At 38.4% G+C, this 72,089-nt stretch overlaps 1 protein-coding gene and 1 pseudogene across 1 annotated transcript; one reads left to right on the forward strand and one right to left on the reverse strand.

The window, feature by feature from the left end:
* Positions 1–6,556: 6,556 nt before the first annotated feature.
* LOC130868417 (melanoma-associated antigen B3-like) lies at positions 6,557–7,609 on the reverse strand. Its single transcript, XM_057760646.1, has one exon. The coding sequence runs from the start codon at positions 7,607–7,609 to the stop codon at positions 6,557–6,559; it is 1,053 nt and encodes a 350-aa protein (XP_057616629.1).
* Positions 7,610–9,739: 2,130 nt separating this feature from the next.
* Positions 9,740–40,385, forward strand: LOC130868418 (SH2B adapter protein 1-like; annotated as a pseudogene).
* The last annotated feature ends 31,704 nt before the right edge of the window (positions 40,386–72,089 follow it).

Here is a 72,089-nt window from a genome sequence, read left to right on the forward strand (position 1 = left end):
TGTTTCTATTATTGTAATAGAATATGACATTCAGGATAATTTATATAGATGGAGAATTTGTCAATTTAAAGCTCTAAAGGCTGACATTGACAGAAGAAAAAGTGGGAAGTAAACTTGAATGCATAGGCACAGGAAGCTACTTCTTAAATATAACACCAGTAGCACAGACACTGAGAACAACAATTAATAAATGGGACCTCTTGAAACTCAGAAGCTTCTGTAAGGCAAAGGACACAGTCAATAAGACAAAACAGCAGCTTACAGAATAGAAAAAGATCTTCACCAATACCACATTTGACAGAGAAACTGATCTCCAAAATGCATAAAGAACTCAAGAAACTAGACAACAAAATACCAAACAATCCATTTAAAAAGGGGTACAGATCTAAACAGAATTCTCAATAGAAAAAAACTAAAATGTCTGAAAGACATTTAAGAAATTGCTCAACATCCCTAGCAAATGCAAATCAAAATGATTCTGAGATGGTATATCTTACTCCTGTCAGAATGGCTCAGATCAAAAACACTGATCACAGCCTATATTGGAGATGATGTGGAGTAATTCTTCCATTGTTGGTAGGAGTGCAAACTGATTAAGACTCTCTTTCATTTTTTAACTCCTTCAAAAATTTCATCCAGCGAGTTTGGACCATATTTATCCCTTCCCCAACTTTTTCCAGACTCACCCCACCCCATTTCCTAAACACTCAATTTTGTGTTCTCTTTGCCTTTTACTCATCCATTTTAAACTGTGCTTCCCATATATTCATGTAAATTTGACCTTCTACTGGAGAATGATCAACCTACTGATGTCCTTTCTGATGGGAACTATCTGTAGAGTTCCCATGTGAAACAGAGTGTTTCATTTGAGAAATGGAAAATGTTCAGAATATAGACTTATATTAAATTCATCAAAGAACCATTGTCAAGATATACATAAATGAATTGATTAACTGTCCATGAACAAATTTATCCTTAATCACTCCTTCAACGTTTCACTAGTCACACCTGATAAATCATATGAGAATCAAATTTTCACATGAATTTTAACAGTGATATATACCATATTAGATATAATCCCATCAATATTGACTCAGTGTTCTTAATTTGATACATTTTGGGGTATCCAACTCATCTCTCTTAACTGATAATGTCTTCTTATAATAACTCTGACCTCTCTCAGATCTACTTTAGAGAAAATGCTCTATCTACATGGAGTTTGCTAACACAAAGATCTGTGGCAGAGAAGTTATGTACCACAGTGGTTGCCATTCAGTTAAAGTTTGTCAAATTGTAGTCAAAATAACATCCTTTTATATACCCTTCTAATACAATTGAATATACTTTTTCAAGGGGAAGGCAAAAAAGTACAATGTAGTAACTTCTCTACATCTAATCTTAAATGAAAGTCATTCTTCATATTTCTCAGAAATGTTTTGAGAATATGCATAGACCACCTGCTATGCAAACAGTGCAGACTAACAGGGAAAATAGAATTCAAGGCACCTCCCTTTCCTGTCCAAGTGGAGCGTCCCCCACATATACCCCATCTTTAAATTACTTATGAAAACACTTTGCCATTATGAATTGAAAGTATGTGATCCTTAAACTACCATGGAAAGTCATTATGAAATATAGGAGAGGGTCAGAAGAGATGTCTCAGTGGTTGAGAATACTAGCGGCTCTTCCAGAGGACCAGGGTTCAATTTCTAGCACCTACATGACATCTCCTAACTGTCTGTGACTCCAGTGCCAGGGAACTTGTAGTGATGAGGCACCCAGCTCCTGCATGACTAGCTTAACACCCAAAATAACAACACACAAATTGTATTCATTTAAACACTGTCTGGCCCATTATCTCTAGTCCATTATTGGCTAACTATCACATATTGATCTAACCCATTTTGAATATCTGTATTGCCACTTGACTGTGGCTTCCAGCATCAGTCTAACCAGCGTCCATCTCAGATAGGAGAGTCATGGCCTCTGCCTGACTCTGCTTTCTTCCTCCCAGAATTCTGTTCTGTCTACTCCACCCACATAAGGGCTGCCTATCAAAAGACCAAGGAACTTTCTTTATTAACCAATGAAAACAACATATAGACAGATGACCATCCTACATCATTTCCCCCTTTTCTGTTCAAACAAAAAAGAAAGGCTTTCACTTTAACAAAGTAAAATTACATATAACAAAACAGTTATCAAGCAAGAATTACAATTACAATATTTAGATCTATTTTATCTTTTATCATAACTAAGGAAAACTTTAACTATCCATTATTCAACTCCATCAAAGACTCCAGAAGGGTATAATATTTCTTAAGCAAACAAGAAATAAGCAACTTCTAAAACTCTAGAAATGACAGAGACATCTCACTGTCTGGACAGTCACCCAAAGTTCTTTTGTACCATTGGGGCATCCATCTTCAGCCTACAGGCATTTCCATGAAGCAGGAAGTTTCAAAGACAGTTCGGTCGCTTTCTTCTGTATCCTGCAGAATGTCTCACAGACTCTTTCATGAATCAGGAACCCCAAAAGACCATCTCACCTTTAGGCAAGTTCAGCAGTCCTCTCTCTGCAATTCTTTGTGTCCAGTTTATGCATCAGTCCAGGCAAGAGCAGTTTCATGCCCAAATGGCTATCAAACTCCATAAGGAGCCTCTTCGATACCCATCTTCCTCTTGAAGTATACTGGTGCTGCCAGGAGCAGACATGTCTCATTGTCATGAAAAGTCCTGAGTTATTAAAACATTAAATGCCATATTCTATAGTCTTCGAGAGATATGAAGAATGCCTATCTGTTTGAAATATATCTCTACATATCTAGAAAATCTAACTAACATGACTATAAGCTTAACTATTATCACTGATTATCCATTAACAACCTATATTTCCTAATTATACATTTTTAATGAACTACATAATCACAATACCTTAATCAAGATCAGAAATACATATACATATAATAAAATTGACCTTAAATTTATATGAACAAAGCAAAATTTATACCAATGTAAATTATTCATCTCTATATCTTATCCCCATTTAAATGTAAAAGAACATTTATAAACAATATTTGGGAATATGGGTGCAGTTATTTCTCTCCAAACTGCTTCCTGCTACATGGTGATGCTGTTATTTAGGTCTTTTATGGTATAACCTGTGTGCTAGGTACATCTCAGTCACCTGTTGAGTGAAGTAATTTTTTGAGGGTGTTCACAGCAACCTTTCAGAAGGCCATGGTCTATCATACCATATTGGGACAGAAGCAATCCATAGGGTCTCATCCTCTGTGAAAACAAAAGAAGAACCTCCTTTCCAAAGCATCATATCCTTAGACCCAAATTCTGAAGTCAAGATAGCTTTATAATATACATCCTGGTTTAGTTTTGCAGCCCACACAATGAACCATCTCTCTGTACTTAGCTTTGTCACAGTCAAAAAATTCAAAGAAAATACAATATACAGAATCCAAACTCTCTGTGAATATTCTGTTTTTACGCGGCTTATTTTTCTTTATTTCTTTTAGTCTATAACTACCTGCACTCTGTCTCTTTAAAACTTTACCATTTTTAAGACATTAATTTTATTCTCTATATTCTTTTTTCTTCTCTCTCCCAAGCCTATGTATGTCTATCTAACACTATGACCCATTTAGAGGTCTTTTATGTCTGAATCTGTCCTATTGCGTTGTCTGTTTTTGCTTTGTGCTTTTAAATCACTAATCGCTTAAGAATCTAAGCTGCGACATTCCTATGTCAAAAACAGATACTGCGGGCTTGCCCCACCCAGTCCAACATGGCAGAGCCGCTTGTGCCTCTGAGCCGTGCACTGGTAACATGGCAGAGCGGCTTGTGCCTCTGGGCCACAGCAGGCAATGTCCCCCTTTTAGGCACACAGTGAGTCTAGTTGCCATCAAATAAACCCTAGCACTTTACTCCAAATGGTCCATTCAAAAGCTCTGTCTCCCACAGGAGCCAGACAGAGATTGTGATGGTGGAGATCATGGTGGCAGCACAGCCCAGGAAGCCATGTTTTAAAACTATGCATTATTTTTCACCTCCAGGTAGGAGCCACACTCAGCACTTTAAGTCTGGGAATGAGCTTTTTATCTCAGTTACATCCTAATCTGTCAGGCAGACCACTGTGCAGCCTAGAAACATCTCTGTGTATGGTGGTAGGAATCTGCCATGCTCTCCCACTTGTGCACACCTAGTAAACCTGAACCCGCCACCTGCTCAGGTGCAGGTGGGGAGTGCTGAGCCATTGGCATGGTCTCAGAGTAGTTTATTCCCGATTCTGAGTGGGCATACAAACATCCCAGGCCCACAAATGCTCCGTAGCTAGAGATTGCACTGGCAGCAGGGCCCAGGAAGCCTCGTTTTAAAATTGAGTGGCTTTTTTCCTGTTGAGGCTGCTGAGTCAGGAAAACTTCTCTGCAGCACACCCTAGCAAACAGAAAAAGCTGTATTAAACTCTCTCTCTCTCCTTTTTAAGCCCTCTCGGGTTTTTAAGTGGATTTAGTCCATCACGTTGGAGTGCCAAATGTAGTGACTAGGCAAGCAGGCCTGTTTTTCATCCTGCCCGGATCCCTCATGGCTAAATTAACACCGGAAATAACAACACACAAATTGTATTCACTTAAACACTGCCCAGCCCATTATCTCTAGTCCCTTATTGTCTAACTATCACATATTGATCTAACCCATTTTGAATATCTGTATTGCCACTTGACTGTGGCTTACCGGCATGAGTCCAGCCAGTGTCTATCTCAGAGAGGAGAGTCTTGACATCTGCCTGACTCTGCTTTCTTCCTCCCAGAATTCTGTTCTGTATACACCACCCACCTAAGGGCTGGCCTATCAAAAGACCAAGGCACTTTCTTTATTAACCAATGAAAATAACACATAGACAGATGACCCTCCTACATCAGGAACAGAGAGCTTCACACAGACATATATGTAGGTAAAACACCAATGCACATAAAATAAAAATGATGGGGAACCTCCTTTAGCCAATGACGTTTAAGAAGCTGTACCAGGTTGGGGTGTGACTTAAGGGGCTAAAATGCCTCAGTCATGGCCAACTCAGCCTTTTCTTCCTATGCTCCATACCTTGATGTTGGCCCCCTGTTCCTGCCCCATGAGTTTTACCTTTTAATAAAGAAAAACCTTAGAATACTCGATTCAGAAGTATCTTGGGATTATTTGACTCGTGTTTCCCCAATTTGACACGTTCAGCACCATAAAAATAAATAATTAAAAACATAACTGGATGATGGTGGTACACACCTTTAATCCCAACACTCATGAGGCATAGGCAGATGGATCTCTGTGAGTTCAAGCTCAGCCTAGGCTACAGAAATAGTTCCAGGACAGTCAAGGTTACACACACACACACACACAAAAAAAAAAAAAACCCTGTCTCAAAAATGTGGTGTCATTATAATGACGGACTTCAGAAGTATTTATAATTTAATGATGATGTGTGATGGTGGGCCACCATTTGTGGATTTCTAAACCTATAACAAAATAGTAGAATTTTTTCTTCCTCTATCCCTCTCCATATTCCATCTCTCTTTTTCCCCTTCTCCTTCCCTCCCTCTCTTTGTCCTGTATCCTCCCCTAGCTTTCCCTCCCTCTCCCCTCATCTCCTCCTCCCTCCCTTTGACTCCTTCCTCATTTTCCTTCTCCCTTTCCCATTCACTTCCACTTCATCCATCTTCCTCCCTCATTTTCCCTCAATCTCTGGCCCTTTCCTCATTCTTTTCTTCCCTCCCTTCTTCTCTATAGGCCAGGAAGTATACCATCCTCAGGAATTGGACTTCTAGACAATGTGAACTTGTAGTTCCTAGTCTCTGAGATTTAGAAAACTAAGTATCAGTTAGGGTGAGGTGTATCTCCCAACCATTTCACATTTTATTATAGAAACCAGAAGACATAAAGATTTTGCACCTTTACTCTGAAGCACATCTTCTGAGGTTATGTATTTACTGACTATTTTTGCAAGTCCAATTATCCCACCACCTACAAGACCAAGGAAAATGGTATATACTATTATTATATCCTGTTATGTTATTTAATCTTTTCCCCAACATCCCATGTTCTTAATTCAATATATTTCCACTTAATGGCTTTCATAAGAAAAACCCTCATTCACACTTTTTTTCAATCTTCCTTAACTAATAAAGAGGAATTAAACATCATAGTGGTTCAGCTGAAGTTCTTAGACTTAAACATTCTAAAAGCAGAAGCTAACAATTTATCTTAGCATCCCTGTTTGACCAGTGACTTATAAAGAATGTGTGCTAAGTGAGCATTTGGAGAATAGCTAGTAAGAACAAATTCTGAGTAATGTTCATTTAATTTCTTCAAATTTATTTTATAAGTCAAGAATAAAACTTAGTTGCAGGTAACTTTACCAAACAACATAGTAAAAACAAAGAACAAAAACTAGATTTGACTATCTTTTCATCCTTCTAATAGTATAATTATTTCAAATTTTCAAGAAAACTTTTTTCATGCTTTATGTCCTTATCTGAATGACTGGAAAACTTCAAACATCAAAAGGGATGGAGGAACTTGCTGGTAATTTTACTGGGGAATCTCCACTAGCAGAGTCAATGGTATCAGAACCACCTTCATCTTGGGCTTCTGCTTGTTCTTGCTCATTTTTCAAAGACTTGAAATAAATGTCAGCGATGGCACTAGGTGTTGTTTTGTTTATCTTGGCCAAAAATTCCAGGACTTTTATATTGTTTATTTCAGCATAGGCTTGGGGACCCCACAGGAACTCATAGCGTGGAGGATCACTGTTGGCCACCTGCCGGTACTCCAGGTACTTCAGCTTCACAAAATACTGGGTCATGAGCTTCCGGGGCTCACCAAAGATGCGGTGTTTCTTCCCTGGATAGATCTGCCTCTTCTTCAGGATTTTCCATATGTCTTCTTCACTGGCACAATTGCCACTAACGAAGATGATACTCAGGACACTCATCAGGAAACCAGTCTTGGGTAAGCCTTTGCCAGCACGAATCCTCCCATTGTTGGGGAGTTTCAGCTTGCTGATGAGGTTGTATGAGGGTTCACTGGAGTTGACTTCCCTCACTTCCATTGCAAAGGTTTCCTCGAGGTTCTTGGAGGCTTTCCTGAAGATCTCAGGGAAGTCATTTTCATACTTCTTGGTGATAACCTTCAGCATTTCTTCCTTGGTACTAGGCTGCTTCATATAGAAGTTGTGGAGCAAGCAATGTAAGAGCGCCACCACCTTTTTGGCTATCAGATCTTGGTGCAGGCTGCTGGTGCAGGGATTGACCTCAAAAGGGCATTCTTCTTCTTCATATGTATCACTTTCTTCACAGAAACTTTCATCTAATTCAGAGGAAGAAATACTCAGAGCAGTTGAGGCAGATGGTGCTGCTTTTTGAGGAGACTTTAGAGTGCTGGAAGACTCAGCCCCAAGCTGGCTCTGGGAGGCAGCTGAGGACTCTTCTGCTGCCTCCAGGGTTTCCTCTGCTGTTTCCTGAGCACCTCTGCAAGCCTGAGCCTCACCTCGGGCCTGGGAGCGTTTCTCTCGGGCATGGAGCTTACTCTTCTGACCACGAGGCATGATGACTCTGGCTAAGAACAAGAACAGAATATGTTAGAAGGGTGCTGGTGATGAAAGCAGCTGTAAGAAACAGAAGACGATATGAACACTTTAATCAGAGAGCGAAAACCTTGTTTGAAACTAAGGCTGCCTCTGCAGGTTTCTTTGAGTGCAGTGCTTTTGGAATTCAACATGCTACTGTTATACAAAGCTCATTTCCTGAGTAAGAAGGGAGAAACAGTTTTTAGACTGGGACTCTCTGTCTTGCCTCTTGTTCTGGGCTAATGAGCAGGGGTGGCAGTGGAGGACTTCTCTTTTGAGACCCAGGAACCTCTCTCAGTTCCTCTCAGTTCATATCACCAGTTGTAAAGGGTTAGGCCTTTCTTTTCCTACTCTGAATCTGCCATTTTTGTGCAATTCTAGTGTCTGTTTAGACAATATTCTTCTTGTTGGCTACCTGAAACAACCAGAAGGCCTTTTAGTGTGGATTTAGTCCATCCTCCTTACAAGAAAAAAAAAAAAAAAAAAACTGTCACTACTATTAGTATTTTACTCCTGAAACTTCTACCATCAAAACTACCCAGTCAATTCAGACTGTCATTAATGGAGGACTTATATAGGTCCTTCTGCATCCTTGCCTTGATTTCTGGCCATACATAATATTCTTCTCTATGCCGATTTGAGGTCTCTCTACCCACACTGAGTTCCTCATATCCCCACGTAGAAACAGACCAATAGATTTTCATGGAGACACTCAGGATTGAGGCCAGGGATATGGATCAAGCCTCCTGACTCACCTAGGGTGGCTAATTCCTTCAGAACTCACTCAATGCTCTGCCTTTTAATTTCCTATGGAACATGCTACTCCTTTTGATTAATGGAAGCAGGTTTACCTTGACAGGTATTTGAGAGTCTCAGCTACATGTAAGTCATCTTCACTGCTATCTCCACTCTCAGTAAGTTTCCTTACATTTTCTCTTACCATGGGCTTTTCCTGCCTGTGTTCCCTGGCTTTCTTTAGTGTCTCATTCCAGAGACTATAGAAGCAAAATGAGTGTGGAGCTCTACTGGTCCACTCTCCTCAGGACTTCTTAAGACTGAGGATAATGGAGCTGGAGAGATGATTCAGTGCTTAAGAGTCCGTACTGTTTATACAGAAAACCCGAGTTGTATTCTCAGCACCCAAGGAGTATGGATCAAGATCACAAGTAACTTGGGCTCCAGGGTACCCAGCACCCTCTTGTGGCTTCTGCCTGCAATTGCACTCATGTGCATATATACCACACGAAGATAGGGCTAATTAAAAACGAAATAAAGCAGGGAGGTGGTAGCGTACACCTTTAATCTCAACACTCGGGAGGATGAGGCAGGTGGGTCTCTGTGAGTTCGAGGCCAGCATGGTCTACACGAAATAAATCTTTTTTTTTTTTTTTTTTTTTTTTTTGGTTTTTCGAGACAGGGTTTCTCTGTGGCTTTGGAGCCTGTCCTGGAACTAGCTCTTGTAGACCAGGCTGGTCTCGAACTCACAGAGATCCGCCTGCCTCTGCCTCCCGAGTGCTGGGATTAAAGGCGTGCGCCACCACCGCCCAGCCGAAATAAATCTTAAGAAAAAATAATGACTGAGTACAAGGGTGAGACTGGTGATAGTGGATTTTTTTTTTTTTAATGGGGAATCCCACAGCAGAGAGTGAACAACGAGTTTTCTGGATTGGGAACATAAACCTCCAACATTGACAAAGACAACAAAAATGGCGGCGGCTTATTTGCCACTGCTGTGTCCCCTGCCTGTTGTTGTGGTGCCCACACCCCGGACTCCCCCCCCCTCCCCCCGGCTATCTTCTAGACTGGCAAAAACGGGAAAAGACACTCATAACTAGGACATAGCTTGTGGCGTTGAAGAATATGGACTGGGGAAACTAGTCTCTGTGACTGGCCATAACTAACTAAAACAAGGGCACTGGTGGGCCAAAGGAGATACAGTGCTGCAAAGATATCTCCTGAGGTAAATCTATGAGAATGGGTTGCTGATCTCTTGCTTGTGAAGAACTTGAAGTTCTTTTTTGGTAGAGAGAGATGAAGAATTAATTCCCGGTTATTGTGTCTGAGGAGGAGTGATAGTGTAGTTCTCATCTACCGTCATCCAAGTCTAACATGAATGGTTCCTGTGAGGACTGTGGAAACGAGATCACCACTTGTTCCCTAGTGGAAATGGCGGGAGAGGGGTGGCAACGAGGGGTAGAGGTAGGCAGTAGGAGGTACTCTATGTTGGGAATTTCTCAGTCTCATTCGCCTACTCACCTTGACTCTGGCTGAAACTTTTACCTGTTTCTTGCTTCTGCTGAAGTAGGGGTTTGCTTTCGACAGAGCTCCAGCCGCCGCTCCTCTGGCCTCACGCCAGCTTTTGACGCTCTGAGGAGGACGTCACTGCACAGTCACCAAGGAAAGTAACGTGAAGAAAGAGAGGCTCGCTGAATATGCTACTCTTCTGGCGCCGCCTCTGGTGTGGAGCGAGTGGGCTCCCTGTGAATCTTAAATCTGAATAGTTGACACTTTGTGCTTTGTGTTGACTCTGCTGCCACTCTTGTTAGTATGACATCAACACGTTTATTTCTGAGATTCTTGTTGGGAAAGTCCACAGGAAGTAGGAAATCTGGTCCTCTAGGTCTAATCACAGGTACTGGAGTGTCTCTGTGTGAAAAGTTTTGATTGGGTGTTCTCAGTAATTCCCCCAGGTCGCCATCATGGGTCCTATTTTTTTTAATAAGAGATTTCTTCACAAATGGCAAATACCTGCATACTTTTTAAATATTAGAACAAATCTGTTTCTAAAGAGTCTTTGGAGACAAGAAAGCTAAAAATTGAAGCAGTGGACATAGTATAGGAAATGTCACTCAGGATACATACTTACTGATTTTTTTTCCTTTTCTTATCATGCATACTTGATTTTGTTAAGTATCTCTTGCTAAAACTCAACAACTAAGAAAATGATGAATCAAGTTATTCTATTAGATGCTATTTTTCATGAAAATCAAGAAATTTTATAATTATTTTGGTTTGGTCCTTGGGAAAGAAAAGTACAATTTCAAATAAGACAGTATTTTCTGTAGGATCATTACTGAATTAGATTGTGGCCAAATAGAATGCATTTGACTATAGTGTTTTATGGAAGAAATGCAGGCTGAAATTATAGTACAAATATGTATAATTTTTAAAAGATATGACAAATTGAATCCAATTGTCTTATGTAAATATGTTTTCACATTTTGATCCTTGAGCAGATAGAACTAACTATACATAAAATGTTCAAAGAAATTTATTTGCTTTATTTTATTTTTTAATTTAAATTTAATTTGAGAATTTAATAATATATTATTAATTTTTTATTTCCCCCACTGCTTCTCTTTAATCCTTTGAAACAAAGTAAACATCATAAACTTGGATATTAATTTTTTTTAGAAAATATCTTTTGCTCATCATTTACTCCATTTATTTGATGTTCTTTTTCTCTACTATGGATCCAATCCCAATAAATCAGCAAAATACTTTAATAAATTATCTGAAATACACATAAAAGTATTGAGGAGGAAAAGAAATAAAGATCAGCATATCTACATAACTGTGACTATAGTGGGATAGCACAGGCCTAGGTGATTTCTGATTAGTAATAAATCCTCACTCTATCACGACCCTAATTATATGAGAAAAGAGAATTTTATGGTTTGCAGTTTACTTATTATACAGTTGACTTGATAAGGTTTTGTATATTATTAACATTTGTTGCATTCCTTAAAATTCGCATATGGAAATACGTTATTCTTCTTTATTCTTGCCCCACCCCTACCCCTATTTGTTGGTGGTACTGGGGATTCAACCCAGGAAAAATCACAATTTCCCATAGATACACATTTTTAACAATTAGAAGCTAAGATCCACATATTACAGAGAACCTATGATATTTGTCTTCTCAGGAATTACAGTATAAAGGAGAATTTGTACTTAGTCCATTTACCATTTCCAATTTTACCAAATGCTCAGGCATTGGATTGTACTACAGATTAATTTTAAACCTTTTCCTATAATGGAGTTTTGCTTTCAAAGTTCTTCTTTAACACTGCTTCTGTGTAGCTTCTACTCACCAATTCTATGGTCTTACATAATTCACATGTAACTTAAATCCAATTGTATCATATACTGACTTGATGTTTCCTTAAATTATAAATAACTTGTCTTAGAAATTTTATTATGATTCTCAATTATTTTTCATATTTTCCTGTAATGCATAAGGGTTATTTTAACATTTGCCTCATATTATTACAGTTTCTAGATTCTAAAATTATATGAGAAGAAATGAAATATTTTCCCCATCATTCCCAATATGAACAAAGAAATGTCTACAGAACAATAAGCTGATGTTGAGAATAGATGGACATTGAACAAGAAGACTGCTGTTGTAGGAAAGCCACTAGTTAGTTCCTGGCTGCTCAGTCCCAAAATAACCACATAGAAACTGTATTAATTAAATCACTGCTTGGCCCATTAGCTCTAGCTTCTTACTAACAAACTCTTACATCTAGTATTAACCCATTTCCAGTGTTCTATATTTTACCACGAGGCAAAATATCTGTGTTCCAGCATGTCTGTCTCCATGGTTTATCTTCTAAATTCTGCCTTCTTTCTCCCAGCATTCAATTTAATTTTCCCTGCCTATCTCTGTTTTGCCCTGCTCTGTTATAGGCTCAAGACAGTTTCTTTATTAACCAATGGTATTCACAGCATACAATGGGGAATCTCACATCACCTCCCCTTTTCTGTTTAAATAAAAAGGAAGGTTTTAACTTTAACATAGTAAAATTACATAAAACTTAAATAAGAATTATAGTTACAATATTTATATCTACTTTATCTTTTATCATAATTAACAAAACCATAACTATCTATTCTTCATCTCCGTCAAAGAATTCAGAAGGATATAATATTACCTAGGTAAGTAGTAAGTTCTTTGTAAACAACTTCCAAAATTCTAGAATTGACAGAGGCATCTCACTGACTTGACAATCACCCAAAGTTTTTCTGTAGCATTGGGGCATTCAATCTTCAGCCAACAGGTCCATAGTATCCAGCAGACTTTTCCATGAAGTAGAAAATTTCAAAGAAAATTCCACCTATATTGGCAATTTATTCTGTGTCCTGCAGAATTTATGGCAGAATCTTTCATGAAACAGGAACCTCAAAGGATCGTCTCACATTTAGGCAAGTTTGGCAGTCATTTCTCTGTGGGTCCTGTATGTCCAGTTCATCAAGTAGTCCAAATGACTAACCAACTCCATAAGGAACCTCGTTGATGCCCATCTTCCTCTTGAAGTAGATTGGTGCTGCCAGGAGCAGATGTGTCTCATTTTCATGAAAAGTCCTAAATTCTTAAAACATTTTAAATTCCATATTCTGAAGGTCTCTAAAAGATCTGAAGAATACCTATCTAACTGAAATATATCTCTATATATTTTGAAAACATAACTAACATGACTACAAGCTTGACTATTATAGTTGACTCTCTATTAACATATATTTCTTAATTATACATTACATTTTTAAATGAGCTGGACAAACAGAATACCTTAATTAAGATCAGAAATACATATGCACAGTATAATAAAATTTACTTAAATTTGTATCAATAAACCAAGATTCAGACCAATGCAAATCTCTATAGCATATCCCTCTTTAAATATAAACAATCATTTAGGGAATTTGGGTGTAGTTCTCTCCAAACTGCTTCCTGCTGCTTATTGGGTGAAGTAATTTTTGAGGGGTATTCAAGGCAACTTTTCAGGGTGTCTAGGTCCATCAAACCATATCAGTCTGGAAGGATTCCACAGGTTCTCATCCTCTGTGGAAACAAAAGAAGAACCTCTTTTCCAAAGCAACATATCCTTAGATTCAAATTTTGAAGTTAAGATACCTTTATGTTGGTTACTTAGCTCCTTCACAGTCAAAAAATTCAAAGAAAACACAATAATATATATAACCCAGACTCTCTATATACATTTAATCTTTACGTGGCTTATTGTTCTTTACTCCTTTAAATCTATGACTGTATTCTGTCTCTTTAAAGACTTTATTTTATTTTTTAAAACCATTTACTTCCTTTTATAACTGTCTATACTTTATTTTTCTTCTTTCTCCCAAGGCTATGTACATTTTTTAAATACACTGTGTCTCTTTTAGAGGTTTTTTTTTAATATGAATTTGTCTTATTGTATTATCTGTAATTATTTTCTGACCCAAAGTGCTTTTTAAAATGCTAAGCCCTTCTTATGAACTTAAGTGGTGCCATTTCTAAGGGAAATATGGTACTGCTTGCTTGTCCTGCCCAGTCCAGCATGGTGGAGCTGTTTACTGCCTCTGAGGGTCATGCACATTGTCACATTTTTAGACATACTGCTGGTCTGTGTTGCTATTACCCATGTTGTAGCACTCTGCTCACAAAACCCATTTAAATGCTCCATAGCTGGACCTCATCAGAGTTTGCACTGGTAGCATGGCCCAGGAAGCCACAGTTTCAAAATAACGCAGTTTTTTTCCTGCTAATGTACTGTATCAGGAAAACCTCTCTTAAAGGCACCATGCTTCTGCTTGCTTCTAGCAAATAGAGCCCACCCAAGAAAATGCCACTACCAAACCATACTTAACTCTCTTCTTTTGTGTCTAGGATTCCTTTTTAATCCTTCTCAGGTTTTAAGTTGATTTAGTCGACCAAGTTGGTGCACCAATTTTTTGTAGGGAGGCCGCTAGTTAGGTCCTGGCTGCTCAGTCCCAAAATAACTATACAGAAACTGTATTAATTAAATCCCTGCTTGGCCCATTAGCTTTAGCTTCTTACTAACTAACTCTTACATCTAGTATTAACCCATTTCCAGTATTTAATATTTTACCATGAGACTAGTGACCTACTGGCAAGTTTTCAGCATACCTATCTCTGGCTTGTCCTCTAAACTCTGCCTTCCTTCTCCCAGCATTTAGTTTAGTTTTGCCCACCTAGCTCTGTTCTGCCCTGATCTGCTATAGGCTCAAGGCAGTTTCTTTATTAACTAATGTTATTGACAACATAAAGAGAAGAATCCCACATTAGCCTGGCTTATTAAAACTTATTATCCCCTACCAATTAAATTAATCTCATCATATTACATTATAAATCAATTAGTTTTGTATGAGAAAATATAAGTAGAAATAATGGAATGTGGAGAGAATTGCCCCATATCTCCTCTTGATGGTAGTAGAGAAGTTTATTGCATTAACTTCAGAGGAATAGAAGGTTATGGGTATTGTGAGCTTACTGATAATGTGAATTGTAGCTATAAATGCAAACCAAGAGGATTCTGACTCATGCTCAGATATTCATTAGAGTAACTTGAAGAATGTGATGTTCAAAATCTAAGACATAGAAAGTTTTGTTTTACCTTATTTATCTTCACTTTTTGATTCCCCTTTAAGTCATATTCATACAGTTTCTAATATATATATATATATATATATATATATATATATATATTCACATTATACAAATATTTAAGGAAAGATAGAGATCTTATTCTTAATATTGCATTACTTTACTATTTTAATTATTCCAATAATTGACTTAAATCATAGGAAAGAGTAGTGAGTTTGGTTGTCATCCTTGAAGCTACATATAAGGAAATATATCTGTAAAATATTTAAGGGTAAGTGATGCTTCTATTTCTATGATAAAACACCATTTCCAAACATGAGAAAAGGGTATACTTGTCTTATGATTCCACTTGGCAGTCCATCATCTTAAGAAATCAGGGCAGGAATTCAAAGCACAAACCTAGAAGAATGAACTAAAGCAGGAGCTGTGAAAGAATCATGGGGGAGTGCTGCTTACTGCTTTGTTCCTCCTAGCTTGCTCAGTTTTTTCTTATATACTCCAGTACCACCTACCTAGGCAAAACACCACCCACAAGGGACTAAACACCCATTCTGAGCATGGAGTTGGTAAAAATCTTTTCCTATTCTGTAGGTTGCCATTTTGTCCTATAAATAGTGGCATTTGCCTTACAGAAGCTTTACAGTTTCATGAGGTCTCATTTATTAATTATCAATCTTAGTACCTGCACTATCAGTGTTTGTTCAGGAAGTTGTCAATGAGTTCAATGCTGCTTCCTATGTTGTCTTTTAATAGACTTAGTGTGACTGGTTTTATTTTGAGGCCTTTAATTTATTTGGACTTGATTTTTGTGCAGGACAATAAGTACGGGTCTATTTGCATTCCTCTACATGCAGACACCCAATTAGACCAGCACATTTGAAGATGCTTTCTTTTTTCTATTGTGTATTTTTGGATTCTTTATAAAAATCAGGTGTCTGTAGAAGTGTGGATTCATGTCTGAGTCTTTGATTAGATTACATTGATTAACTTGTCTGTTTTTATGCCAGTAACATTCAATTTTTATTACTATGTCCCTGTAGTACAGCTTGGAATCAGGGATGATGATACTTCTGAAAGTTCTTTTATTGTTCAGGATTGTTTTAGCTATCCTAGATATTTTTTTATATGAAATTCAGTATTGTCTTTTTAAGGTCTGTGAAGAATTGTGTTAGAATTTTGATGGGTATTTATTTTGAATCTATAGATAACTTTTGGTAGGATAGCAATTTTCATTATGTTAGTTTTTCTGTTCAATGAGTGTGGGAGAGTCAATTTCTTAAAAGACATGATTTTTTTCATACAGATCTTTCATTTGCTTTGTTAATGGTATTCCAAGGTATTTTATACTGTTTATGGCTACTGTTTCCATAATTTCTTTCTCGGTCCATTTATTATTTGAATATAAGAAGACCTCTATTATGTATATTTTGGAATTTTTAAAGATATGTTCTCTATTACATTCTAATTGGTTCTTGATTTTTGTTTTTCTAGGCTCCTGGTGTCTCCACAGTTATCATTTGTACACTAGTTTTACAAATTATATTTTACAATTTAATATTTTGCATCAATTACTTTCATAAGTGTGCATTTATTTTAATATTATTAACATATATTAGCCATATATTACATTGCGTTTCATTCTTATACACACATGTAATATAGTTTGATCATATTCATCCCTATGGTGCCCCCTCATAGCCTCCTCACATTCCTTATAGCTCTTTTTTTTCCATTCAAATATTTACACTTCTTCCTCTTCTCCCATTCCCCTCCCTCTCCGCCACTCCCTCTCCTCCCTCCCCCTCCCTCCTTAAGAGAGGGCAGGGAACCCTGCTCTGTGGGAAGTCCAAGGCCCTCCCCCCTACATCCTGGCCTAGGAATCTGTGCATCCAAATAGACTAGGGGTCCCATAAAGCCAGTACATACAGTAGAAACAAATCACAGTGCCTTTATCAATGGCTTCTCAGTCAGCCCCCATTTTCAGCCACAGAGTCCTGTTTGATTACACGCTCATTCAGTCCCCGTCCAGGCTGGACTTGGTGGCAGTGTGCCTGTTCTAATGGGAGCTCACCAAATCCTTATATCTCTTTCCGTGTCATTAGTAATCCTTTCTTTTTTTTTACTTGTTTGGCTTATTTACAAAATATTACACAAAAGAAAAACTGTGATGCTTCACTTTTCAAATATGGCTTACTTTGCTCAAGAATATGCCCTCTGGTTACATTAACTTCTTGCAAATGATAAAATTTTGTTCTTCTTGGTGGCTGAATGAAAGCATCATTGCATGTGAATATGGTTCTATCTCACATTTTTCATTCCATCTATTGACGGAAACAGTCGGATTCTGTAACATGGCTATTGTGTATCGTGCCCTCACAAACATTAATATGAAGTGGTATAGTCATATTTCATTTGTCTATTTTTAAGTTTTTAATAAAACCCTATATTAACTTTGAGAGTAGTTTATCTAATTTATACTCCCACCAAAATATATTTTTATTTTTCTTTGCATTCTTGTCAGAATTTTTCTTTGCTTTTTTTCTTGATGATATACATTGTAACATGGGAAAGATAAATCTAAGTACATTTCTGATGTGCATCAACCTAATGGCTAAATGTGTTAGTCAATTATTCTTTTAGATCATTTGTCACTCTCCTTTTTGTAAAAAAAAAAAAAAATGCCTATTTGGACTCCTTCTTGGTTGTACTATCTAAAGTTGTCATCCCTGAAATTATAAGCAGATTCAGAAGATGTAGCTATATAATTGTGATATATATGATATATTTAATATATATTAAATAAATATTAAAATGGCCACTAATTTGAGAGAGAGTGAGAGGGATATGGGAGGAATTGGATGGAGGAAAAATGGGGGTGGTTAGAAGAAAGCAAGTGAAGAGGAAATTAATGTAATATGGACTGACAATGCTCCCTCTGGGAGCCCAAGGCAATCTAACAAAGGCACAAATACTTCCACTAGGCATGAAATGCTCTCTTTTGAGTTGTTGCTGAAGGTTTTCCAAGACATTATCCAAATATTGCATGCTTTTGTTATTGCTCTTTGTTTGACTCCCAAAGGTGGGAGGTAAATCCCTATTGCTGAAGGCACCATGTACTTTAGATTAGATGCAGTGCTCAGAGGCTGAGCTAGAAAAAACCTGATTGCCTTCTACCTAAAGTATACCTTTCATGGTACCAGAAGGCACCACGTAGGCTTCCAAAGGAGGGAGGCAACCAACAATCCTACCCAGCTATGATGCCTATGAATCATAACAATAACCATCATGGCACAATTATTCTAAGTGTGCAGTAGTTGCATGCATACATTAGTGGTAGCCAACAACTCTCTAACTGCACTTAATATCCACCAAACAGCTTGCCAGAAAGCCCTAGAAATAAAAGAGGTAAGCACACCACAGAGGAGTAGACAACAAGAAATAATCAAACTACGGGTTGAAATCAACAAAATAGAAACAAAGAAAAAATAAAAAGAGTTAATGAAACACAATTTGGTTTCTTGAGAAAAAAAGAACAAGATAGAAAAACCCCTATCCACATAACTAAAAAAATGGAGCGAGAATATACAAAATAATAAAAGTAGAAAAGAAAGCAGAGACATAACAGATACTGAGGAAATCCAGAGAATCATTGGCTCAAATTGAAAAATATAAAAAAAATGGATAATTTTCACAATAGGTACCACTTAAAAAGTTAAACTAAGATCAGGTAAACAATTTAAATGTACCTAAACCACTGGTGACACAAAAGCAGTCATTAAAAGTCTCAAAAAAAAAAAACAGAAGAGTTACTACCCATTTTTCTGTAATTATTCCATAAAACAGAAACAGAGATGACAGACTAGTGAGACAAAGAGACCCACATGCAGGTTTGGATAATTCTGCCCCAAGCTCTGAGAAGAAAGCAAGGTCCTCTCTAGTGCCGTGACAGACTGAGAAGGACAAGGAAACCCACACGGTAGCCTACGACATCCACCCCAATCTCCAAAAATATATGGTGCTATGAGAGAGAGAGAGAGAGAGAGAGAGAGAGAGAGAGAGAGAGAGAGAGAGAGAGAGAATGGTTTATGTCATGTGGATAGAGGTATATCTGAAGAGGTGAAAGCAATGAAGAGCAAATTGAGTTGGGTAGTTTGATTGCCAGTTAGGGCCATGGTGATGCCTGGGCCTGGGATGCTGCCAGGGCCCATATCTTGCTTCACGTCCATGATACAGCCATAGTCTGTGATGATGTCCCTGACTCCTCATACCAGCTAAGGCCAAGATAAGGCTGTACAACGTTTTTCCCACCCCTCACTGGCTGCAACATTAGGAAGAACTGGTCCTAGTCCTCACCAGATGAAGTACTTAGGGGAGAGGGTTCTACACCTCACCAGGGAAACATAATAAAGCTAGATGACTTTTCACAGAGGCATGAATGAACTGACCCTGAGGGCATGACAATGGGAGAGCAAGTTGCATGCCTCTGATCTACCATGTGGTAACATGGGTGATGGAAAGATGCCCTCCTCCCCTCACCGCTCAACATCTGTAGCAGGTGGAGAACTTGACCCAATGTCTTAACTGCAGCAGCACTCAGAAGAATGGGCCCTGTATCTCACCTGGTCAGCTCAGTAGAGTTGATCCTGTAGTCTGGCATGGTTGAGCCAGCCCTGAACGCATTGAGAGGGCCATAGATGGTACCACCTCTCTTGCCTGCGTTGTGGCAGTGGAGGTGATGAAAAGATGCCCTCCCCCTTGCATCTCTACCACCTTGCTGACACTCCCCTTTATCATCTGCAACACTTGGGAAAGTTCATCTGGACAGTACAGCAAGCTGACCATGTTGACAGGGGGCATGGATGAACTGACCCTGAGAACATAGGAGATCTGCCCCAGTACCTCATCTGCCATATGGCAACATGGATGGGGAAGAGATGCCTTTCCTTCCACCCCACCTCCTACCCCTCTATGCCTGAGATGGGTAGGAGAACTGTACCTGAGGTCATAAGAGTGGCAAAGGTGTCACTGTCACTCACAAGCTGCAGCATTTAGGAAAACAGTTCCTGCACCTTTCTAGAGAAGCATAATAGAACAACCTTGTAGTCTGGGTGTGGGTGAGCTAGCCCTGAAGTTGTGTGTGAGGGAGAGCTGCCTCACTACTCATCAGTCATACAGCAGTGTGGGCATGGGAGAGATGCCCACCTACACTTCACCACTCACCACCTGTAGCAGATGAGAGAGTTGACCCTCCCCCTTACCAGGAAGAAGGGCAGAGTCTTCAGAATTGAGAGCAGAATATTTCCTGTTAAAAAAGATAACACCACATGGCAGATGGTAGATAAGAAATATGGGTTACAAAAGATGCTCAATCATACTACAAAAGCATTTGTACAGCTGTGTTCATAGCAGCACTATTTGCAATAACCAGAACCTGGAAACAACCTAGATGCCCCTCAATGGAAGAATGGATAAAGAAAGTATGACACATATACACATTAGAGTACTACTCAGTGATAAAAAAAAATGACATCTTGAATTTTGCATCCAAATGGATGGAATTAGAAAACACTATCCTGAGTGAGATAACCCAGACCCAAACATATGAACACGGTATGTACTCACTCATTAGGACATTGAGCCTATAGTTCCTGATCCTAGAGAAGCTAAGTAATAAGGTGAACCCAAAGAAAAACATATATAGATCCATCTGGAAGCAGACAAGATCGCCTGACAAAATTTGGGAGAATGGGGATGGGGGTAGAAGGAAGGAGAGGGGAGAAGGGGAGGGTTGGGGAGAGCATGAGGGAATGGGATAGTTGAGATGGAGGAAGGACAGATACGGGAGCAAGGAAAGAGATATCTTGACTGAGGGAGTCATTTTGGGGTTAGCAAGAAACCTGGCTCTAGAAAAATTCCCAGGAATCCACAAGGATGACCCCAGCTAACACCCTAAGCAATAGAGAGGTTGCCTGAACTGCCCTTGCCCTGTAGTCAGATTATATCACTATAGAACATTCATCCAACAAAAGATAAAAACAGAGACCCACATCAGAGCACTGGAGTGAGCTCCCAAGGTCCAGTTGCATAGCAGAAGGAGAGAGAGAATGAGCAAGGAAGTCAAGATCATGAGGGGTTCACCCACTGAGACAATGTGCCTGAGCTAATGGGAGCTCACCAACTCCAACTGGACTGGGAATGAACAAGCATGGGATCAAACTAGTCCCTCTGAATGTGGTTGACAGTTGGGGCAGGATGAGGAGCCAATGACAATGGCACTGAGATTTGTCTCTACTGCATGTACTGGCTTTTTGAGATTCTATACTCTTTGGATGTATACCTTACTAAGCCTGGATGTAAGGGGGATGGCCTTGGACTTCCCACAAAACAGGGTGCCTTGCCCTCTCTTAAGATTGGAAAGGGGTGTGGAGAGGGTATGTGGAGGGAGTGGTAGGGAAGTGGGAGGAGGGGATGAAGTGAGAATTTGGATTGGTATTTTTTCAAGTAATAAAATAAAAAAAGAAAAATGAAAAAATGGTCATCATTGAAAATACGCATTCATTAATATTTTTCTGACTAAGCAGTTTGTACATATCTATTCAGGTATATGTATGTATGCATGTATGATTGTGTATATGTTCATTTAACAGCAATTAATAATAAAAGAGGTTAAGAGGCTATGAATTTGAAAGAGAATGTAGAGGGATATATGGGAAGGTTTGAAGTGAGTAAAGAGAATGGGAAAATTATGCAAATATACTAGGATCTCAAAAAAAGGAAATATGGGTTATTTAAAATGTAAGAGTTAGCTAGCAACAAGCATGAGCTATCAGCCAAGCATTTATAAATAATATTAAGTCTCTGGGTGGTTATTTAGGAACTGACTGGCGGGAAAAAAAATATGCCTATGAATGAAATTCCAAATTGGAGTGCAAATTTCTACATAGGGCCTGAAAAAGCTAAAAACAAAATAAAAAACCCCAGCTAACTAAGTAAGAACACCTGCGTCCGTGTATGTACCAGTATCCCAGAGTTTAAGTGCTGAATGCATTTACTGTTTAATAAATGTGACTTTTGGCCAGGCCAACTGGATATAGAGCCCCTCTCTCACAGACCAAGTAGCAACCACAGCAGAAGTTCAAAGTCATGCTCCTTAGCAGTTTAAAGGCTCAAGTGGTCAGAAAGATATAGATATATACAGCTGTAAAGGTAGATCCAGATGAAAAAAATTCTAAGTGGGTTGCAGTGATATATATATATATGTGTGTGTGTGTGTGTGTGTGTGTGTGCTTAGGAGAGAGAAAATGTATATTGATTAAAATAGTTTAAAAATAATAAAATTTAAAAAATAATAAGCCATGCAAAGATAAGAAATATGAAGAGTCTGAATTCTATACATTATTGTGTTCTCTTTAGATTTTCTAATTACTAATGAAGGAACAACAGCTGCTAAAATATATTGGATTATGAAAACTGCTGGATTAAGCAAATCTATGTATTTTAAAAATGTCTTGATTTTAAAAAATTCTCAAAATTATGTTACTTTGGGGAAGAAGCTTTGCTTTTTTCTTTGGTCTTTCAAGACAGGGTTTTTCTATTGCTTTCTCTGGGACCTCTCCTGGAACTCGCTCTTTAGACCAGGCTGGCCTTGAACTCAGAAAGGTCTTCCTCTGCCTAAGTGCTGGGATTAAAGGCTTGCACCACCACTACTCAGCCTTTTGTTTCCACAGAAAATAAGAGGTTGTGAATTCATTCCAGGTTGATATGGATCATCTTTGACTGAGGAGACCCCTTAATTCCTGACAGCACACATAAAGAAATAAACTTAAAGGAACTGCAAGACACATGGCGTATGGCATGTACTTTACCTGCTCTTTAAAGTAGCCTTTAAAGTAGCCTTTAAGATACCAGTCCACTTGGGTGTAGTCTCTTATACTATAAATGCCTAGGTAAAGTGCACAGTTGCTCTCTCTCCTGGCTTCTGGATTCTGTTCCTGTTCCTCATTTGTGCAAAGGACTATGATCTGTTGAGTCTACCCCTATATAACTAACCCTTTATTATACTCAATTCTGAGCTAGTTTGGGATTATTTTATATCATCCATCTTCACACTAAGAGGCTCAGTAGGTTTATACAGGAAGAACTCATGAAATTGGGAGGAAATGGTGGTAGAGGAGATAAAGGGAAAATGGAGGGGAGGGAATGGAGTGAATTTTATCAAAACTTATCATATGCATTTATGGAATTTTCAAACAAAAGGAAAATTGCAAATCTTTTATCTACAAAGTGATTCTGAAAAGCCCTATCTTAAAAAAACTGTTAGAATATAAATAATATTTGTAAAACACAAAAATCTATGAACTTAATTAATGTCAGTTACATGATGTAAGACCTTACAAAATATTAGTAATCATTTTGAGTCTTTCTTTCCTTTAAATCATGATATGCCAAAACTCTGTAGCATGTTTATTGGTGACAAAACAAAGTCATGTTTTTTAAGAATGCATACATTATATTATACAGGAATATATTATGTAATTAAATTTGAGAGAAAAATTCACCCACATAAATAAATTTTAGAATTCCTAGTATTTGTATCAATGACCTAAAACCTGCCATTCAGACAACCTTTTGTTTTCATTCATCACCACTAGAATGAGGCTCCCCTTTAGAACTCAATACAGTGTGGTTAAGGTAATTTAATTATTAGAAGCTTTTTTAATGAAATAGGTTATAATCTTTCAGCTCAGTACAGAGTTCTATAATAGTATCTCTTAAAATATCATGTCAAAGGAGTATCAAAATTATTTTAAAAAACATCTTGCAAATGATTTCATACATCATCTAAGTTTTACTATGTTCTCTGGTCTCGAACTCGCAAAGTAAATCTTAGGGAAACTTTTCCACCTTAGCTTTTAGTATGTCAGTTCAAACCCAGAGTCTACCAGCACAGTTCAAGGCACACAATTAATTGTCTTTAACTCTTCCAGCTCACAATCTTATCTGATAGAAAATAGTCACCTGTGTAGCAGTACTGCAATGTTCTTAGCTTCAGACTGCTTAGTTTCTAGTTATTACTCATGATGATGACTCTTGTCAGCATACTCAGCTTTTTCACAATCCTTTTTTTTTAACATTTTACATTTATTTGGATCTTAAAGTTTTACTATTTTCTTACAAAATATTGAAATTATAGGCTGTATCTATGGGCAGTGAGTTGGTTTTGTTTTGTTGTTGTTGTTGTTCTAATGATTGGACAAGAAAAGTTGTTATGATCAAAATAAGGCATATAGTGAGCATGTGTTTAACCATTATGATTTTTATGTTCTTTACATATTGCATTAACTAAGAAGATCCAGATAAATGTCAAACACATAAAACTGGGAATAAAAGACAATAGTGTAAAACTTCAGTATAATTTGCCTTTTTTTCTATTCTCATAAGTGTTTTGCTGCAGGATTTGCTCATGTACCCATGCCTATATATTCTTGTTCCGTTGCCAGTTATTGAGTTCCAGATTATTAAAAATGACTGTAGGTTTACATTACATGAACTATAAAACTTCTTCTTTATCACTATTTTTAGAAATCAAACATAAGACCTATGCCTGTTAGGCATCTGCTCTATCACTGATCTGTATTCTTAATGTGAAGTATCAAAATTGTAACTGATAAACTTAATAAAACAACAGTAATTATACAGGTTATATGAATGATATATTTGGCTTTTGAAATCTGGTAAACATTTAAATGAAAAACTCAAATGAATCAAAGTATTACTCTTACTGTGAGACTATTAGGGAACCTGGAATCATTTTTGTATAGGAAATCCTCCTATACCAGGAATGAGAGAAGAATAAAATGAAGAGAGATAAATTCATCAAAGTCAGCAAAAAATCAGCAAAAGCCCAAATGAAGGGAAAAGTGTACAAAGTGTGTGTGTGTGTGTTTAACAATAATAACTAACAACTAAAGAAAAAGAGGTCTTCATTTTGATAGAGAACAAGGAGATATGTGTTAGGGACTGGAGGGAGAAAGGAAAGGGAGAAATGTTGTAATTATAGTTTAAATAGAAATACTTATTTTTATATGGCAAAACAAGATAGTGCTAGTTGGATAAGAGATGGAGCCACACAATTGGTTTAGCATTGAACATCTCTGAAGTATTAGGTACTCCACAACTTGTTTGTAAGGGAACCCCAGGCAACACGACATTTTATTTTATTTTTTTTATTGAAAAAAAAATTTCCGCCTCCTCCCTGCCTCCCATTTCCCCCCCCTCCCCCCGCCCCTCTCCCCCTCCCCCCACTCCTCTTCTCCTCCCTCTCCAGTCCCAGGAGCAGTCAGGGTTCCCTGCCCTGTGGAAAGTCCAAGGTCCTCCCCCCTCCATCCAGATCTAGGAAGTTGAACATCCAAACTGTCTAGGCTCCCACAAAGCCAGAACCTGAAGTAGGATCAACACCCCCTGCCATTGTCCTTGGCCTCTTGTCAGCTCTCATTGTCCGCCATGTTCAGAGAGTCCGGTTTTATCCCATGCTTTTTCAGTCACAGTCCAGGTGGCCTTGGTGAGCTCCCCATAGATCGGTCTGACTGTCTCAGTGGGTGGGTGCACCCCTCGTGGTCCTGACTTCGTTGTACCTGTTCTCCCTCCTTCTGCTCCTCATTAGGACCTTGGGAGCTCAGTCCGGTGCTCCAGTGTGGGTCTCTGTCTCTATCTCCATCCATCGCTAGATGAAGGTTCTATGGTGATATGCAAGATATTCATCAGTATGGCTATAGGATAGGATCATTTCAGGTTCCCTATCCTCAGGTGCCCAAGGAGCTAACTGGGGACATTGCCCTGGGCATCTGGTAGCCACCCCAAGTTCAAGTCTCTTGCCAACCCTTAGGTGGTTCCCTTAACTAAGATATGAGTTTCCCTGCTACCCTATCCAACCTTCCTATATCCCCAATCATCCCATCATCCCATTTCCCCAAGTTCCCCTCATCCTCTCCTTCACACTTTTCTTTCTCCATCTCCCCTTACCCCCATCCCACCCTACCCCCAAGATTCCAATTTTTTGCCCGGCACTCTTGTCTACTTCCCATAGCCAGGAGGATAACTATATGTTTTTCCTTGGGTTTGCCCTCTTGTTTAGCTTCTTTAGGACCACATATTATAGACTCAGAGGCCCCCTATCCATAGCTAGAAACCAATTATGAGTGAGTACATCCCATGATCTTCTTTTTGGGTCTGGGTTACCTCACTCAGGATAGCATTTTCTATTTCCATCCATTTGCATGCAAAATTCGAGAAGTCATTGTTTTTTACTGCAGAGTAGTACTCTAATGTGTATATATTCCACACTTTCTTCATCCATTCTTCCATTGAAGGACACCTAGGATGCTTCCAGGTTCTGGCTATTACAAATAATGCTGCTATGAACATAGTTGAACAAATGCTTTTGTCATATGATAAGGAATCTCTTGGGTGTATTCCCAGGAGTGGTATTGCTGGGTCCAGGGGTAGGTTGATCCCAATTTTTTCTGAGAAACCGCCACACTGATTTCCAAAGTGGTTGCACAAGTTTGCAGTCCCACCAGCAATGGATGAGGGTACCCCTTTCTCCACAACCTCTCTAGCAAAGGCTATCTTTGGTGTTTTTGATTTTAGCCATTCTGACAGGTGTAAGATGATATCTCAAAGTTGTTTTGATTTGCATTTCTCTGATCGCTAAGGAGGTTGAGCATGACCTTAAGTATCTTTTGGCCATTTGAATTTCTTCTGTTGAGAATTCTCTGTTCAGTTCAGTGCCCCATTTTTTAATTGGGTTAATTATCATTTTAACGTCTAGTTTCTTGAGTTCTTTATATATTTTGGAGATCAGACCTTTGTCTGTTGCGGGGTTGGTGAAGATCTTCTCCCAGTCAGTAGGCTGCCTTTTTGTCTTAGTGACAGTGTCCTTTGCTTTACAGAAGCTTCTCAGTTTCAGGAGGTCCCATTTATTCAATGTTGCCCTTAATGTCACGACATTTTAGAATGCTGCTTCATAGATCACTGTATAATTTATTGGAGGACTTCTGTTTTATTCCTAAAGTTTCCTATGAACTTGAAGGGTATAAAATAAGAAATGTTATACAGCTCCGATATTCTTCTGTTGCTTTTTAAAAAGTATTTATTTGGGTTTTATAATATAATTGCATCATTTCCCCCACACCCATTTTCTCCCCCCGGCACTCCTATATGTTGCCCCTTGCTCTCTTTCAAATTTACAGCTTCTGTTTGTCATTAATCTCTGATACATGCATATATATTCCTAAATATAACCAGCTCAATATGTATAATGCTAATTGTATGTTTTTATTCAGGGATGGACGTTTAGTATTGGATATTCAGTTGCTGTGTTCTTTCCTGGGGAAGACTATTTCTCCCAATTCTCAGCATTCTTAAGTTGCCTCTAGTTCTTTGTGTAGAGTTGAAGCCTCACAGACTTTCCTCTGTTTAGTTTGACATGTCTATCACTATCCTTGTCAAGCTTGTGTTTAAGAGTCATGTTGATAAGACTTTATGAATGTAGCTTTTGACATTACTCAGAGATAAAATCTCACAGAAAACCCCCTAATTCAAGTCATTCTAACTTCATGTTGCTTTCAAAAGCAAAAGTTTCTCACCTTACTTTGTGACAGTACTTCAGAGTGTGAAAAGTTAACCTATGTGAATTGCACAGTATGGAGGAATTGCAATATAGGTACCTATCCAGGACAGAACTGCCAGAAGTTTCATAGGTAATCCAGGCAGAGGGAACATGCAAAACCATAGACTTTTAAAACTTAGCACAATAGCTGAAGTTTGGGAAGTGACACTATGATGAATCTGTGGCTGGCCATCATTTGGCTTCTGTGGATACAAGGCATTAAGTGACCTACATGAAAGAATACTCTTTTGTTTTGAGAAATGGAGTATTTGATGATATGGGTTTTTTGCAAGAAGGATGAAGTCCTGGATGAAAAGAAGTTACAGTATGAAATATTAAATATAAAAATGTGAATTCCTACTCACCAAAAATGATGCCATCCAACATATTTTACCTTCTTTGTTCATCTCCAAGATGGATTACAATCATTAATTTTGAAGCATTTAAAATGATGCAGTATATATGAGCCTCTGCTCTTCTTAGAGATTATATATTTCTCAGAAAGTTTTCCTAAAAATAAACAGCACAATGTATTTCTCAGCATGAAAAACAATTAAATGTGTTCCCTGAAACCATGCAACTTTTTCTTTGTTCTTGGAAATTCCACTTATGTCCTAGAGAAAATAGTTCCTCTCCGGTACTTACTGCTGGTTACATTAAAGCTCAGATTTAAAGAATAAAAAACAACTGGACTTTGGGGTCACTTGAAGTTGGAAAATGTGAAACTTAACAGAAGTAACTCATGTTTGAGTGATTGTTTCTAATAACATTTAAATCTGAGAAAACTTAACCAGGGTCATTTTATAAATGTTTAAAATCTCATGTTTCTCAGAGGTCTAACAGGTCGTTTTATAGGAGCAAACTATAGCACGGTGTGGCTTCTTGAATTTTAAAAAATATTATGTGCAAAATGCTTAAAGTTATGTTTCTAAAAGTATGAATACATTCTGCGAATTCATTTTCAGAACATTAAATGCTTTTAATGGGGTCAAGGTGGACAGTAACCGTCTGGTTTTCCAAGTAAACGCATTTCAATTATTTAAAGAAATAAAGTTTATAAAAGAAACAATGCAATAGGAAAGAAGATATAGAAATAATTGGTTTTTAGACAAAGTTTCACTCTGTAGCTCTGGTTGACTTGAAACTTGCCATGTAGACCATACTGGCCTTGAATTCACAGAGATCAGCCTCCCTCTGCCTCCTGAGTGCTAGGATTAAAGGCATGTGCCACTACACCCAGTCTGAATAATATTATAGATATTCTACCAGTTCAGATTATACTATTACCATGTCTGCATCTATAAATTTTGCATTTTTTATTTTTGCATTTACTCTGCTTCTTTTCATTTGGCTTCAGATTTCTATGGGATTCTTATTCATATATGGTCTTAAGGTTTATAAGCTGGAAGCAAAAGAACAGGTGCTCCTCAGACATTAGAATTGTCCTGCCAATCTTTTCCTTCAGTAACATCTTTGAACACACCCTTTAATGTTGTCAATGAGCAACCACTCATAAGTGTGTATATAAATATATACATATATGTGTGTGTACATGTGCATGCATATGTGTCTGTTTGCATATTCATGTACTCATGTGTTTTCCCCCTTCTCACATCATGTTACTCTTCATGTCCCCCACCTTGTTCTTTCTTCTCTTTTCCCACCTTTAGTCCCCTTTCCATTTCCTTATTCTCTCATTTTTCCTTATTTTGCTGTTTCCCCTCTGTTCTCTCCCATGTAATCCTCCCCTGTGTCTATATCTTACCTTTCTCTCACTTTCATTGTGTGTGAATGTGTTTTGCCATAAAATGATACAACATAAATGCCATGTCCAGATAACAATCTGTCCATTTTATACTTCTGAGTCTCTTTACATCTGACATAAATCTACCTTCTTCATAAATTACCCAAGATCAAGAACTCCGCTACAGCAGCTCTTACAGGCTATATGCTGACACACATTAAAATTACCCTGTACAGAAGGGTAGGTGGCTGTCTAAATTGAAAGATGAAGTTTTTAAAACCATTTTCTAATCAGAATTATTAGAGAAATATTTTATCTGTCTTAGGAAATAAAGGATTTCTGAGGAATGACTTCTGTCTCTGTGTAATCAATGATAGGGCCTATGTGTATGCCTTTTTCGTATGTGAACACTGCTCTGCATGGACCCGTTAGGAAAGTCATTCCCCAGCCTTTGGGCAGTCATAGTTAACCCTATGAACTTCTAAATCATCATTCTTACCTCTGTGATATATTTGCTCACAAGATTGACAAAAGTTTTATGAACACACAGGCAGAGTAGGAGAATCTCTTGTTTCAGAGGTAAAGGAAACTGGTACAGATATTTTCCAGAAAGGATGGATTAGAGAGTTACTGTAACACTGTGATCACCAAGATTCCTGGAAATGAGCTTTATGATAGTTAACAAGAATTGTATCCTTGGGAATTTTACAACAAATTCTCTGCAGAATTTTTTTTTGCGTTGAGGGCTCCCTGCACAGAAAACCTTTCCTCAACTTTTTGTGAATATTCTTTTAATGTGTGTTGCTTTTGTTTAACTTTGTTTAACTCTGTAAAGCTGTGTTACTGTGTATATCTAAAGACCTGATGGCCTAATAAAGAAATGACAAGGCAGGAGCCAGGATATGTGCAGCTGGCAAGCAGAGAGTATCATTAGAAAGAGAAACAAGGAAGAGGAAAAGCAAGAGAGGACAAGGAGAAGATGACATCTGGGGCTAGCGCCCATCCACTCATCCAGCCACAAAGTAAACGTGAAAGTAAGATATACAAAAGTAAAAACAGGGAAAAGTCCAGAGACAAGAGGTAGTTGGAATAATTTAAGTTAATAAAACCTAGCATGAAACAAGTCAAGCTAAAGTCAGGCTTTTATAAATAAGAAAAAGCCTCCATGTGTGATTATTTTGGAGCTGGGTGGTGGGCCCCTCAAAAAGTCAAGAGTAAAACATCACCCAACACTCAACAATATCCCATTATGTGCATTACAGGAAAGGGGAAATAGTTTCATTTCTTGGCATTTTGCCTTTTATTTATTTCTTTTTCTCTTTTCCTATAACTCAAATTTTGAGTAACATATTCAATAAAAGTAGTGAAAATAGACAACTTTATCATTACTTATTTTTAAGTGTAAATGCTTTTAGCTTTCCCTAGATCCATGTGATATTGTTTATAGGTTTGTGATCAGTAACCCTTATTATATTGAGATACTCCTTGTATACCCACTTTCTTTGAGATATGCATCATGAAAAGATACAATGTTTTTAATGCACCTTTGGTTGCTGAGAGTTTAATTCTTAAATTTGTTTGTGTTCAGCATTATGTTTATGGATTTGCAACAATTCAATATGCCTTACATGTCAAGAATAAAACCAACTTTATAATGATGAATGGAAATACGTTGTTGATTCCATTTAGTCACTGAATAGACTGTTTATTACCAAATTATTTGTCTATTAGCTGACTATTTATCTATTTTAGTCTTCCTAAAATACGATATGTCTTGACAGAGCACCCCCTATGTAAGATGCAGGTTAAGGGATCTCTGTGACACACATTGAGTTGATCTGAGGAAGGAGAAGGGGCCTGGGCCACAGCAGGTCTGTGGCTTACAGCCTTCTTCAGAAACTATCTCTGAGAAGACTGGGAAACTCTTGTCACATCACAGCTGTCACTTGTCATTCCCTAGCCATGGTGGCTTATTTTGCTTTTTATCTCATGTCTCTGGGCTCAGTAGTCATGAACTCCTCCCTAGCTATGTTAATAAGTACTGTTAAGTTCACTGACCCTGATCATCGACGTTTTAAAAATAACACCAAAAATAACAACTCTTTGTCAAGTTGTGGACCAAAGGGCTGCCAAAGTAATTCTCAACAACCCAGTCTGTTGCCAAAACTATAGACTGCACTTCACAAGCACATACCAAGGCCCCATCACTGAAGATAACACCTAGAAAACTCATTGTGATGTCAAACCAGTGCCTACATAAAGCCCTCGCCCCTACCTAAGATTCCAGCATCTTAGGTGAAATACTCTGCATGCTCTCAAAATAGAAACACCAAGTCAGCTACAAACCCTTTGATTTATAATGGTTGTACTGCCTTCAAGACACACTAGGGCAATGGTAACACAAAGCCTGTGGGAGTAACTAAGCAAAATTTGGTTTGATTCAAGGCCCATTCCATGTGATGGAATCTATATCCAACATTGCTTGGGTGACCAATTGCCTGAGACTAGATATCCCAGAGACATAAGGTAAAGCCAAATACTGCTGGTCTAAAAGATGGAGGGAAAAGTTAGTGATAAAATGACTTCTAATGATATTCTGCAACACTCATAGATCAGTGCCTTATTCATCCATCACCAGAGAAGCTTCTTCCTGCAGAAGACTGGAACAAATATAGAGATTCAGAGCCAGACATTACACAGATAGGGAAAGATCTCTGAACACTATGCCTGAATGTGATTTCCATCAAATCCTTTTTATCAGAGATCAAAAAAATCCTGTGGAGGAGAGTTTTATAGGAATAAAAGCCAGAGGGGATGGAGGACACCAAGAAAACAAATACCTCTAAATCAACATAACTAAATCTTAAATTAACTCACAGAGACTAGAATAGCATACATAAGGTCTACATGGATCTGCCCCAGGTCCTTTATTTTATATATATATATAATGGTTTCTAAGGGATTCCTGATTGTGTTTATCAGTAGGTTTCTGTTTATTATTCTTTCTCTTGGGTCCTTTTCCTCCTTTTTGTTTGTCTTCTCCAATTTTGATGTGATAGTTTTTGTTATATCAAAACTTTTATTTATATTTATATTATTCATTTTTATTTAGAATGCATTATAGAATACAATCTAGAATGCTTAGAAGCCTTCTTAGAAGCCTTCTCTTTTTAAATGAGAGACAGAAAGGGAATTGATACTGGGAGCAAATTTGGGAAGAGACAGTGTGTAATAGCAAAAGGGAAACAATAATCACAACACACTATTTAAGAAAAATCCATTTTCAATAAAAGTAAAAATAAAATAAAATTCACACCATAAAGATACACATGTTTAAAATTTCAACTATTAAGGTTTATGTGGGGTGCCAGTCCCATAAATCTCTCAGAATCCAGAAGGATCATTACAGCTAGTGAAAATTGACTAAAAGGTCTGCGAGGGTGAACAAATCAGCACAAATATGTTTCCTACTCATGCCTCTTTATACTTCAAAAAGTTTTCTCCAATGCTCTATGTTCGTTTTCTCTCTCTCTCTCTCTCTCTCTCTCTCTCTCTCTCTCTCTCTATCTATCTCTCTCTCTCTCCTATCTCTCTCATAGTTCTCTCAATGTTCTTCTGAAGTTCTTTCAATCCCACAATGTTTTTAATTTATATACCCACACAGACATAATTAGCAATTCTCTGGTTATAACAAGGATACCACCAAGCAGGCATTTCACAGGGCCCAAAATGCAGATAAGGTAGATAAGCAGGCACTTGTAAGGTTGCTTATGTCTCAGAGGGGATGTGGCTGTGAAGCACTTAGGCATATCTGACAAGGGTAAATAGAGGAAGGGGCTATGATTTTTAGGAGGGGAGAGAGTGAGTTTGTATATTAACTACATTTATGTGATTAGTTAAGCAAGAAGTCTGTAATTCATAAATGTAGAAAGAGGGAAGAAAAACACAACAGTGCTGATGCACTCTGAGAACTTCAGCTTCCTTCCACAGCAGCTAGTAACACAGCGTTGTGGTAACCATAGCAAGTATAGTATGTTGTGGAATGAAAGTAATGATGCCAATTTTGCACTGGCATTTTGCTAGCTGAATTAAAGTGGATGGAATCTCCTAGCTCTAGAGATAACATCTAAGGTGATCTAAAGGTAACATCTAAAGGAAAAATTGTAGTAGTATAAAATCCAAAGCCTGGCAGTTCCAGCCTCCAGGCCAAGCAACAGTTTTGTTCCCCCTGGCACCAGAGTGAGAAGAATTTCTTTTCTCAGAGACCTTTCCAAAAAATCAAGGCATCCAATATACATTCTATATATCAACATGAAAAGTCATCTATTATAACAATACACAAGGAACTTATGCCCAATAATTGGTTAATACACTGCTGGTGTTATTTAAGACGAATCTCACTATGCAAAAGGAAGTACTATGGCTTCACAGGGCTTTTACCGAAGTGACAACAACTATTCAAAAGGCAGGTCCCCATAGCTTTGCAAGTTGGGTGTTTTCCTAGAGAGTGTCAGCTGTACTCTCGCTATATAATACTTGGATCACAACATCTCCCCTTTTCTTCTTTAATAAATGCAACATGCTTTCATATCTCTTAGCAATGAATAATGTGGGTAATTAAAAGTCTGAGGATGACTGGAAGAATAATAATGATTTTGAAATTAATAACCAATAATCTATATTGATGGCACAATGAGTAGCAAAATTGGCCAAGACAACCTGTCAGTAGACCAAAAGCACAGTAACTAATGACGCATACTCCTAGCCAATCACAACACACCAGCAGGGAGCACCAGTTTCAAAAGGACCATCCAGAAACATTCTTGCGGTTGCTTAATTTTCCTAACTTATAAAAACCCCTGACCTTTTTACAATAAAAAGCTTCTGTATTGGAATCTCCAGGACTTTGTGTCATTGCCTCCACATCTTCTCACCCCCCTGCAGCCTGGGAAACAGGGATCACACAACAGGCAGCAGCAACAAGCCCACAAAAACTACACCTGGCACCAGACCTGAATGGACCGTTTCCTTTTGCTCTCTTTTTTGGTCCTCCTTACCCTCTTATGGGCATTTTTCTTTCTTACTTGCTGCTGTCCCCATCCTGATTCTCCGCTGGCATCTTGAGTTCACCCTCTTCAGCTGTTTTTGGTAAGTTGACCACTATTTTCATTTTCTAAGCCCTTAGTGAATTGGAGCTTTTTTTCCTATTCCTACAGTTTCTTTTCTTTCCCATCTTTGGCATCCTGGTTAGGAACTCTTCATCGTGACTTGGTTTGTCCCTGTACCTCCACACAAGGGCTGACCACCCAGGAGGTAAAAGACTAATAAAGGACCCTCCAACAGGTCCTTTTCTCCCGGAGACACTGTGTGAGCATGCAACTGGGGCCTAACAAACTGCAGAAGTTCCTCACTAGAAGCAGCACGCTGGGTCTGCAAACACTACTTTCCCATTCCCTTCAGTTCTTGTCCTCATATGGACTCCCTCACAGCCTGAGAACAACTGATGACTTTTGCTCGGGGCCACTCTCTGGGATTGTCTGAAGGCTCTCTTGCTTTATAGGGAGTCCTGACTGCTCTTCGGATTGTGGACTGTTGGACTTCCTCTCCTAGTCTCTTTCTCAACTAATCCGGTTACATGATCACCAGTTAAGAGCCATCAGGGTGTTAGTCAGTCTCTTAATTCATGGAAAGGCTTTGGCCATTTGACTGTGGTTCAATTCCCTTTCTCTTCTGGGGTTGGAACACTCTCCTCAGACAGTGACTACCTACACTAGCTTGACCCTGGAGCTGAACATGGGGACCGAGATGAAGTTGTTGCTACTCACCCATGTCTTCTAGCCATTTTTTTCCTTGCTGCCACTCCTCACAGACTTCTCCTGGGGCCCATCATGAACGGTGTCCTGATGTGGGACTCCCCTCTGTATGCTGTGAATATGTTTTATTAACATTGTTTAATAAAGAAGCTGCTTTCAGCCAATGGGTTAGCAGAGTAAATCCAGGTAGAAAATTTGAATGGAGATGTAGAGAGAGAATAGGAGGAGTCGAAGATGTAGCTGCCTAAGAAGACAGATGCCCTGGAACCTTGCCAGTAAACTAAGAGCATCGTGGTAATACATAGAATAATGGAAATGAGTTAGTTTAAGATGTTAGAGCTAACTACAAATATGCTGAAGTTATTGGCCAAACATTATTGTAATTAATACAATTTCTGTGTGATTGTTTTGGTTCTGGGCGACCGGGAACTGAGCAAGCAACCTCGGTGTACAGTGCTCCTTCCTCGGATGATAGGGCTTCCCTTCTCCACCAGCACTGCCATCACCCTCTCCCCCAAGTTAGCCAGAGTTCTGTGAGCCCCATGCAAGAGCTCCTACCCTGGATCTTGCCCACTGTTTTTGCCTCTATCTGACCTCCCACCCACAATATGCAGAGCCTGGAGCAGAAACTGCCTTTTCTGGCAGTTTTGCTGAGTTATTCCTGTAGCACTTTGAAACTGAGGTGGCCCAGGCCTTGGACTCACTCTCTCCAACTGTCTTGGCCCCATTGAACCCTGGTGTGGGGTTTGCACCACCACATGACTTGTCCCTTGACAGCTGCAGGGTTGGCAGGGCCCTGTCTGTGTTGTATCCATTTCCACTTTCCAAGCACTTAGCTGGTTCCTTCCTTCGTCAGTTTCTTCCTCATCTATAATGTACTCAAAGCTGAACTTCAAGAAACAGTGTGTTAAGCAATCAGGAGTTCTGTCTGAGGCATGCTACAGTGGCAAGAGGCTTTTGACACTTCGTCCCCAGCTGGGTCTCTGGAGACCACACCAGACCCCCCAGTCCTAGGTCGAAAGAGAAACTCCAGCTCCTCTGGTGGTGCTGGGACAGTTAGTTGGTAAGGGATTTCCTAGTGATGGCACATCCCTTGGGGAGAGATGGACTCACCACTTTGAGAGGCTGATACTGAGTTGTGGTGGGGAAACCTTGAAAGATGGAGCAGGAATGGTACAGAGAGAAGAGCTGCTCAGTTTTATGGGGTCTGAAGAGGCTGACCCTGACTGAACAGGAGTGGATTGTGGAGGAGAGGTGGCTGGGCTGACCTCAGTAGGTGGAGGGCAACCTCAGTGGCAAAAGTGTTGCCTACTTCTTCAAACTGAAGGAGGAGGAGGAGGGGGGGAGGGGGAGGGGGAGGAGGAAGTTGCCTAGAGTTCTTCATACTACCCAAGGCATCCCAGTTCTGACTCAGGATTCCTTGTCCTACTATCACTGATGTCCGCCCAACCACGGCCCTAGAGACGCCTGACAGGGAGAGCACGTTTGTGGTTAAGGTAGAAGGCCCTTCAGAGTACATTCTGGAGACAACTGATACACTTCATGAGAAGGCCTGGGTGTCTGATATCCAGGAGTGCCTAAGCCCAGGATCCTGCCCTGCTATCAGCCCCTGTATCATGACCCTTCCTCTGACCCCTGGGACTTCCTTCCTCACAAAGGATAATACAGACAACCTGGAGTTTTCCAACCTGAATCATTCAGAGTCTGCCCAGCCAGGATCTGCTGCTGGGACCCAGCAAGAGTAATGACCATTTGTTGCAAGGGGCTTATGGGAGCCCTTCTGACCGGCCATCAGCATCCTTCTCCCCTAGTTCTGCCTCCATTGCTGCCTCCCACTTTGACTCAGTGGAACTGATTCCTCTAGAATTGCCCCCTCGCACTCCCATTAAGGAAGGGGCACCAGCAGGGACAGTTAATCACAGCTCCTCCCCTCCCCTGAATACTCCAGAAGCAGCCACAGGAACATTCTTGTTCCAGGGGTAGTCAGAAGGCACTGAAGGGTATCAGGCCCTCTCAGGATATCCTTGATTCCATGGCATGTTCTCTCGACTCAAGGCTGCCCAGTTAGTGCTGGAAGGAGGCACCGGCTCCCATAGTGTCTTCCTAGTATGTCAGAGTGAGACAAGATGTGGTGAATATGTCCTCACTTTCAACGTCCAGAACAGGTCCTAGCACCTGCATCTGTCGTGAATGAGGAAGGTCAGTGTTAGGTCCAAAATGTGTGGTTCCAGTCCATTTTCGAAATGCTTGAACACTTCCAAATGTATCCCATCCCTGTGGAGTCTGATGGCTCCAGTGATGTTGTCCTTGTCAGCCATGTGTCCTCCCAGTGGCAACAAGTCCTGGAGCTGGCTGGGAGCCATACAGTGGTATAGGAGGGTGACTAGTGCTATCCTGATTCTCATTATTTTGAACAAGTACTCAGACAATGGGTCTTGCAGCTTCAAACCGATTACAATTGGTACTCCGTGTTGAAGGCAGTCCTTGATTCCCAGTTTTCCTTTAGTGGCACTCTGCTTATGATGATGCAGCAGAGAACCAAACTCATGTAAATTTGCTATTTGAACTTAATGTCACCCTCTACATGCTTACTGGCCTTGGACAATAAATACACTGACACTGTATCACAATCCATAATTGACCTGCATGCCTATTTCAACAAGTGTCCAACCTAACCTTCAAGGTCCTCAAACTTTGTACACCCCAGGATAGTGTAGCCTATTTCCACAATCTGATCCAGCTGAACACTTGTTGAAATAGGTTTCGCAGAACAAAAACATGATAATTATTGGCACACACTCCTAGCCAATCACAACACACGAGCAGTGACTGCCAGTTTCAAAAGGACCAAACAGAAACATTCCTGCTGTAGCTTAATTATCCAAATCCCGTAAAACCCCCAGCCTTTTTACAATAAAGAGCCTCTGCACTGGAATCTCCCAGAGTCTGTGTTGTTGCCTCCGTGTCTTCTCACCCCTTGCCCCCACCAAAAAAAAAAAAAAAACAAAAAACAAAACAAAAAAAAACAACAACAACAAAAAAAAAAAACCAAACAGGGATAGCACAACAGGCAGCAGCAACAAGTCCACCACACTACAGTCTGATAGCATATACATTATAGGATCATAGGCAGAATTTCTACAATTAGTAATAGAACATTTTTAAAAGCCAGTCCAACCCCTGGGCTGTAGTTTTCAGTATGGCAGAAGGGTGTAGAGATCACTCATGGTTGCTTCCTGCTGCTGTGGGATGAAGTTGGAGGTCTTGTCTTGAATGCTGGAATACAGTGGAAACCCGGGAAGAATAGGATGTTTAGGCTCTGTGCGACATTCAGGCAGCTTTGATGCAGTCTGTGTTTGGAGAATGCAATAGGACCTCCTGGAGTGATTGCTGGAGAGCTGCTCTCAGAGCTGTATACAGCAAGGTGGCTGCCAGGGCCAAAGGAAGAGTAATCTGTAATACTTTTAAGATGATTATACTTAGGTGGTGGTAGCACACGCCTTTAATCCCAGTACTCAGGAGGCAGGCAGAGGCAGGTGAATCTCTGTGAGTTCAAGGCCTGCACTGTCTGTAAGAGCTAGTTCCAGGGCAGGCTCCAAAGCTATGAAGAAACCCTGTGTCAAAAGAAAAAAACACAAATAAATAAATAAATAAATAAATAAATAAATAAATAAAATCTGGTGGAAAATATGTGTTAATGGCAGAACAAATAATATAAGGACTGCCTAAAGTCCAATGGAGACTCTGTCACACATGGTGAAATGATCTTAACTTTCAGTATTTTGACATTAATATCCCTTCATTCGCTTATAAAAGAATACCTGCCCTAATGTTACATTAAGAATTGATGTAATGGCAGATGTTTTCCAGAGCTCTGTGCTGGTATAATGATGACTTTATTCAGATTGAACTGTGTACAGGTCAACTGTATCACTGAGGAGGAAATCTGGAAATTCATGAATATGATGTAGGTCTCATCATCAGAAATTTACTACAGTTAAAAGATTCAATAATACCAGAGATCACTCAATAGAGAACATTTTTTTTTTTTTTTTTTTGGTTTTTCGAGACAGGGTTTCTCTGTGGCTTTGGAGCCTGTCCTGGAACTAGCTCTTGTAGACCAGGCTGGTCTCGAACTCACAGAGATCCGCCTGCCTCTGCCTCCCGAGTGCTGGGATTAAAGGCGTGCGCCACCACCGCCCGGCTTCAATAGAGAACATATTTCCTGCAAACTCTAGCGCATTTCAAGATCTTGCACTAAAAGTAGAAAAACTAGTAGCAAGTCTAGAAATTTTTGTTCACGTTAAAAGGTTTCTGCTTCTTTCTTCCCCTCAAAGACAAAGGCTAGAGAAAGAGCCATAGCGAGAGCTATAGCTGTTGTCACTTATAGGTCACGTTTCAAAGTTATATGCCTTTTCTAGCCCTAGTGAAGCTTGTTGCCAGTTATTCACACTCTTGTTGACTATATAGGAGAGAGCAAATATTGGGTATAAAGGGATAGAGTTCATTTCATCTTTGTATCCTTCTTTAAGGAATAACTTGATTTTCACCTTTTGAGCCAAGAACGATATTTTGGTATGTAACTCTTCATTTGAGACCTGGGAAATGATCATTCTATTTACTTAGCTGCAAGCATATGCTTTCTCCTTCATCTTTTCTTTGTTCCTTCATTGTTTCCTTTATTTCTTTTTACCTCATTTTAACCAATTATTTCTAAATTTTATTCCTTTTTAGAAGATATAAGTGGTTTCATAATATTAGTTTATAAATCACCTCAATGGTTGTATAATCATTACTATGTATTAATTAAGAATAAGAGCAATACTATCTTAACAAAGAAATTGGCAAAACTGCTATTACTTTATATTTTAAAGCAATATAGTAAACAAATGTTTCATTGTATATATGAGATAATGGAAAAATAATAATGCAAAGTTGAAATGGGATAAAAAGCATTTGTTTAATTTTCAGTTTACCATTTTTCAAAAAAAAATCTGTAATTCAGTATTTAGATTTATCAGGATTATTCAAGATTTAAGAGAAACTAAATCTTTTTTTGTATTTATTTATTTATTAAAGATTTCTGCCTTCTCCCCGCCACCACCTCCCATTTCCCTCCCCCTCCCCCATCAAGTCCCCCTCCCTCATCATCCCGAAGAGTAATCCGGGTTCCCTGCCCTGTGGGAAGTCCAAGGACCACCCACCTCCATCCAGGTCTAGTAAGGTGAGCATCCAAACTGCCTAGGCTCCCACAAAGCCAGTACGTGCAGTATACTACTCTTGGGAATATACCCAAGAAATGCCCTATCATACAACAAAAGTATATGCTCAACTATGTTCATAGCAGCATTGTTTGTAATAGCCAGAACCTGGAAACAACCTAGATGCCCTTCAATGGAAGAATGGATGAAGAAAGTATGGAATATATACATATTAGAGTACTATTCAGCAGTAAAAAACAATGACTTCCTGAATTTTGCAGGCAAATGGACGGAAATAGAAAACACTATCCTGAGTGAGGTGAGCCAGACCCAAAAAGAGGAACATGGGATGTGCTCACTCATATTTGGTTTCTAGCCATGAATACGGTCGTTGAACCTATTATGCGTGATCCTAGAGAAGCTAATTAAGAAGGTGAACCCAAAGAAAAACATTTAGGTGATGAAAGGAGACAGAGACAAAGACCCATATTGGAGCACCGGACTGAAATCTCAAGGTCCAAATCAAGAGCAGGATACAGAGCACAAGCAAGGAACTCAGGACTGCGAGGGGTGCACCCACACACTGAGACAATGGGGATGTTCTATCAGGAACTCACCAAGGCCAGCTGGCCTGGGTCTGAAAAAGCATGGGATAAAACCGGACTTGCTGAACATAATGGACAATGAGGACTACTGAGAAACTAAATCTTAATAATTGGTATAATGGATGTTTTTAAAGGGGGAAATTTAGTTTTCATGTTTTGTTGAACTAACAGGTTTAAGGTCAAGGGAACCACACAAGTGGTGTCTGTTAAAGCCATTCTTCCTGACTTAGAGATGGTCTTCGTCCAGGCCATCCTCACATACCAGGAAAGCAACAGAAAGCTACTTCTCTTTAGGACATAAAGCATAGTCAATAAAGCAAAATTCCTGATCTAAACAATTTCAAAAGACTTCACCAGTTCATAACATTAGGCATTGGAACTGCAACTTGTAAATTCCAAGTGAGATAAATCTGTCCATAGTCATGTTCATTGACTCATATGTTTCTATTTGAAAATATAACACTCTTGGTAATTCCAGGGTTTATTTAATAGGAACATTTTAGTGGATTAATATGGGAGCTCAGTGTAATCATTTTCACTTGTGTATAATGAGGTGAGTTATGCATGAGAAACTAAATGTAAGTGTGCTATGGAATGAATGGTTGGCTATTTGTAAGCTGCAGGTTCTCTTCATTCTGCTGTTACATGTTTACTTCTGACATTGTTTTTGTTGTTATTGTTCTGGTTTGGTTTTTGGTTTTTTGAGACAGGGTTTCTCTGTAAGCTCTGGAGCCTGTCCTGGAACTAGCTCTTGTAGACCAGATTGGCCTTGAACTCACAGAGATCTGCCTGTCTCTGCCTCCCAAGTGTTGGGATTAAAGGTGTGCACCACCATCGCCTGGCTATATAATATCTTTATGCTTTGAAAGTTTTATACTTTTAATTACTGTATATTGATCATATCAATTCACAATTACTCCAACTGCCCCTAAAAACTCTCACACCATCTTCCTCTTGACTTTTTCTGTTATTATTCCCCTGAGTTCAATTAATATTACTCATATAAGTCTTTGAAATTTAATGGAAGAAGTGAATATGCCCTTCCGCCAAAAGGATTTATTTATCTATAGTAACCAGATAGAAGTGATGAGATAACTCACATAGTACTTCAAATCAGCAGTCTCAAAAATTAAGTGTCTTATTTTGCAAGACAACCTCAAATCAATAGAAAGAAGATGACACAGTGTCTACAAGCAAGCAAAATAAGAAACTTCATGAAATTCAGCTCTGATGTTGCATTTCTGTAATCCTTACACTCCAGATGCTAAAACAAGGCTTTCTGGAAATTTAATTAGTCTCTGAATTACATATCTATTTCCAAGGTAGCCCAAATTACACATATTGATACCTTGTCTCAAGAAAAAGAACACAGGCTTAACCTATTATGAGAGAGTTAGGAGCAATCTCTCATGCCTTAGGGAGTATTGTGAGTTAAACCTGACAGCCTAAACCCACTGTGAATCCCCAAGCCCACACCCAGCATTCCCTTAAAAAAAAGGAGGGGGGCGACATAGGCCCTTCCCCTGCTGTGGTCTCAGAGAGTCCCCTATAAGGCAATTAGGTCCACTTTTTTCTCTCTTTTCATGGAATGAAGGCCTGAGTGGGAGGTTGGGGAACAACAGTTAAGAGGAAAAGCTGTAGCTGGGTGAATATAGATACAGCTCATAAAAACTGGGGAGAATTCATGCCAAGTCTGCTCACAGGTTGTTGTGTTTGGATGTTTGAGGTGAAGGGGGATGCAGAGCAGACAACTATGTCCCTTTTATGGATTCTATGTGGATCACAGTGGGTCTAAATGCCAGGTGATTCCCACATTTGTAGACAGGAGATATAGTGAGCCTCATACAACATATCCAGTGCTTATCCCAAAGTAGAATTCTATAGGAAAGGACCAGAGGGAGTTTTCAAAGGTCATAGAATTCAAGCATATACTTCTGGTCCTTCTTTTGAAATAGGATGTTTGACCTTGGGAGTGGATGCCTTTAGGATACTTGCTCTGGGGTAGGTTCACTGCCTGAAAACAGAATGCTTTTCTCAAGAATTAATAACTTGATATCTCAAGTTTTGTGACAAATAACTGTTCTGGCTGTCCTTTGTATCATGTTCAAGAAATCTTTTGCCTTCTTCTTCATTTTGTATTGGGGCATAAAAGTGTATGGAAAAATAAACACAGGCAAACTCAGAAGTCAGAACCTTGTATACTGGAGGCACTAAGTTGCCCTCCCAATACTGTGTCTCTGTGTTTCTTTATCTCTGTTCCTCCTACCTAACATTTCTAATCCTCATGCCTCTACCCTGGAATGTATGAACCTGCATTGGCTAACACCGTGGCAAAAGTCACTCCCGAAAGGTGACTTGTAACATATGGCAGACCAACTTGGCATAGCTCACAAGGAGACTATTAAAGAAAACCACAACCAATCCAAATGTAGATTTGTGGAACCCAGTCCCAATGGATGCATCTGAAGTACAAATTCCACATCTAAGGATTGTGAATCATTGTGGAAGAAAGGATATAAAAAATGTAGGAGTCAGAGGAATAGGGAGTTTACTGTGAGACTGTGTCTCATAGTAATGTTTGAGGCTACACACATATCAACATGACAGCCCAACTGTGACCATAACAAGGACATCAACAACAGACAAGTTAAGAAGAACAAGGAAAAGTCCAGGAGGCCTCAGTCCTACACAAAACAAAAACTATACATAGCCAAGAAGTGCTCAGACTGGGAGACATAGTCTTCCTCAGAGAATAACACACCAATTGGTTATCCAACACCAAATGGTCATATCTGAAAATGTATATTCAAGTAACATTATATTGACTGAGCAGGATGTGATTATGATTATGTATTTAGAAATACATGTGTGTGTGTGTGTTGAAACTGAAAGAGAACCAGGAGGGAGGACATGTGGGTGTTTGGAGGAAAGGGAAAGGAGTTATGAAATAATTATAATTCTAGAAAATAAAATAAATAATAAGAATTATAACATATTCATTTGTGTGTTTGCATGCTTATGCATGGATGTACACCCATGCATATAAACATATCACAGTGTATGTGTGAAGATTAGAGAGCTTTCTTTCATATTGGGTCCCATTTTGTTGGAGGAGACCACTTGTTTGTTCCTGGACACCCAGACCCAAAATAATCACACAGAAACTAGATTAATTAAAACACTGCTTGGTCTATTATCTTAGGATTCTTATTAACTAACCCTTTTATCTTAAATTAACCTGTTTCTACTATTCTGCATATTGCCACAAGGCTGTGCTAACCAGATAAAGTTCTAGGTGACTGTCTCCTTTGGCAGCTACACGACATCTCCCTGACTCTGTCTACTTTCTCTATATATCTCTGTTCACATTTCCCACCTGGCTTTATTCTGCCCTGCCATAGACTCAAAGAAACTTGTGTATTAACCAATGGTAATAAAAACATATTCACAGTATATAGAGGGGAATCCCACATCACCTAACCTTTCTGTCTAAATGAAAAGGAAGGTTTTTAACTTTAATATAGTAAAATTATATATAACAAAACAGGTATCAAGCAAGAATTATAGTTACTCATAGGCTTGCTGTAATTTGCCTTTATTATGTTTAGGAAGACTTTTATTGTGAAGGGCTATTAGATTTTGTCAAAGTCTTTTCCAGAATCTAATGAAATGATTATTTTCTTTTTTTTTTCTTTCTGTTTGTTTATATGGTAGTTTACAACGACAGATTTTCATATGTTGCACCATTCCTGAATGACTGGGAGGAACAATACTTAATCATGGTGGATGATCTTTTTAATATTGTTCTTGGATTTTGTCTGCTAGTATTTTTATTGAGTATTGTTGCATCAATGTTCATGAATGAAGTTGTTCTGTAATTGTCTTTCTTTTTTTAATCTTTGTGTAGTTTGGGCACCAGGGTGTATGTGGCCTCACAAAAAGAATTTGGCAATGTTCCTTCTATTTCTGTTTTATGGAATGATTTGACAAGTCTTACAATTAGCTCTTCTTTAAAATACTGGTAAAATTCTGTGCGAAACCATCTGGTCCTAAGCTTTTTTTTTTTTTCTGGGAGAATTTTAATGAATGCTTCTAGTTCCTTGGGGGTTATAAGTCTATTTCTATTGTTTGTCTGGTCTGTATTTAATTTTGGTATATGGAACCTATCCAGAAAACTTTCCATTTCTTTTAAATTTTCCAATGTTGTGGAGTACAGATTTTTGAAATATGATCTGACAATTCTTTGTGTTTGTTGTAATATTCCCACTTTCTGATGTTGTTGATTTATATATTCTCTCTCTCTCTCTCTCTCTCTCTCTCTCTCTCTCTCTGCTTTTTAGTTAGTTTGGAAAAGGTTTCCCTTTCTTGTTGATTTTTTCAAAGAACTAACTTCCTTGGGTTGGAGTTTTCCTTCTAGTAACTTCTTTAGGGATGGATTTGTGGATATATATTGTTTAAATTTTACTTTGGCATGAAATACCTTGTTTTCTCTATCTTCAGTGATTGAAACTTTTTCTGGGTATAGTAGTTTGGGCTGGCATCTGTGATCTCTACACATCTTTAAGATATCTGTCCAAGCCTGTCTGGCTTTTAGAGTCTCCATTAAGAAGTCAGGTGTAATTGCCTTTTGTATGTTACTTGGGCTTTTTTCTTAGAAACTTTTAATATTCTTTTTTATTTTGTATGGCTTTGATTATTATGTGCCAAGGGTACTTTTTTTCTGTTCCCGTCTTTTTGGCATTTGTAAATTTCTTGTAACTATGTAGGCATGTCCTTGTTTAGGTTGAGAAAATTATATTCTATGATTTTGTTGAATATATTTTCTGGGCCTTTGAGCTGGCATTTTCTCTTTTCTTCTATCCCTATTATTCTTAGGTTTGGTCTTTTCATAGTGTCACAGATTACCTCAATTTTTGTGTTAAACATTTTTTAGATTTAACATTTTCTAGTTCCCCTATTATATCTTCACTGCCCAAGATTCTGCCTTCCATATCTTATATTTGGTTGGTGGTGTTTGTATCTATAGCTCCTGTTCACTCATCCAGATATTTATTTCACCCAATTCCCTTGGCTTGTGTTTTCTTTATTGCTTCTATTTCATTTTCAAGTCTTGAATTGTTTCCTTCACCTTTCTTTTTTCTTTAAAGGGATTTATTGGTTTCTTCCAATTTTTGTTTGTCTTCTCAATTTCTTTAAGGGATTTTAAAATTTTTCCTGTTAAGAACCTCTAACATTTTCATAAGGTTTTTTTTTTCAGTTCATTTTTCTTATACTTAAGATGTGTTAGAATGTTTAGATCTTGTTGTAGAATCACTGGCTTTTGGTGGTGCAATATTGCCTTTCTGTTATTGAACTTGCCTAAAAGTGAGATGGTCCTTCAGGGTTCCTACTTCATGAAAGAGTCTGCCAGACATTCTGCAGGACACATAAAAAGCAACAAATGGCCAGGTGGTGGTGGTGCACGCCTTTAATCCCAGCATTTGGGAGGCAGAGGCAGGTCGATCTCTGTGAGTTCGAGACCAGCCTGTTCTACAAGAGCTAGTTCCAGGACAGGCTCCAAACCCACAGAGAAACCCTGTCTCGAAAAACAAAACAAAACAAAAAAGCAACAGATGGACTTTGCCAATACAAGGCAGAACAAATCTTCAAATTTTCTGCTTCATGGAAAAGTCTGTCAGATACTATGGGCCTGTGGGCTGAAGATGGGTGTCTGCAATGTTACAGAAGAACTTTGGGTGACTGTTCATGCAGTGAGATGTGTCTGTCAATTCTAGAGTTTTGGAAATTGCTTATAATGCATTTCCTGTTTACTTAGGTAATATTAAATCCTTCTGAAGTCTTTGATGAAGGTGAAGAATAGATGGTTATAGTTTTCCTTAGTTAGGATAAAAGATAAAGTAGGTATAAATATTGTAACGATAATTCTTTCTTGATACTTGTTTTAAAGTTAAAACCTGTCTTTTTATTTAAACAGTAAAGGAGAGATGATGTGGGAAGTCCTTCTGTCTATGTGTTGCTTTTATTGGTTAATGAATAAATCTGTTTTGGCCAGTGGCTTAGCAAAACAAAGCTAGATGGGGAAAACTAAACTGAATACTGGGAGAAAGAAGATGGAGTCAAGGAGATGCCATGTAGCCACCTGAGAAGAAAGATGCGAGTTTTTCATTGGAACCTTGCCAGTAGGCAATGACCTTCATGGTAAAACATAAAATAATAGAAATGGATTAACCAAAGATATAAAATCTAGCTAGCAGTATACTTAAGTAATTGGCCAAGCAATGATTTAAATAATATAGTTTCTGTGTGATTATTTTGGGTCTAAGCAGCTGGAGCAAAGAAGTAACCTCCAACAAAAATTGTGTTTTTTCATTGGGGTTTGGGCATTATGATTTGGAATGATTATAGGTCTAGCTATTGATTCCTGCATTTATCTTTGTTGGGTAGATGTTTTATTCTTTGTTTTCTGTTTCCTCTCTGGTCTTCTGATCAAGCATTCTGATGACTGGCGAGTCTTCAGGCCTAATAATTTGTCTTTGATGAGGGATTCTCCTCTATATAATATGAATATGTTTTATTACCATTGGTTAATAAATAAGCAGCTTTGGCCTATGGCAGAATAGAGCTAAATGGAAAAAGTAAGCTGAATGCCAGGAGAAAGAAGGCAGTGTCAGGCAGATGTTATGTAGCTGCTGAAGGAGAAAGATGCTGGAACCTTACCAGTAGGCCAAAGGCTTGTAGTGATGCACAGATTAATAGAAATGTTTAATATAAGATGTAAGAGCTATGTAGTAATACACCCAAGTTATTGGCCAAACAGTATTGTAATTAATAGACTTTCTATGTAATTATTAGAGTCTGGGTATACAGGAAACAAACAAACAGCCTCCTTTTACATGTCTTGGGTTGTCTTTTGGGGTACTTGGACTCCTAGATCCAGCCTTTCTTCTAGTAAATTTCTGAGGCTATGGACAATGGGATGGGGGAATGGTATGTGCCCTGGGTATCAGGGTCTGGGAAATGGGGCAGCTCATCTGGGATGCAGGTCACTTAACTGTTCATGAGATTGTTGTGAACTGTGTCTGGGCCTCTGGAATCTACTGGAGTTGTGGGGAGTGCCTGGCTTCAGGGAGGATGATGAGATTGGATGGGATGGGCAGCAGAGTGGGTGTTGGAGGAACATAATCTATAGAATGGCAGTTAAGGTGGCAGGTGGGTCACTTATCCACTTGTTGACTGTTGATCTACTATTCTATTTTCAATCTATTCCTTATAGAATAATATTAAAACTTCTAGCACTCACCTCTAAAGTACTTCTAAGTGTTAATTCATGTATTCTTCAGTTTTAAGCACCTCATATATCAAGAATTGTGCTCCATTATATGTCTTCATGGTTCCTGAAACTATGACCTCATGTGCTTTCTCAGAATCCTGAAGTGAAATATTAGAAATTTAGTATTCTAATGCATGTTGGAAGGAAACAAGGTCAGAACTGTAAGATTTTGTAATTTTGTCATGTTACAGAATACAGAATAACCCTAATTTGAGGACTTCCCTTTCTCTTTATCTACCACTTGTCTGTTTTGGTAAAAAAAACATAATTAAATTATATATTTATGCTGTACAACATGCTGTTTAAAATCACATATGTATAGTAAGATGTTACAATATTGAAGCAAATTGAAATAGTTTTGCCATGACTTATAGATATGACAAAAGTGTAACTATATCATGCTTCACTGAGATTAAAACTTTTATTTACAAGACATATTGGGAAAAATGAAAAATAAAATAACAGAAATATGAAGAACACAGCAAACAAAAGGAGCATATGTAAATGAAAATAAAACTCTCTTAACACAGGGTTTCTCTGTGTAACAGTCATGGTTGTCCTGGAACTTGCTCTTATAGATCAGGCTTAAACTCACAGAGATCTGCCTGTCTCTGCCTCCTGAGTGCTGGGATTAAAAGTGTGTCACCACTGTGCAGCAAAAATAAAAACACTCTAAACATGACAATAAAAATTAATAAGTCCAACTTGAAAATACATATGCCACTTGAACATATATTTTATGAAGTATTTCATTGCAGGTGGTAGTATTTTCAATATAATTATCTGCTAATGAAATGCAAATGTGATACAAAATGGTACTCTGCATATATTACAATAGCTCAGAAGATAATTGTTAAAGTATCAAATGCTGATGTGGATTTGAAGCTCATGGTTCAGTCATAAATTGAAAGTTGTAAGCAAAATGGTCTGGGATGTCTGCAAACCAACTTGCCAGTTTATATAAGGCAAAACACATTTTCCACATAATCAAACAGTTGTGCCCTCGGGGTTTCTTATAAAGAGAAAACAACTGTTTCATAAAAATGTGCATAGTAACTTGATTTTCAGTAGCCCAGCAGAACAGATGCTCCAATAATCCTTCAATAAGTAGACAAATTAAAATATCTCAGATACCTTGATGAAATAGAATTAAAAATAAATTATGTTCTATATAAACACCTGAATAGATCTCAGCGTCATTATGCTGAGTGAAAAAGTCAAGCTAAAAGTCAAATTTTATAATGCTCCAAAATTTCGTTGTTGTGGGCTGTTTATTGCTCTTTAGGTTTTTGGGGGGAGGGTACCACCCAACTCCCCCCCAAAAATCACTTCTCAGTCATAAGTGTTAGGCTTTAGCTTGGATTGTTTCTTGCTAGCTTTTCTTAAATTATCCTAACTACCTTTCACCCCTGGACTTTTATCTTTCTCTTACTTCTGTATACCTTACTTTCACCCTTACTCTGAGATTGACTGGGTGACTGGCCCCTAGCATCCTCCTCTCCTTGTTCCCTCATTGTTCCTCCCCTTCCTCAGGTCTCCTCAGTCAATACTCTTTGTCTGCCAGACCCACCTATCTTTACTCCTACCTCACTATTGGCTCATTCATCTTTTATTAGGACTATCAGGTGTTTTAGAAGGGAAAAGAATCGCAGCTTTACAGAGTTAAACAAATGCAGTATAAACAAAAGTAACATACCTTAAAATAACATTCCTCAACATTTTGTATACATAAAATTTGTATCATGAGAGGATTTTAGTAATGGAGAGTTTAAAGAAGAAATGTACAACTTAAGCAGGTAGAATGAGGTCCTTTTTCTATGGAAATACTTCATTATTTTGATTGTAGTAATGCTTACATGAATGTAGTATTGGGAGCCTATTTAAACATCTCCTAGCATGGTTACCACTTATATTAGTCATTTTTTGTCACTTTGACAAAATATCTTAAAATATTTAAAATAATTCTGTTATACTCATTGTTTCTGAGTTTTCAGATGATAGTTGTCATAATTTCCATGGAACTCTAGTAATGCAGAATGTCACAGAGGAGTAGACATGGTGCAGTATAGAGAGCAGTACAATTGCTTAACTTCAGGTGACTGGAAAGGAGAGATACTGAAGGAAATGGACAGAATATTCCCCTAAATAGTGAAAAGGCCACAGGGAAACAATTCATACTACTAGGCCCCACCTTTTTCTCTCATAAGATAATGGTGCATGATATGAAGTCATTAATCTATTAGTGAGTTAACCCACTAATCATGTCAAAAACATGTTGACTCAATCACATCTTTTATAATATTTCAAGTTTCTAGGGTTATTGCTGCAAAAATTGTTTTCATGGTCCTTTGTGTAATTATGGAATTCCACCATGTCAGGGAAGCAAGCTTTATCTATGAAAGTATTATTTACTTTTAAATATATCATTTGAAAACTGTTCTTGGAGGTGGTCTTTATCTGAATAAGTATATAGCCTAATACTTGCATTTTAATTTTCCCATATTTCCTATAGAAGGAATGAAGGTTTTGGATTTATTTATTTACTTACTTATTTAGACAAAGATTTTTAAAAAGTTCCAGTTTAAAATTATATCATTTCCTCCTTCCCTTTCCTCCCTCCCAAGCTGCCATAATACATCTTCATGATTTGTTTCAAATTTATTGTCTCTCTGGGCAGTGGTGGTACATGCCTTTAATCCCAGCAGTTAGGAGGCAGAGGTAGGCAGATCTCTGTGAGTTCGAGGTCATCCTGGTCTACACAAGCTAGTTCTAGGACAGCCAGGACTACTACACAGAGAAATCCTGTTTTAAAACACCCCCCCCACAAAATTGTATCTTTTTTTATTAATTGGTGTAGTATGGTATTGGGTGGCGGGGTGTGTCTGTGTGTATGTATATTCCAAAATACAAAAGTACAACCTGTTCAGTCTATATAAAGTTACTTGTATATAAGTCTTCAGGTCTGAAAATTTGATATTGGATAACCAATTGGTTTTGTCTTCCCTGGGAAAAGGTTATTTCTCCAGTTCTCAGCATAACTTAGTTGCTTGTAGTTCTTTGTTATTAAAGTCTCCTGAAATTTTGCTGTTCTATCTCAGCAAACTTATTGTCATTGTTCAGCTCATGTTTAAGCAGCCGTAGTGAGACTTTACAGGTATATCGTCAGACTTGACAGAGTCTCACAGCAAACTCTTATCCACGAGTATAAGAACAAATATGTAGAGTGTAGTTAGGGCCTACGCTGGTTCAGTAAAGTAGCAGTTGTAGACACTCCTCCAAAATCCATGACTTCATTAGCCCTGGATATTTAGCTAAGTTTCCAATACCAAGACTGATTTTCCTCCTGTTGAGCATGTCTTCAGTCGAATAGAAAGTTGTTGGTTACCGCAAAAGTATGTATGCCACTAATACAGCCTTGGGTTATTGTGACTTGTTGATAGTTGTGGTTGATAGTCTTCATAGCTAGGTAGGACTGTTGATTGCCTCCATTCTTTGCAGGAAGTTTGGTGTGGGACAATGGTCTGTATTCTGTCAATTATATTTTAAATAAACGTTTATTGGCCAATAGCCAGGCAGGAAGTATAGGCAAGACAACCAGATAGGAAGTAGAGGTGAGTCAATGAGAACAGGAGAATTATGGGAAGAAGGAAATCCTAGTCGGCAGTTCTGTCCCAGCCACAGATGAAGCAAGATGTGAATTAGGTACCGAGCCACATGGCTAACATAGACATCAATAGTGGGCTAATATAAGTTATAAGAATTACTAAATAAGAAGTCTGAGCTACTAGGCCAATCAGTTTACAGTTAATGTAGACTTCTGTGTAATTTCTTTGGGACTTAATGATTGCGGGAACTGGGTAGGACAGAAAACTCAGTCAGTGGAAGTTTGCATGATGTCTTCTAGTATCATGAAAGTGAGTTCTCAAGCTTTCAGGTAACTTCCAGCTCAGGTGCCTCTCCTCCATTAATCTGAAGTATGTGATGGCTTTAGCAATAAGGACATATGTTTCAGCTGTGAGACACAGCAAAGAGCAATGGCATTAGGCTGTAATGTTTGGGAAGTCTCTTGACCATCCCTGGTCAGCAACCCAAGAGGCCTTCTCATGCCTGGTGTTCGGGTTTGTGTTAGATGGTTCACATGAAAAATTTTCATTTAGATAATACATGCATATTTATTCTTCCACCACATGTACTACAGGTATTTAGGTGGTTGGTTAATAGTATGGCCTCTTAAGACGATTTCATATGCCTTACTATTATTTTTGCACTCTTTCTTCCTTATGTAGTTATCTCTCTTTTCTCCCTGATGAAAATTCCTCTCCTTTTCCCATTTCTTGGATCATATCATTCATAACCTGCTATTCCCTTCTCTATTGCCGTCATACCTGATCATTCTGGCAATGGTCCATTTATATTACTGGTTTTGGCTGTTACTATAAGATATATTCACATATGAAGATTTGAAGCTAGGAGCCTCTGATGACAGAGGCAATGTTTGTCTTTCTGGTCTGGGATACCTCACTCTGTATGATATTATCTAATTCCATCCACTGACTTGCAAAGTTCATGATTTTGTTTTTCTTTACAGCTGAATGGTATTTCATAGTCTTTATATACCACATTTTCATCAGTTTATCAATTGGAGGACATTTAGACTGTTTCCATTTCAAACCTATTATGAATAGAGCAACAGCCAACATGGCTGAGCAAGTATCTGTTGAATAAGATATGGGGTCTTTGGGGCATATGCCAGGGAGTGGTATAGTTGGGTCATATGGAAGGTTTATATTTAACTTCTTGATGTTTCTCCATGCAGATTTCCAGAGTAGACAGACCAATTTTCTGAATAGTATTCCATAGAGAATACCACCAACATTGAATGAGGGTTCCCTTTTTCCCACATATTTTCCAATATTTGCTGCTATTCTTTGATATGTTGATCATTTACTTTCTGACAAGAATAAAATGAAATCTCAAAGCTTTTGTGATTTCTTTTTCCCTAATTTTTAAGGAAAATAAAAAATTTTGAGACATTTATGAGCCAGTTTTTTCCTTTTGAGAAGTCTCTGTTTAGGTCACAGGACCATTTTTTTAAATAAATCATTGCTTATTTGGTTTTTTTATTGAGGTGTGTGTGTGTGTGTGTGTGTTTAACTTTTTGCTTCTGGGGTTGTTTATTCTATACATTAATTCTCTTTCAGTTGCACAGCTGGCAAAGATTTGCTTCCATTCTATAAACGCCACCTTCACACAGTTAATGGTGTTTTTTATCTGAGCAGAAAGTTTTTAATTTTATGTAGTCTGAGAACTTGTTAATTATTGACTTCAATTCTTGTGATATGCTGTCTTTTTATTAAGTACTTTACAATATATGTTCATCAGCAATATTGTCATATGGTATTTGTTTAGCTGTGTTTAACAAGTTTAATATTAGAACAATACTGGCTTCATAGAAAGAGTATGGGAGTGCTCCTTCTGTTTCTTTTTTTAATATTTAAGAATAATTGGTTGCAGATAGTTAAAAGTCTTGTAGAATCCTCTTGTAGATCTATCTGACCTAGACCTTTAATATATTGGCACGGTTTTTATAAATATTTGAATTCCCCATAGGTCTATTTAGATTGTCTATTTCTTCTTGGTTTCATTTTTGTGATTTGAATGAATCCAGAAATTCATCCATTTTTTTCAGATTTTCCAGTTTAATAAAATTCAAGTTTTAAATGTATTCCCTCATGATAGTCTGCATCATTAAATTATGTTTTAGATCATTAAATTATGTTTTAGATTCTTTCTACTTTTTTAATGTTAGCACTTAGAGCTATAAATTTCACTTGAAAGATTGCTTCAGTTTGTCCTAGAGGATTTGTTGTGATTTTTTCATTTTCATTTAGTTCCAGAAAATATTTTATTTCTTTTTTCATTTCTTCTTCAACTTGTTCATCATTCAGTAATGAATTGTTAAATTTTCTTGAGTTTGTAGACTTATTAGAGATTTGTTTGCTGTCAATTTTATGTTTTATTCCATTGTGGTCAGATAAGAAACACAGAGTTACTTCAATCTTTTAAAGTTTGTAAACATCTATTTTGTATTCAAGGACATAGTCTACTTTATAAAAGATTCCCAGTTATTGTTGAGTAGAGTGTAAATTCTATGTTTGGGGAGAATATTCTATAGACACCTGTTAAGTTCATTTGTGGTGTATAATTTTATTAAAATCTGATTTTTTTATCTGGATGACCTGTGTATTGGAGAAAGTGGATCATTGAAGTCACTTACTACTGGATTGATTAATGGATTGATGATAATCTGTGTCTTAAATCAAGTAGAATGCTTTTTATGAAACTAGGTACAGCATATTTTAGTCCATATGTGTTTAGAATAGTAATATCTTTTCAGTTGTTTCCATGATTAGAATAAAGTGTCCCTCTTAATCTCTCCCAATCTTTTTTCTTTTCTTTTTTTTTAAATTCTAAATTGTCAGATATTAGGATAATGATGCCTGAATGCTTACTGATCTCCTTTGATCAGGCTTTAAGGAAAAGTCTATCTGTAAAGCTGAGGTGTGTTTTGGTGTGGGATACTGACTCATTTTGGCATGGTCTCTTGTACTATTAATGCAAATGAAAAGCATGCTTAAACCCCCTTTTTCCTGCTGGATTCCATTCCAGTTCCCAGTGCATGCAGAGAACTGCGGATCACTACCCTTTCTGTGCGTTTATCCCCAAATAAATAAACCTATGTTATACTGCTATACTGCATTCTTGGCTATTGTGGATCTCTTTGATATTCCTACAGTGTTCAAGTATTTTATCTTATTTTGTTTTGTTTTGTTCATTTGATTGTTTTTGTTTTGTGGGGCTTTTTGAAATTAAGAAACATTTTACTTTGTGAAAGTTTTCTATAGCATGTAAATTTTTAAGGACTTTATTGTCTTCCATTTTGAAACTTCTGTAGAGAAAAACACATATAATGCTGAAATATTGTGCATACCTGTAGACAATAAGAGTGCCGACTTGAAGGTAAATTTCACTACTTTAAAAAGAAAGTAAAATGGGCACTTCTAAATCACAACATACCTAGTGACTAATGAGGGTGTTCTGTGTATTATGAAGGTAAGTGAATAACAAATAGCATTAGGTCAGTTAGAGGTTTCATCAGCTAGACAGTTTCCAATCCTATATGAGCTAATTTGAAAGAGAACTGTTTAGTCCGACTGTTCCCATGTAACTCCTCCATTTCTTGTATCCTAGTGTATGTAAGAACACTGTTAATTATAAAGATCTCTGTATCTCTAGTATAATTTCAAGCCTTGATATACACTTGCTTAGATCTATCACATAGGAAAACAACTAAAACCAGAAAGGTTACCACTATATTCTTGTCAGTACTTAAGTGGCCCTTAATCAGTGAATAGACATAATACCTGGCCACAAGATATTTTTATTCTAGGCTAGGAATATAAAAGTAAATGCTCATGTTAAATAAGTCCTTCCTGCCCTTATATCTTCAGATATAATATAGCATGCATTCAAATAACAATATATACAATAAAATAGGTTCATTTAGTACTGTCTTGTGTAATACTATATTCACCCCAGGTATTGCCTATTACAGTCAAAACACATCAAGGCATGTATTTTAGAAAGAATGAGAAGAATATGAAGAGTCTAAGTTATATTGGGAATACCCTCTCGAGATTACCAATAAGCCTCAAAAGGGCACAGAATCATTTCCCAAAAGCATGTATCTTTTATAGACATAGATTCAGGCATAAGGATGTGAGTTGTAAAGAGAATGACTTGTGCAGAGTTAAACTGAGAGCTTAAGAAAGAGATGTGTGGTGTTTGTGGACAATAGACAGATGGATTTTGCTCATACTCATTCCTCTCTTCAGCCTGAAATATTGTTTCCTATATTATTTTCTTTAGGTTTTGTTTCTTGGATGTAATTTTTTGGGATGTTCATATCATGAAAAGTTTTTTTTTTTCTCTTTAAAATATGACAGAATCAGGCAGTGTTGGCACAAGCTTTTAATCCCAGCACTCTGGGGGCAAGGCAGGTGTATTTCTGTGAGTTTGAGGCCAGCCTGGTCTACAAAGCGCATTCCAGGGCAAGTTCCAAAGTTACAGAGAACCCCTGTCTCAACACCCCCCCCCCGCCACCAAAATAAAATAAAATATGACAAATAGTTTTTGGTGAATTTATTAGTCTGTCTTGACTAATAAATTCACGGTCTGTTAAGATTTGGAACATGTTGCACCAGCTCTTATAACTTTCAAACTTTCTTTTGAGAAAAGCTCTTATTCTGATGGATTTTTCTGTGTATGTGATAAGCTTTTCCTTTCTTAGTTTTTAACACACTTTCTTAACCCTTGTCTGTACATATAAATTACCAAATTCACATATTTTGTTCCTTTCATGGTGTCAACATTTCCTGTATGTTTCTTTCCTGTACTTTAAACTTTTTTCGTGTTCCTTCGTTATTGGTTCTAAATCTTCAAATTTATCTTTGAGTTATGGATTTCATATTTCTTTGCTTGATCCAGTCCACTTGTAAGACTTTTCTTTGAGTTTTATAGCTAAGGTATTGTGGTTTTCAATTATGTATTTATTTCAGCTTTAATTCTTTTCAATATTTCTATCTCTTATATGAATTACATTTCTATATCCTGGATTGTCTTCATCATTTCCATCAGTCTTTTTTTTAATCAAAAAATTTTTTTATTAAAAATTTCTGCCTCCTCCAGGCCTCCCTTTTTCCTCCCCCTCCCCCACTCCCCATGCCCCACTCCCCTCCCCCTCCCTCTCCAATCCAATCCAAAGAGCAGTCAGGGTTCCCTGCCTTTTGTGCAGTCCAAGGTCCTTCCCCCTCCATCCAGGTCTAGGAAGGTGAGCATCCAAACCGGCTAGGCACCCACAAAGCCAGTACATGCAGTAGGGTCAAAACTGAGAGCCATTGTCCTTGGTTTCTCAGCAGCCTTCATTGTCCAACATATTCAGAGAGTCCGGTTTTATCCCATGCATTTTCAGTCCCAGTCCAGCTGGCCTTGGTAAGCTCCCAATAGATCAGCCCCACCGTCTCAGTGGGTGGGTGCCCCACTCGCAGTCTTGACTTCCTTGCTCATGTTCTCCCTCCTTCTGTTCCTCATTTGGACCTTGGGAGCTCAGTCCATTGCTCCAATGTGGGTCTCTGTCTCTATCTCCACCCATCGCCAGATGAAGGTTCTATGGTGATATGCAAGATATTCATTAGTATGGCTATAGGATCGGGCCATTTCAGGCTCTCTCTCCTCAGCTGCCCAAGGACCTAGTTGGGTACATCTCTCTGGACCCCTGGGAACCCCTCTAGAGTCAAGGCTCTTGACAACCCTAAAATGGTTCCCTTAATTATGATATATACTTCCCTGCTCCCATATCCATCTTTCTGTTATCCCAACCATCCCATTCCCCCAAGCTCTCCCCATCCTCCCCTTCTCACTTGTCTCTTCCCATCTCCCCTTTCCCCCATCCCACCCCACCCCCAGTTCCCAATTTTTGCCCATCAATCTTGTCTACTTCCAATATCCAGGAGGATAACTGTATGTTTTTCCTTGGGTTCACCTTCTCATTTAGATTCTCTATGATCGCGAATTATAGGCTCATTGTCCTATATTTATGGCTAAAAACCAATTATGAGTGAGTACATCCCATGTTCCTCTTTTTGGGTCTGGGTTACCTCACTCAAGATAGTGTTTTCTATTTCCATCCATTTGCATGCAAAATTCAAGAAGTCATTGTTTTTTTACCACTGAGTAGTAATCTAATATGTATATATTCCAAACTTTCTTCATCCATTCTTCCGTGGAAGGGCATCTAGGTTGTTTCCAGGTCTGGCTATTACGAATAATGCTGCTATAAACATAGTTGAACAAATACTTTTGTAGTATGATAGGGCATCTCTTGGGTATATTCCCAAGAGTGGTATTGCTGGGTCCTTAGGTAGGTTGATCTCAAATTTCCTGAGAAACCACCACACTGCTTTCCATAGTGGTTGCAGAAGTTTGCATTCCCACCAGCAATGGATGAGTGTACCCCTTACTCCACACCCTCTGCAGCAAAGGCTATCATTGGTGTTTTTAATTTTAGTCATTCTAACTGGTGTAAGATGGTATCTCAAAGTGTTTTGATTTGCATTTCCCTGATTGCTAAGGAGGTTGAGCATGACCCTAAGTGTCTTTTGGCCATTTGAATTTCTTCTGTTGAGAATTCTCTGTTCAGTTCAGTGTCCCATTTTTTAATAGGGTTAATTAGCATTTTAAAGTCTAGTTTCTTGAGTTCTTTATATATTTTGGAGATCAGACCTTTGTCTGTTGCAGGGTTGGTGAAGATCTTCTCCCAGTCAGTGGGTTGTCTTTTTGTCTTAGTGACAGTGTCCTTTGCTTTACAGAAGCTTCTCAGTTTTAGGAGGTCCCATTTATTCAATGTTGCCCTTAATGTCTGTGCTGCTGGGGTTATATGTAGGAAGTAGTCTCCGGTACCCATATGTTGTAGAGTACTTCTCACTTTCTCTTCTGTCAGATTCAGTGTGTTCATACTGATATTGAGGTATTTAATACATTTGGACTTGAGTTATGTGCATGGCGATAGATATGGATCTATTTTCATTCTTCTACAGGTTGACAACCAGTTCTGCCAGCACCATTTGTTGAAGATGCTCTCTTTCTTCCATTGTATATGTTTAACTCCTTTATCAAAAATCAGGTGTTCATATGTTTGTGGGTTAAAATCCAGGTCTTCTACTTGATTCCATTGATCGACTTCTCTGTTTTTATGCCGATACCAAGCTGTTTTCTTTTCTTTTTTTTAATTTACTTATTTATTATGTATACAATATTCTGTCTGTGTGTATGCCTGCAGGCCAAAAGATGGCACCAGACCTCATTACAGATGGTTGTGAGCCACCATGTGGTTGCTGGGAATTGAAGTCAGGACTTTTGGAAGAGCAGGCAATGCTCTTAACCTCTGAGCCATCTCTCCAACCCCAAGCTGTTTTCAATACTGAAACTCTGTAATAGAGTTTGAAGTCAGGGATGGTAATGCCTCCAGAAGTTCCTTTATTATATAAGATTGTTTTGGCTATCCTGGGTTTTTTGTTTTTCCATATAAAGTTGATTATTGTCCTCTCAAGATCTGTGAAGAATTTTGATGGGATTTTCATGGGGATTGCATTGAATCTATAGATTGCTTTTGGGAGAATTGCCATTTTTACTATGTTGATCCTCCCAATCCAAGAGCAAGGGAGATCCTTCCATTTTCTGGTTTCCTCTTCAATTTCTTTCTTCAAAGACTTAAAGTTCTTGTCAAATAGATCTTTCACTTCCTTGGTCAGAGTTACCCCAAGATATTTTATGCTATTTGTGGCTATCGTAAAAGGTGATGCTTCTCTGAATTCCCTCTCTGCTTCTTTTTCTTTGTTATACACAAAGAAAGGGCTACTGATTTTTTGGAGTTGATCTTGTATCCTGCCATATTACTAAAGGTGTTTATCAGCTGTAGGAGTTCTTTGGTAGAGTTTTCGGGGTCGCTTATGTATACTATCATATCATCTGCAAATAACGAAAGTTTAACTTCTTCCTTTCCAATACAAATCCCCTTGATCCCCTTATGTTGTCTTATTGCTATTGCTAGAACTTCAAGCACTATATTGAAGAGGTATGGAGAGAGTGGACATCCTTGTCGTGTTCCTGATTTTAGTAGGATGGCTTTGAGTATCTCTCCATTTAATTTGATGTTAGCTGTTGGATTGCTGTAAATAGCTTTTATTATATTTAGATATGACCCTTGTATCCATAATCTTTCCAAGACCTTTATCATAAAGGGATGTTGAATTCTGTCAAGTGCTTTTTCAGCATCTAATGAAATGATCACATATTTTTTTTCTTTCAGTTTATTTATATGATGGATTACATGGATAGATTTGTGTATGTTGAACCAGCCCTGCATCTCTGGGATGAAGCCTACTTGATCATAATGGATAATTTTTCTAATGTGTTCTTGGATTCGGTTTGCCAGTATTTTATTGAGAATTTTTGCGTCGATGTTCATGAGTGAGATTGGCATGTAATTTTCTTTCTTGGTTGGGTCTTTGTGTAGTTTTGGTATCAGGGTAACTGTAGCTTCATAAAAGGAATTTGGCAATGACTCTTCTGTTTCTATATTGTGAAATACATTAAGGAATATAGGTATTAGCTCTTGATGGAAGTTCTGATAGAATTCTGCATTGAAACCATCTTGTCCTGGGCTTTTTTTTGGAAGGGAGGTTTTTGATAACAGTTTCTAATTCTTCACGACTAACAGGTCTATTTAGATTGTTCACCTAGTCTTGATTTAACTTTGGTATATGGTACTTATCTAAACAGATGTCCATTTCTTTTGCATTATCCAGTTTTGTGGCATACAGGCTTTTGTAGTAAAATCTAAAGATTCTCTGAATTTCTTCTGTGTCTGTAGTTACATCCCCTTTTCATTTCTGATCTTATTAATTTGTGTGTTCTCTCTCTGCCATTTGATTAGTTTGGATAGGGGTTTGTCGACCTTGTTGATTTTCTCCAAGAACCAACTTTTTGTTTCATTGATTCTTTGGATTGTTTTCTGTGTTTCTATTTTGTTGATTTCAGTCCTCAGTTTGATTATTTCTAGTCTTCTACTCCTTCTGTGTGAGTTTGTTTCTTTTTTTTTCTAGAGCTTTCAGGTGTGCTGTTAATTCTCCAAAGTGTGCTTTCTTCGTTTTTTTTTATATGTGCACTTAGTGCTATAAACTTTCCTCTTAGCACTGCTTTCATAGTGTCCCATATGTTTGAGTATGTTGTCTCTTTATTTTCATTAAATACAAGGAAGATTTTAATTTCTTTCTTTATTTTTTCCTTGATCCAGGTGTGGTTCAGCTGTTGACTGTTCAGTTTCCATGAGTTTGTCGGCTTTCTGGGGGTAGCCTCATTGTTGAATTCTAACTTTAATCCATGGCGATCTGATAAAACACAGGTGGTCACTAAAATTTTTTTGTATCTGTGGAGGTTTGCTTTGTTTCCGAGTATGTGGTCAGTTTTCGAGAAGGTTCCATGAGCTGCAGAGAAGATGGTATATTCTTTCTTATTTGGGTGGAATGTTCTATAGATGTCTGTTAAGTCCATTTGCTTCATTACCTCCATTAATTCTCTTATTTCTCTATTAGGTTTCTGTCTGATTAACCTGTCCATTGGTGAGAGAGGTGTGTTGAAGTCTCCTAATATTAGTGTGTGTGGTTTGATGTCTGCCTTGAGTTTTAGTAGTGTTTCTTTTACATAAGTGGGTGCTTTTATATTAGGGGCATAGATATTCAGGATTGAGACTTCATCTTGATGAATTGTTCCTGTTATGAGTATAAAATGACCATCTCTATCTCTTCTGATTGATTTTAGTTTGAAGTCTGATTTGTTAGAAATTAGTACGGCCACACTTGCTTGTTTCTTAGGTCTGTTTTCTTGATAAACCTTTTCCCAACCCTTTACTCTGAGTAGATGTCTATCTTTGTGGTTGAGGTGTGCTTCTTGTAAACAGCAGAATGTTGGATCCTCTTTTCGTATCCAATCTCTTAGCCTGTACCTTTTTATAGGTGAATTGAGTCCATTGATATTAAGTGATATTAATGACCAGTGGTTGTTGACTTCAGTTGTTATTATTTTTTGGTAGTAGAGTTTGTGTGTTTCCCTTCTTTGAGTTGTGCTGGTGAAGGTTCGCTAGTTGTCTGAGTTATTATAGGCAGTGTTGGCATTGTTGGATTCCTTCAGTTTTGATTTTCTATTACTTTCTGTAAGGCTGGGTTTGTGGCTACGTATTGTTTAAATTTGTTCTTATCCTGGAATATTTTGTTTTCTCCATTGATAGTGAATGAAAGCTTGGCTGGGTATAGTAGTCTGGGCTTGCGTCCATGGTCTCTTAGTTTCTGCAGTACATCTATCCAGGACCTTCTGGCTTTCATGGTTTCCATGGAGAAGTCAGGTGTAAGTCTGATATGTTTACCTTTATAAATTACTTGACATTTTTCCTTTGCAGCTCTTAATATTCTTTCTTTAATCTGTGTGTTTTGTGTTTTGATTATTATATGGCGAGGGGTTTTTTTTTTGATCCAATCTATTTGGTGTTCTGTATGCTTCTTGAATATTCATAGGAATATCTTTATGTTGGGAAAGTTTTCTTCCATAATTTTGTTAAATAAATTTTCTGGGCCTTTGAGCTGTAATTCTTCTCCTTCTTCTATCCCTATTGTTCTTAGGTTTGATCTTTTTATTGTGTCCCAGATTTCCTGAATGTTTTGTGATGAGAATTTGTTGGATTTGCTGTTTTCTTTGATCAGTGCATTTATTTTCTCAATGGTGTCTTCAAAGTCTGACATTCTTTCTTCTATCTCTTGTATTCTATTAGTTATGCTTGTTTCTGTAGTCTCTGTTCATTGCCCTAGATTTTCCATATCCAGTCGGCTCTCGGTTTGTTTTCTTCCTTGCCTCCATTTCAGTTTTCAATTCTTGAACTGTTTCCATTACCTGTTTGATTGTTTTTTCTTGGCTTCTCAGGGTATTATTTATGTATGTATTCATTTCTTCAAACTTTTTGTTATACTTTTCATCCATTTCTATAAGGGCGTTTTTTACATGCTGTTTAAGGGACTCTATCGCTTTCATAATGTCAATTTTTTCCCCTTCTTCTGGATTAGGGTGTTCAAGACCTTCTGTTGTCTGATCACTGGGTTCTGGTGTTTTCATGTTGTTTTTCAGATTGGTGGAGGAATTCTTGCCTTGGCGCCTGCCCATCTCTTCCTTCAAATGCTATCTGATGGATCTTACGGAACAGGATCAGGTTCCCTTGGTGTCCAGGAACCTTGCTAACAAAGGGCCTACCTTGCTGCAAACAGGCTATTAAAGCAAAGCAATTCCCGCTGGCCCTTGCCCTCAGCACCCTGTCCCAGCACCCAAACAGGCTGAGCTGGTGGATCCCATGGCCCTGCAGAAGGGAGGAAGAAGGGAGGAGGTTCCTGGGTGCAAACTGGGATGGCTTAGGGAGAGAGAGGCCCCAGAAGAGGGGAGCAGCCCCTGCTGAATGACCGGGGAGTAAAGGGGGTTGGGGAATGTCCCTGCTCTGTTTCCAGGCTCCTGCCACGGGTCAAGAGCACACACACCAACCACTCTGATGAGTCCCCCAGAGCAGGATCAGGTTCCCTTGGTGGCCAGGAACCTTGCTAACAAAGGGCCTACCTTGCTGCAGACAGGCTATTGAAGCAAAGCAATTCCCGCAGGCCCTGTTGCCCTCAGACCCCTCCCCCCATCCCAGTGCCCAAACAGGCTGAGCTGGTGGATCCCATGGCCCCGAAGAAGGGAGGAAGAAGGGAGGAGGTTCCTGGCTCCACCAGTCTTATAATTGTGTTTTCTTGGGCATCACTCTGGCATTTATTCTCTTTAAGATCTTTCCTAAATTCCACTGAGCTGTTTTTTTTTCTATCTTCTGTAAACACCTCTAATTCATTGGTGAAGTTTATGATTATTCTTTTACATTATGTGTCCTGGGGTTCATCTAAATGACTCTCATTAGCAAACATATTTTTTACAACTTTTAGGTTTTAGAAGAGAGATACTGGCTTATTATTTCATACTGTTTGCCTTTTGGTGAAGAAATCTCTCATGTAGGCTTCTTTGTGCTAGTTTTTCATCTTATTTGGACAGGACAGGTTGAGTCAAAAGGGGATTTGGGGACAAGTTTGGCCTAAAGGCTAGAAATGGCTTAAGTGTAATGAAGTTATGGGGACAGAGATGACTGAGCCTTTGTACAGTATGTTTGTTCTGGTCCAAGCCTGAGATGTGAGGATAGATTTGCTCTGATAGATAGATTGGGTGTGGTGGTGGAAGTGCTGTGGGTTGGGGGCATTCAAGTGATGGACTGCTTAGGAGTGGTTAGATAAAGCTCGGATATTAGGTTAGATCTGGCAGGTTGGGAGGGTCGATGGAGGGGAGGATCAAACAGACTCATTAGGCTGCACTCTGGAGGATGTACAGAGGGGAGGTTGGGTAGAAAGGTTGGATGAAGTATGTCTAAAAGGAATTTAAAACTTCCTTTAAAACCACAACCATAGAAGTCACAAAATTTTTGTTAGTAAATATGAAAAAAAGAGAAACGACCTAAGCATAGACTATGTGCCTATTTTATATAATTTGATGGTGATATTTTTATGTGTCAGCTTGATTGGAACATGAGATGATGAATACATAATGAAATGTTACTATAGGTGTTTCTGTGAGGTGTCATATTATCATTGGAATCAGTAGACTGAGTAAAGCTAATCAGGAGAAAACTTCATCTATGTGACTCTGCCTGAAGAGGAAAATCAAGGGGTAATTTTCCTGCTTTAAAATATGCACTAATACATCAGGTGGCCTTGAATCCTAGAAATTACAGCTTCAGAGCCTCCAGTTTAATGGTGCTTCCTAACTATCGAGTTTGGAAGTTATATTGAATGAAGAAGATCTTTATTCATATAATTCATGTGTAGTCATATGCACATTTATAATGTATATGTGGTAATACATTTTCATGTATATGTGAAAACCTTAGTTCTTTCACTTTCTTTTTAATTGTGTGTGTGTGTGTGTGTGTAAAGTGCACAAGACAATCTGAAGGAGCAGTCCTTTTTTTCCACCATGTGAATCCCAGAGATCAAACTCACATTTCAGGAGAGTGGTAAGTACAAACTTCAGTCATTGGTAGACTTGGTGTATGGTAATATCTCATTCCTGACTCATAGTTAACCATCATTCATGGTGTCCTAACTGTGGTGGTGTCCTTGTGATTAGGGTTCTAATCTTATTCCATAGAGTTCTGCCTTTTTGAGCTAATTGACCTCTGTAGGCTCCACCTCCTAACCAGAGGTACAGTTCTGTCCTAATTTGAAAATTTTCATGATTTCTGCTCATATAATAGGTACATATATGCTTCATCATTGTTGGAAAATGATAAAAGCATAAAAACTAAAAATGAATAATCATATAAATAGTCACATACAGAACAGGAAAAAATTAGTACATTTTATGCTGTTTTATTTTTAATCTATGTGTTAATGTGTATATGAGAATATTCACATATACATATATATATATGGATGAATACACACAGAAAACCACATACTTTTATATGTATGTGTTTCACTGATTTTGCCTTGAGGTTTAAAGTCCAATTTGTTTCAAATATTGGTTAGTTACACTTTGCGAACATTTTCATTGTAATATCATCATTTTTAAACTATGTGACTGTGTGCCTTTAAAAATATTAGTATAGTGAGCATTAAATGATTCCTGGGAGGAACAAAGCAAAAGTGAGTGTGTCATGGTACTAATTTGCTGCCTTGATTAATATTCATACGTTATGTGTAACATATATGAACAAGACCTAGTTTATGGTATTTGCCATCCACTCAAATTGTCATGCATTCAAGCAAACAGGAGAATATATTCAATACTTAGAAAAATAATATAATATTCACTGTCAGGATATAGCCCCACCCATTGGGGGCATGTTCGCCTTGGGCTAATGTTTACTGATAAATCTGCCCGGCGTTTTATCCCAGCAGCCCTTTTTCTCTACTTTTCCTGTTCTCCGCGAGAACCTTTGGTCCTGTAAGTCTATTTCCTTATTAAAGCTGTATATATTTTTATAATCTGTCTGCATTCATTTACGTCGCCACATTTGGCGTCCAACGTCGGGCTATTTTGCCCCCGCCCCGGCACAGGGGGGGTGCAAGCTCCATCTTTCCCCGCCTTTGCGAGCAAGTTAGTTACTGGAGCTCAGGAAGTGCAATTGGGCGAGCATAGCCTGCTAGCTTTTACAGCGCGCTCCCTGCTCGCTTTCCCTTCCCCCATTCCAGGCCACGATGCAGTCGCAGAGCAGCGACCCCCACAGAGCAGTTAATCACTCCCTGCTTCTTCCAAACCCTCACCGCCTGAATTAACGGAAGCACCTGCGGTTTTGAAGCAAAAGCCGCCAACCCCTTCCCTTGTCAGGCAGTACAATAATTTTTGTTTTGAGTTAATTGTTTCAGACTGCCTCTGGCTTAGACCACGTGGACTCAGGTTCATTTCTTTCGCCACCACTGTCAGGAAAACGTCATTACAGGTACATAATTTTCTTTTATAAATAAGAAAAATGTCTGAAAACATTACCATTCATGACTTTAACAGCCTTTTCAATTGTACCATGTGGGAGATTTTACAAGTAGTGTCTGTCAGCCCACAGATATGGATCTTTCTGGGATTCGTAGTTTTCCTTGGTACTATATGGTTTGATAATAGAAATATGATAGTCTTTACGAGACGAGGTTGAACGCTTAAAAACAATTGAGAATGACAACAATCTTCTCAAAAATCAGTTTGAAGTTCTCCAGGCAGAGAACAGATCTTTGTTTAACACAACTCGACAAACTGAACAAAATTTAGAAGAGGTACAGGCTGATGTTAAGGAGAAATTCATTACTATGGAAGAGGGAACAGCTGATTTGGATCATAAGCTTCAGTCCCTTTCAGTAGGAACGAAAACATTAATGACTGATATTAAGGAGAAATTCATTACTATGGAAGAGGGAACAGCTGATTTGGATCGTAAGCTTCAGTCCCTTTCAGTAGGAACTGAAACATTAACTGAGAGAATCAAAACTGCTGAATGTGACAATCGGATTTTGTCAAAACTTATGACAGATTGGTGGAAAGATTGTCAATACAAGAAGGCACGGTTTATGCTATAAAAATTATGTCCAAAGATGAGATGTTATCTCTAATGGACAAACTTCATCCTTAGAATCCTCAATGAAGGCTTTAGAACATAATTCTGGACAGGAGATTCAGACATTACAGAAGGCAATGATAAATAGAATTGAAAAGATTGAGGAATTTCTAAATTCTGAGGAAGAAGAGCAAGAGGTAGAAAGGCAAATTTTAACTAAATCTGTGGGTAAATCTCTCCGGGACAATTCCCACAAAGCTCTACCTACAGTTCTATCTGCCTTTCCAGTTGTAACAACAGAGAAAGTAGTTGGTTCCAGAAACGCTAGGGTCATCAAGGAAGATACATGGGAACCTGTCCGTATGAATGATCTCAAAGAAATTAAACAGGCTGTAATGACTTTTGGGATGAATGCCTCTTTTGTTAAAGAGATGTTAAGATCATGGGCCACAACAAATAAAGCCATGACCTCTGACTGGTTACAACTGAGCTCTGCTGTCCTTGAGAGTGGACCGCAATTGAAATGGAAATGCTTATTCAGGCAAGAGGCTAGACTTTTAGAACAGCAGGAAAGAGCAAAGGGAATTGAGGTTTCCCTAGATCAAATTCTAGGAGAGGGGCTATTTTCTGACCCTCAGGAACAAGCTAATTTGGATGAAAACACACTTTCCATGTGTACTAGAGCAGCCTTAAGGGCTTGGGATAGGGTGCAAGACCCAGGACAGAGAATGGAATCATTTGTCAGAGTTAAACAGGGTCAGAGAGAACCCTTTAGTGACTTTTTACAAAGACTAACTAAAGCTGTACAAATAGGGATATTTGACCCAGAAGCAAGACATATAATGATCAAGACTTTGGCTTATGAAAATGCAAATGTGGAATGCAAAAGGATTTTGGGACCTTTAAAGCTCAGATCAGCACCATTAGAAGAATGGGTCTTGCATACACTGATTGTTGATACATTTGACTATGGCACTGACGCATGGGTAGAAGAAGCAATTTCCAATGGTAAAAGGAGACATCAGAATACCAAATGTTGCTGGGCGATGGTGGCGCACGCCTTTAATCCCAGCACTCGGGAGGCAGAGGCAGGCGGATCTCTGTGAGTTCGAGACCAGCCTGGTCTACAGAGCTAGTTCCAGGACAGGCTCCAAAGCTACAGAGAAACCCTGTCTCAAAAAACCAAAAAAAAAAAAGAATACCAAATGTTTTAATTGTGGCAAAATGGGTCATATGAAAAGGAATTGTAGACAACGGATTTTCAGAAATAATAATAATGCATCTTCGAGAAATAACAGAAATAGGAGGACTCAGCCTTCAGGTTTGTGTAGAAGATGTGGAAAGGGCAGACATTGGACGAATGAGTGCAGTTCTACAAGAGATAGACAAGGCAACCTGATACAGACAGGAAATGTGAGAGGGGGGCCTCACAGGCCCCCATGGCAAACATGGTTCAGGCATTTCCAGTTACTACAGAGAACGTGCCTCATCAGGACAATTAGGAAGCCCCATGCCTACTGTTAAAAGCAATAGTGATCAGAAAGATGAGTTACGTGTGTTTTGGCAAACTTCTATAAATGATCAAAGACCAAAGCTAAAAATGTGTGTAAATGGCATTTTTATTACTGGCCTGCTGGACACTGGTGCGGATGTAAGTATCATTACCCCAGAATCTTGGCATCCATATTGGCCTCTTCAGAATGTAAATGTTCAGCTCCTGGGAATTGGAACCCTATCTTGAGTAAGGCAGAGCACGAGATGGGTTGAATGTATAGGAGCAGAGGGACAAATAGGAAAATTAAGGCCATATGTAGCCAATATTGCAATGAATTTATGGGGTCGTGACCTATTACAACAATGGAATACCCAAATTAACATTCCTGCTACTTCTAGAGCCTATATTTCTGGGGATAATATTAAAAGATATTACAAACGGAGAAAACCGGCCATTCGGGCTGTACAAGAACAAGCAATTGATGTCCCTTCAGAGATACCAACAGCCTTGCCTTTAAAATGGTTGACTGAGAAACCAATATGGACAAAGCAATGGCCTTTAGCTGAGGAAAAGTTACAGGCTTTAGAACAGTTGGTACAAGAGCAATTAGATGCTGGACATACAGAAGAATCTACCAGCCCTTGGAATTCTCCTGTATTTGTGGCTAAGAAAAAAATCAGGTAAATGGAGAATGGTGACAGATCTCAGGGCTATCAACAAGGTTATTCAACCTATGGGCCCTCTGCAATCTTGAATTCCTTTGCCCTCTTTATTGCCAAAAGGATGGCCTCTCATAGTTATTGATTTAAAGGATTGTTTTTTCACTATACCTTTACAAAAAGAAGATAGAGAAAAATTTGCCTTCATAGTGCCTACTTATAATAATTCTCAACCTTCGAGGAGGTAACACTGGGCCATCCTCCCCCAGGGTATGTTAAATAGCCCCTCCCTGTGCCAATATTTTGTGAATCAACCATTGCAAATAATACGCAAGAAATTTCCCAAATCGATAGTATATCATTACATGGACGACATTTTGTTATCCAATTCAAACATGGATACCTTGAACAGACTGTTTGAGGAACTCAGGACCCCGAGGGGTGCACCCACACACTGAGGCAATGGGGATGTTCTATCGGGAACTCACCAAGGCCAGCTGGCCGGGGTCTGAAAAGCATGGGACAAAACCGGTCTCGCTGAACATAATGGACAATGAGGACTACTGAGAACTGAAGAACAATGGCAAGGGGTTCTTGTTCCTATTGCACGTAATGGCTTTGTGGGAGCCCAGGTAGTTTGGATGCTCACCTTAATAGACCTGGATGGAGGTGAGTGGTCCTTGGACCTCTCACAGGGCAGAGAAACCTGCTTGCTCTTTGGGCTGAGGAGGGAGGAAGACTTGATTGGGGGAGGGGAAGGGAATGGGAGGTGGTGGCGGGGAAGAGGCAGAAACTTTAATAATTAAATAAATTAATTAATATAAAAAAATACTTTTAACTAAATGGGGATTGAAAATTGCTCCTGAAAAGATTCAGAAGGGAGATTCTGTTAATTATTTAGGTTATAAAATAGGTTTGCAAAAAATTAAGACACAAAAGGCACAAATTTGTAGAAATCGCCTACGGACTTTTAATGACTTTCAAAGACTATTAGGGGACATTTCCAGTCTACATTCAGCTATTGGGATAACACCTGATCTAATAATTCATTTGAACAAAACCTTGGATGGTAACAAAGATTTAAACAGTCCCAGAGAATTAACAGCTGAAGCAGAAAAGGAACTGACGATGATTGAGGAAAAATTACAACAGGTACATGTGGACAGGGTAAATCCAGAGCTCGATTGTATTCTCGTCATACTACCATCAAAAATTTCCCCTACAGGAATTTTAATGCAGAGAGATGATATTATCTTGGATCTTTTTACCACATAAACCAAGTAAGAAATTGAAAACTTACGTGGAAAAAGTCTCTGAGTTAATTATAAAAGGCAAGTTAAGACTTCGTCAACTAGCAGGCATAGACCCAGCAGAAATTATAGTGCCTTTCACTGCTGATGAACTAAAGAAATTATGGGAAGATAATGAACCATGGCAAAGAGCTTGTGCTAATTTTTTGGGAGACATTAATAACAACTATCCAAAAAGCAAGAGGCTTAACTTCATAAAGAGAACTTCTTGGATCCTTCCTCGAATCGTCCGTGATACTCCAATAACTGGAGCCCGTACATTCTATACTGATGCCAATAAATCAGGGAAGGCAGGTTACAAATCAGAAGACTTGGGTAAGGTGGAACAAAGTCCTTATGATTCTGTCCAGAAGGCAGAATTATATGCCATTCTTATGGTGCTAAGGGATTTTAAAGAACCTATTAATATAGTTACTGTTTCATAATATGCAGAAAGAGTTATTTTACATATTGAAACTGCTGAATTTATACCTGATGATACAGAACTAACCTCTTTGTTTATCCAGGTCCAAGATTTGATTAGGAACAGGTTTTGCCCTATGTACATAACACACATCCGATCCCATACGGGTCTGCCAGGTCCAATAGCACAAGGTAATGCAGAAATTTATCAATTATTGATTGGTAGTGTGCTACAAGCCTCTGAATTTCATAAAAAACATCATGTTAATAGCAAAGGTTTGAAGAAAGAGTTTTCTATTACATGGCAACAAGCTAGGGAGATTGTAAAGAAATGCCCTACTTGCTCTTTCTATAACCAAACGCCATTGCTTGCAGGGGCTAATCCAAAGGGCACCCAAAGGAATGAAATCTGGCAGATGGATGTGTTCCACTTTGCAGAATTTGGCAAATTAAAATATGTTCATCACACCATTGACATGTATTCAGGTTTTCAGTGGGCTTTTAGTTCAGAAAAAACTGATTCAGTTATCACTCATTAATTAGAAGTCATGGCTATCATGGGTATACCTACACAAATAAAGACAGATAATGGTCCTGCTTATGGCTCTAGGAAAATGAAACGGTTTTGTGATTATTACAATATCAAGCATGTTACAGGTATACCATACAATCCTACAGGTCAAGCAGTCATAGAAAGATCAAATCGAACTATAAAGGATATGTTGAACAAACAGAAAGGGGTGGAAAACACCCCCAGAAATAGGTTACATAATGCTTTGTTAACCTTGAATTTTCTCAACGCTAATGAGAAGGGAACATCGGCTGCAGAAAGACATTGGATAATGGAAAAGTCTACTGAACTAAATCAACCAGTTTATTTCAAGGATGTGCTGACCTCACAATGGAAGCCAGGAGATGTGCTGCGTTGGGGAAGGGGTTTTGCTCTTGTCTCCACAGGTGAGGAAAAATTGTGGATACTGTCAAAATTGATAAAGGTTCGTTTTGATGAAGAGAAGCCAGTTGGGAAAGATAAATAACAATTCAATCACA

This window comes from Chionomys nivalis, chromosome X (assembly GCF_950005125.1).
Source record: "Chionomys nivalis chromosome X, mChiNiv1.1, whole genome shotgun sequence".
Lineage (NCBI taxonomy): Eukaryota > Metazoa > Chordata > Mammalia > Rodentia > Cricetidae > Chionomys > Chionomys nivalis.

What these genes read in the sequence shown, in the direction of transcription:
- LOC130868417 (XM_057760646.1), bottom strand. Translation starts at nt 7,609, where the DNA reads ATGCCTCGTGGTCAGAAGAGTAAGCTCCATGCCCGAGAGAAACGCTCC.